We start from the raw sequence: 58,190 nt of genomic DNA, 5'->3' as shown, positions 1-58,190 counted from the left end.
ATATATTTCTCCATCAAACCTCTTAATAAATGTATGGCTTCCATAGTCGACCTACCTAGGGGTGTAAGTGAGCCGAGCCGGCTTGAAACAATAATATTTAGGGTATTTTAAAAAATATATGACAGCCGGCATATAATATGAGATTCAAACTTTGCTTTTAATGTTAAATGTTGCTTTTAATGTTAATTTATATAAATTCATTGCATCGTTTCAAGTGAAAGCTGATTTTTATTAAATGCAAAGTGTCCTTTGCAACTTTTCATTATGACAGCTTTTTAATATGACAGCCTTTTCAAAAAAAAAAAAAAAAAAAAACATGGCAGGGCGCCATTCATAGGCGGGAAAAAAAGGTGGCCGAAAAATTAAAAAATCTGATGGATGAGAAATCGAGCGGCTCGCGAGCCGGCTCGAGCTCGTTTATAGTTTAACGAGCTCGAGCTCGAGCTCGTTTTCTGAGCTCGACTCGACTCGACTCGTTTACACCCCTAGACCTACCCGGCATGAATCCAAATTGATTTTCAGAAACATTAGTATTACGCCGCAACCTATGCTCCATAACTCGCTCCCATAGTTTTAAAGTATGACACATTAACTTAATTCTTCTATAATTCTCACAATCTTGTGCATCACCTTTATTCTTAAAAATAGGAATTAACACACTCATTCTCCACTAATCTGACATCTTTTTAGTCTTCAAAATAGTATTAAAAAGTTTAGTAAGCTAAGAAATTCCTTCATCTCCTAAGCATTTCCACACGTCTATTGGAATATCATCAAGTCCAACTGCTTTTCCACCCTTCATTTTCTTTAAAGCCTCTCTAACTTCGGTTTTACTAATACGCTGATAAAAACAAAAATCTTTATTTTCATTTAGGGTGCTAAGGTTACTATAGTCAACCTTATTTTCACAATTTTCATTAAAAAGTTTAGCAAAATATATCATCCACCTTTGTTGAATACCCAAAGGTTCTTAGATGCTAAAGTGAATATCCTTGATGAGATTAAAATTTCAAACCAAAAAAATAGTCCATGGAGGGGCAGATCACTTCTAGAAGGATTCAAATTTTGATTTTCTATAAAGAAACATGTATTGGTGAGTCATAAAATTTTGATAAACTTCTTTGATTCAATGCTCAGCAGTAAGTAAACAATGAAATAAATATTTATCGACTCCAGAATCAAGGAATTTTGTAGTTTTCTAAATTGATTTAGAAGCTTTCAGTCAATTTCCAGATTTTCTAAAGATTTACATTGGTTCTTAGATGCTAATGAGAGTATTCTTGCTGAGATTGGAAGTCCAAACTCAAAATATAGGCTTAGTTTGGGACGGCTTTCTTGCTGTTTTAAAGAAATTTTGTATTAAAAAGTTGCATTAAGAAACAGTAAGAAAGTCATCCCAAACGAAACCCATAGTCTACCAAGGGACCGGACACTTCAAGAAGGATTCACATTTTAATTTACAAAAACGAAGGCATGTATTATGGAGTATTACATTCAAATATCCACCAATTCTATCTACATGTTGGAATTGGTCGTATGGATGAGGAATTCAATGAAGTTTTTGAATGCTTGGCTCATTTTGGGATGAATTCCTATCTTTATGTTCAATTTTTTGGTCTATATGGCATTTTTAAATGTTACAATGAAAGCAAATGGGTGTTAAAAAAAAAATCATTTAGTCAAAACCTCTCCTTCTCTCTCTTCCTACCTTTTCCAAATCATTGAAATAGAGGTTGTTCATCCCCCCACCTCTCTCTCTCTCTCTCTCTCTCTCTCTCTCTCCCTCCCTCATCTCCCTCTTTCCTGGTCCTGTCATGTTGCTATCGATCAAAGAAGGAAACGAGGCATCCTATCCATTTGCATTTTAAGTTGTGGCTACCAGCATCTAGAGAAGAATATGAGCCTACCTTACTACTTATCCTAGTTGATTCATCATCCTAATCGCGACTTACCTCGTAGCTAATATCTAGAATCAATAACTTTAAAATAAAAACAAACACAAGAAGTCATGGAGACTTCTGGCCAAAGATGGGGGAAGAACGTGGAGATGGTTTCCATGGGGGTTTAGCATATTAAGATAGTGTCTTAATGCTGTATTTTGCCTAGTAGATTTACATTCTTATGACATTGCTGATCTCAATTGCGAACACATCCGGCCACTCGTATTGGTCATTATTTCACTAATAGCTCGCTTGTTGGGACGCCCTAAACTGTTAAGAAGCCTTTGTCATATAATTACAAATTCCTCAGGTTTATAGGCGATACTCAATTACACATCAAATACCCGGTGACTTTTCAATCCATTTGGAAGGTTTTTGACAAAAACCCTGTCTTGATTATTTTGGATCAAGTCTAAACAATCTAACACACAAATACAAACCTAAACGTGTATATGTAGTTAGACAAGTATAGTAACAATGATAAGAATGTGATGCTATAAGCTCTCCTATTAAATTTGCATATTATATCCAGACAAGATCAGTAATATTAATGAGAGGGTGATAATACTATGAGCTTTCTTAGTCAATTTGCATATTATATCCATATATTATGTCTAAATTATATAAATTTTTTTTTCAATAAGTATGAAAAAATGCTTAAATTTTAACCTTCAAAAGTTTAATTATTATATTCTCATTATTGAGAAATACTCCTTTGTACTTCTCATTTTTATATGCTAAAGTTGGATTTATTAGAATAAACTTAGCAAGTTGTAATTACATAACTATATTTTTCAGGGCTTTGATAGTGTACAGGCCAGTAACTTATTATAGAAGTCTCTGAAAAACCTTCCAAGACTTTATATAGTTTAAGCAGTAAAGTCATGTCAATCACTATTCTTGTACTCATTTTGATACCCATATAGCTGTTTTTCTATAAATGAGGATGTATTCTTTAATTGATCTTAGTAGTTCTAAATCGTAGAGGGAGATCTGATGAGAATTTTCTCTACCCCAATGTATCTTCTTAAATCAGCATCAATACCAAATGCTTCAACTAAAATTTTCATCCTGCCGTGTCATTTTCATTCGATTTGACTTATGTTAAGAAATGTAGAGGTAGACCAAAAAAGACTTGGTTAGAAAATATTAGAAATGATCTTTCTTTATTAGATTTAATCGAGAGTTTGATTTTTAACAAGACGCAATGGAGAAAAAAGATCCATGTAGCCGACCCCACGTAGTGAAACAAAGACTTGATGTTGTTGTTGTTGTATAAAACTAATATCCTCTTACATATACATATACTAAAATATCAAAATTCACAATAAAATTTTAACTTATATTTTTTGCCTTTTATCATATTCCTGACGATTTAATCATGATATGTGTAACAAAATGAATTTAGCAGTAAAAAAAAAGGGCTATTAGTGGGTTTTGGTAAATATATCCCTTTTATTTTGCACCCAAAGAGTGCAAAGTGGCAACAACTTGCAATATTCTTACAAATCAAACTAGTTAACACCCACCACTATTGTATTTAGTTTAGATGCTTGATTATGCCATTGTTCTGTTGGCTTTGCAGGCCATTCCTGGCATGCTTCTCGCTTTGGTGCTTTGTTTCGATCATCGAAAGAGCAAAGAAAACTCGCTGGACTTAACCTCCAAAGGACACAAATATGTTTGGTTTGCAGTTACTGGGTATGCAGTTGGTCTGGTTGCTGCTTTAGCTGCTGGGATCCTTAGTCAATCTCCTCAGCCTGCTCTTCTTTATCTGGTAAACCTTCTATACTTGTCTTATACTAAGGAAATTGTTATTTATTTTGTGTGTGTACTGTCAATGTGCAGGTACCTTCAACTTTGGGACCTGTTATTGTTCTTTCATGGAGCAGAAATGAATTAACTGAGCTGTGGGAAGGTCCAAAACTGATGCCAAATGACAAGGCTCACTCAATGGAGGCTTGAAACCTGGAACTATCAGACTTTTTTTTTTTTTCTTAAGGAACAAAAATGTACTATTTAATATCTTAGTATTAATTTATGAATATTGTTATTGCAAACTAGCTGTGTTTTTCAATTAATATTTGATCTTTTGGAAAGGGTTATTAGTTTTTTTTTTTTTATTTGATTTCAAACAGGCAATTTTGGAATATATATATATTCTTATTCATTTTTATAGTTTTTTTAATGAAATTAGGCATTTTATGCAAATAAATAAATGAAATGAAATAATAGTAATTAATCAAGGAGAATACTTTTTAGGGAGATGTACATACCATTTTATACCATCTTATTTATATATCTAACATTTGAAATTTTAATATTATATATATACTACCTTATATTATTTTAATATCAAATATTCCACTTATATTTCATTTCTACTATTCATTTATTTTATTTCTATCATTCATATTGGATATGAAAGTGAGCTATGAGTGGTATGCATGTAATATTAAAGTTTTAGGTGTTAGATATGTAAATAAAATAGTATAGGATGGCATGCATGCAAATCTCCTTAATTTTTAATATAAATGATGTGATTGAGCTTAATTTGAGTTAAATAGTAATTTGTTCTTATAATGGTCGATTGATTTGTTGAAAAAGAAATGTGGAGTTTAAGTATTGCAAAATGAAATATATTTTAAGCTTACACATATCATATAGGTAAAATTTTGAATTTATATCTCTTGGTTTGTAGAAAATATGAAAAAAAAAAAAAAGAAGAGTGAGAATTTTATAGAAAATGTGAAAAAAAATTATTTAGAAAATAAGATAAAAGATACTTCTAAATTATTCGTTCAGAACTCTTCAATAGCTATTATTTTATTATTATTTCAAGAATTTTTGTGCTGCAACGTTAATGCATGATAACTGTAATTTTTTTAATTTAGATAAAATTTAATCACAAATTATTGCAAATAAATTTAATAAATATTTGAGATCCTTTGATGAAAAATGAAAAATCAAAGCTTTTAACTCTCTTATTATTTTTAAAAGTATTTATAATACTCATAATATTTTGTAATAAAAATTGTCACAATAAATCTTAAATTTATATTCATTTAATATTTCATCCTAATTTGAATAAAGAACTACATCTCGTTTTTTTTTTCCATTTTATTTTATCAAAAATAAGTAATAATTGCCAATGAAAAGCCAAAAAAGCTTCACGACCAAATCAAAAAAGAGTTTGTCTGAGCCCGGGTTCGAACCGGGGACCTCTAGTGTGTGAGACTAGCGTGATAACCAACTACACCACCCAGACACAGAAGCAATGCTTGCATGATTTTCAAAACATTTATTTAAAACAAATGTCAGAACATTCTAGAATTTTATAAGGGGAAGAGCATTGGCTTGGCTACACTAATAGAATTTTAATTTGAAATTCTGATAACAATTTAACTTATTTTTATTGTTGAAATATTATAAAGCTCCAATTTTTCTCAAGTGATTCATGAAAATAATAATATACATCATATTAATAATTTAAAATTCTTGATATTAGACTCCTTAATAAATCTACATATAAAATTAATTTTTTTTTCTATTTTTATTAACTGCATAAGTATTCATTTTTATAAATTATTTTTATAAAATGTTATATGATCGTCTAAATCTATTGACAATGTGCTATAATATACAACAACAATAAAGTCAAGACTTTGTTTCACTACGTGGGGTTAGCTACATGAATCTTTTTTCTCCATTGTGTCATGTTATAAGTTAAATTCTCATTTAAGGTTTCGTTTGGGATGACTTTCTTATCACTTCTTAAAAGCAACTTTCTAGTACAAAAAAATAAAATTTTTATACTAAAAAGCTGCTTTAAGAATAAATAATAAAACCGTTCCAAATGAAGACTAAGGGTTCGTTTGGGACGGCTTTTTTATTGCTTTCTAAAACGGAGTTTTAGTACAAATTTTTTTATTTTTTAACTAAAACTCCGTTTTAGAAAGCAATAAAAAAGCCGTCCCAAACGAAGCCTAAGGCTTCGTTTGAGACTGCTTTCTTTCTGCTTCTTAAAGCAGCTTTCCAGTACAAAATTAAATATTTTTGTACTAGAAAGCTGCTTTAAGAAGCAGAAAGAAAGCTGTCTCAAACGAAACCTAAATCTAAATAGGAGTCTGATTAAAAAAAGTTATTATTTGAAACTGCTATTATATACAAAATTCCAAAATTTTTGAGGTTGTATATGGGGAGCATAGGATTCTCTAGAAATTATGATTATCTAGCATTGATGGTGGGGGTTATACGATAATTTATCTAGTGGGGTATTGGACATGACAACATTTCTTTTTTTTTTTTTTCTAATATGTTACGAAAAAAATCATTATGAATATCTTTTTTTTATATTTTTCAAAACAATTAAAAAAAACTTGACATTTTTCACAATCATTGTTCGAAAAAATATTTTGTAAAGGAGTAAAATAATTATAAGAAGCAACATCAAAATCACCCTTTAATTCCACACTTTGCAAAACAAAATGTTTATTACTATCAAAAGACACTTCTTTTTTTTTTTCAGTTGCAACAAATCTTTTTTCTTAACACACATAACCGTCTTAGCATTTTTTTTTTTTGCAACATAACATTCTTACTCTTAGCATTAATATTCACTATAGTAATATTTAGGGCTAGCAAGATCGGGTCATGGTTTGGGTTCAATCCGGAACTGACCCGACACAAGTTGACCCAACTTGTTTTTTAAAATGGATCAATTTATTGGACCCGAATCCGACGCTCTTTGGACCTGGGTCAACCCTTCTTTACGACTTTACTTTCGATCAAGCCAAAATGAATGTCGAGTTCTCCTCCACTTGGTACACTCCACTGTCGGTGAGTTAAATCACGACAATTTCATTGATTAGCTTATACCGGAGCTTCGAAACAGCGGCTAGGTTCTCCAGGATGCCAGCAAGAGCGTTGTCCTCGATTAGCTTTGTACTTGTCTCGTCAAAGTTGCATAACAGGAAGGAACATCGTCGAAGCAGGAGTGGAAGATGGCGGAGCTGCGGGAGAGGCGGACGTTGACACCGGCTTGACTCGCGAGTGCAATTTCAGCGAGATTGTATAAGGTGAGCCATAAAATCAAGAGGGTTAGATTTTACACAAATCCCATTAATTCGAACCTAGAATCACAAACTGAGTCACTCGTGTTTTCGGGTCAATCCAAACTAGACCTGATTTCTGAAACGGGTCGATTTCTTGAATCTGAATCCGACTCATTTGGCAAATAGGTTGACCATAATAAAAAAAAAATTTCAAATTGAGTTCAAGTCAAATTTTTGAATGGTGTCAAATATTGACACCCCTACTAATATGAGAGTTATTAACAAAAGAATTAGAAAACAACAAAAAAATTAGTATCAATCAAATCATCAACAATAGTTTTATTATGAATCCTATTAGTATCACCAATTTTGAGAAATTATTTATTTATTTATTATTATTTTATAATAATATGGGCAGGACAATATAACATTTCCTCTTGTACACGTTCTACACACGACTCTCATCAGCGCAAGTCATTATTTAACGAAGCAAAAATCTCCAGTCCACTTCTGGTTCCGGTCTAGACTTCTCTACTGCCCTCCCCGTTCATCTCAGTCCCGCAGACATGTGCTGCATGTGAAAAAATCCTCCATGTCTCTCTCTCAATTCTAGGATTTATCCACTGTTATTCGAACTTGAATTACCTAACACAAGGTTAGAAGATTTTTGGTCTTTCTCTTCGGATTTGGTTCCTGCTCATAAACCCAGAATATTCGAAGAATTTCTGGCGGCTTCACTTTTTAATGTCTTTTATTAATGTAGGATTTGTTCTTCAACTGTTCTAGGCATTCCCTTGTCTTGAGTTCTACTTGCTCCGCTTGAAGCGCGTCCAGTTGATCTTCGCGACGATTTCTGCTGCGGATATCTGGCCAAGATTCTCCGCATGTAGAAGGTTTCAGGTGAACGAACTAAAAGAAGCCCGCTTTCTCTTTGCATTGTTCATGTCGTTTGCAGATATTTGGAACTTATTCGGGTTGCAAAATACCCTATTTTGGGTTTACCCGCGTTACCTCGCGCCAACTCAAACCCTATAAAGATTCTTTTTTTTTTTTTGTGGGGTTCCCTTTTGTGAGGTTTTCCCCGCACGTTTCTCTGTCCTTCGATTTCTTTTCAAGTTTTTTTTTTTTTTTTTTTTTTGTGGGGTTCCCTTTTGTGAGGTTTTCCCCGCACGTTTCTCTGTCCTTCGATTTCTTTTCAAGTTTTTTTTTTTGGGGGGTTCTGCGGTTTTTATCTACCTGTTGAAAAACCCATCTTTCTGATACCCATTGTAAATCCTTAGAGCACAGTACTTATGAATCAACCACTATCTCTGGTGAGAAATACTAAAAATCCGAACTTTCTCGCAAACCACTGTGAAGTATCTCCTCTGAGCTAATTGTGCGTCCGCATTCCACTTTAATCATTGTCAATGCTTATTCGATTGAATCAGAGTATTGTTTTCATTGCAATGCTCAACTCCTAGCTATTTCTCCCTGATGTCACTTGCTTGCGGTCTGCCCCCTCTCCTTGAGTGTGTCTATTGCCTTGCCTGTGCCCGTTGGGCTTGGAAACGTTGCATCCATAATGCTGGCCATGACAGCGAGAACTGGGCCGTCGCCACAATTGAAGAATTTGAGCCTATTCCACGAATATGCCGCTATATCCTGGGGAACTATGAGGATGATCTTTATCACCCTCAATGGGAGCCGCCAAGAGGCTATGGAATGAATCCTGAGTGGGTTGTTCGCCGCAAGACATACGATGACACCCGAGGTCGGGTGACACCTTACTTGCTCTATGTTGATCATGACCATTCTGATATTGTCCTTGCAATAAGAGGCTTAAATTTGGCAAAAGAAAGCGATTATGCTGTGCTGCTGGATAACAGACTTGGTAAGAGGAAAATTGATGGAGGTTATGTTCATAATGGGCTGCTAAAGGCTGCTGCATGGGTGTTGGATGCAGAATGTGACACTATAAAGGAGTTGTTGGCTAAGTATCCTAACTATACTCTCACTTTTGCTGGGCATTCTCTTGGTTCTGGTGTGGCGGCAATGCTAGCAATGCTGGTGGTGCAAAATAGACAGAAGTTGGGTAATATTGACAGAAAGAGGGTTCGATGTTATGCAATAGCGCCGGCTAGGTGTATGTCACTCAATTTGGCAGTTAAATATGCAGATGTAATAAACTCAGTTGTACTTCAGGCAAGAAGTCTTTCCCCCCTTTTATGCATTCTGATAAAGTGTTTGCTGTATTCTAGATGATGTTAGCTGATCTCACATGGTTCAATTTTATGGTTCTATTGTCTTTAGATTGCTGCCACAACATAATTTAGTGCAATGCACTCTATTGTTTTTATTTTTCCCCTTAAAGCAAACGAATATAATGTTGATAGCAGAAAATGCATATATTTTTTTTAGCATTTTAACAGCCTTCTCTTTCTTTAGATGATATTCTAAGATTTTTCTAACTTTTTATGTTTTTTCTGCTTCTTCATGAAAATTTTATACCCGTTCAGGTTTATCTTTCATTTGTATGAATGTTCATATTTAATCCAATAGTGCTGGTGCATGTCTAATGCATGTGTACTACTGGGAATGATATTTGAATTATCCAAGTAACTATAATTGCATTTATAACAAAGAGAATGTAGAATTAGGTGATATGGAGTAATGAAAAAAATGTTTTTTTTTTTTGGTGACATTGGTGTTTTGTACATGATGCTAATGATACCATATTTTGGTTCATACCAAATCAAACATAAAAGTGACACTAAAACTTATGTTTGGTGAGGATATAACTGTTATTTGCATCTTAGTGGCAAAATCATCATATCATGGTTAATATCTTTCCATTTCTTTATGATTGACTTTATGTACTTCCCCTTTCCATTGCTGCGGAGTGCTAAATGTGGTGTTCTATTTTATGTCGTGGTTTTTTGACAAAATATGTCGTAATATTATGCTTCATATGTCTATTTTGCTTGCTTGGCCTTGTGGATTAGTTCCATATATTTGCTCTTATTTCTTCATGTTTTACCTCCATTCTATGTACACAAATCACCTCAGTCAATTTTTGGCAACCTTATCTTTAATGGATGCTACACTCACTTTCCATCAAATATAATGTAACTTCAAGCCCATGAAATATAATTTTAATGGAATATGAAGTTATACTTTTGTTGTGATATGATCAAGTACTTTGATCCTAATCAATTTTGATAGAGATGAGTAAGTGATTAGAGAATAAGAGGCTTATAGGCAAATTTTATAAAATTGCAATTATATTTACAATTTTGTATTTAATTTGAATATTAAAAAGAAAAGAAATCTTGATGGAAAAACAATCTAGAAGTTGTACAAAACTTGCTTGAAATAATAATAAATAAATAGGAGAGAGTATGAACTTTGTTTACAACATCTTTTTAATTAAAGTAAGAGAGGTTTTCCTTCATTGTTATGCTGGACTCATCGTAGAAGCATTAACTTTACTTTTTGTGCTGTACCTGCTAATGGCTAGCACTGATATATTATTGTAATATTTTGATGCTAATTTTAAAGTTTTTGATAGTTAATATTAATCTATACTAGGTAAGATCTTCTAAGATTTCAATATTTGTTACTTAAGTGTTATTTAACAAAAGAGGTTTCATTTTTTTTTCTAGAATATAGCAGGTTGGTGTGGCCGTTAGATGTTATGAGGGGTATGCTTTATGAATCTACTAAGTATATTTGACAGAATATTTGAAAATTTGGTTTGATGTGTATATGACTTGGTTTTTTTCTACTTCTTAGATTGCAAGTGGTTTGTGACGGGCACAATCGTTCATTTGTTTGTTTCATCTCACTAAAGTTTCTTAAATAACCTTATAACATAAGTGTATTTTTTTGGCTTCAAACTATCATTTAACATAATAGTCATGATATAAACCTGCATATTATTTCATTCAATCTTAGGGATATAATTATATTGTTTAGAATGGGCCATGTGTTTATTCATTTATATTTATTTTATTTTATTTTATATTTTTTTAAGATGGGCTGTGTGTTGAATCATTGGTTTGACACTTTATGTAGCACGCTAGATATGGGATCTACTCTCCCTTTTTTAGGTTAATCTTTGTCCTCGCTTGTTTTAAGTAAAAACCAAAAACGATTGAAACCCTCGTGCTTATCTCCATCAATTTTTTTAACACTCTGTCGAACTTTTCATTCACTTGTTGAGTAAATTCAAGACAGGGCAAGAGTAGCGGTTAGTTGTTCCCATGGTAGCCCAAGATTATTGGTTTTCCGTTTGATTTACAAAAACAACTTCTCAGTAAAGCAGGGGCAAGGATGCATAGTATTAACCATTCCCTAGTCACAAAAACAACTACTAGGTGCCTTTAGTTTGATGGATTTGCTCGGTAGCGAGGCCTGTTGGGTGGCGCTCGCCACTTATCGTCATGTTGGGCAAATTGTTTTGTTTGGTCATGGCCTAAGACTTTAGTTAGAACCCTCGTCTTTGTAAGCCACCTCACTTCTTTGATTTGTCAAGGACTCTTGAAAAATGTCATATACGGTGAATCATTCAATCTGACATATAAATCTTTCACCTTGCAACTACAGTTGTTTTTAGAATCTATATTCTTGCAGTTTCGAATGCACTGTGTTGAATAAGGTATTTATTAATGTAGAAAGGCTTGATCAACTTTCATATATCTAGAGTTATTTAAAGATAATGAATACCAAGAAAAGGAATAATGAGATAATGTTGATACAATTACTAAGATTAGTAATGAAACTTGATAATCTCTTAATGACATCGTAGAGTCTTAACAGAAGGTTAACTTTATAACCTGGTGAATTACAATTTTAAAGTTGAGCCATTCCCAAGTAGAATTGCCTTTTTAAGAATATATTTTCGATTTACTGAAGTATGAAGAACAGAAGAAGGATGTGAGAGGTAAAGTGAACTTATGTTGTAGTGACTGATTAGTTATAGTTGCTTGGCTTATAGTTGATATTATATTTAAATTTTTTGATGTGACACAAACAAGAATTGCAAGGAATTGATAAAATATTGTAAAGCTTGCCACTTTAAGGTTAATGAACCACAAGAGTTAACTTGAAGAATTTTTAGTTGAAGTTTGCTTTGGCATGCAATTATAAGCTAGAAGAACAAAACAACTAAAATAATATCAGAAAAGTACAATAAAACTAATTATGCCGTAATAAGAATCCACGGGTTAATATTTAGAACATTTACCTTGAGTTTCCCCTCAATCACGCTCTATGAAAAGTTTTAGCAGAAAGAGAATTTCAGCAATCCAAATGATGCCACCAAAAGAGACAGGACATCAACGGTCTTGATCCACGGGAAGGTAACCAGAGGAGGAGACGCGGCTGGATGTCTGACTATTTGCCACTGTCCGGAGGGTCATTGTTCGTCGATAGTCTCAGCCAAGTGTAATAGTATACGGTCAACGTAATCGTCGATGGTGTCTTCTTTCTCCCAATCGGGTTCGAAGAACGATGACTGAAGAATATCTATCTGCCCTTGAGAATCGTATGCGAAACCGCGATCTACTTCAGGATCGGCCATCAATGGATGAAAGAGGGCCAGCTGCTTGTGAAGGAGGTAGGGAGGGGTGGAGCTGGCGTTTTGGAGGTTCGGGTAAAGAGGGGGAGGGGGAAACGGCTAGGGTTTTAGGTGGAGGATTCTTGGACTTTGGCGAGGGAGTTGGAAGGAAGTAATTTAGAAAATTTGAAATTTAATTTCAGATTTCCAAAGGGCCGAAAGGAATAATTTGAAACTCAAAATTATCCCCAAAATAGGGCTAGAGGGGGCAGTGGCTTAGGGAGGATTTATGGGGAATTTAATTAGGAGTTAGGGATTAAATTGGAGAGAGAAAGGGGCAAAGGAGGGGCAGGCCATATGAGAAGGGAGAGAGGGTGTCTAGGTTCAATGTATGTGGGTCATTGACTTTAATTGATGATTGAAATCAAATCTAAGATTTAATTTCATATTTGAGATAATTATGGAGACTTCCTAAATTAGATTAATCAATAAGGAAAGAGTTTGTAATTCAAATATATATTTGAATTCAAGTAAGAAACTTTCCTAATTAATAATAGGATATTTTAGGAAGGTAATTAAGAGAGAATTTTGAAATTGAAGTCAAGCTTATGGGGACTAATTGGCCGGAGGCTAGGAGGTCCTTGGGAGGCCGACAGCTTGGGGTGGTGAGGCGGCGGCAAGAAGGGGCTGTCGGTTTTGAAAGAGGTGTGTGTGATGAGGACAATCGATCCAAGGTTCATATAGGTGCATCGCAAGGAGCATCACAGATAGACGGCCACAATTTAGAGCTTATATTTTAGTTATTATCATTTTATTCCTTTTGTACCCTTATGTTGAGTTGAGTCATGTTTGGGGCCCTGAGGGCAATTTAGTCTTTATTTCTTCATGAGTAATTTGAGCCTATATATATGGGTCTTTTCTCTTGTAATAGCTAATGAATATTTGAATGAAAATTGCCTTTTGGTTTCTACTACTTCTTGCATGAGGGCTTGAGAAGGGAGAGAGCTCAAGGGGAGCAAAGCGCAAGGCCCACCATTGTTGGAAGAGTCCGCAACTCATGTTAGTTTAGATTATCTTCTTGTTCCTACCCCTACCATCATCTTCTCCACCTCCACCACGAATTCGCACACCCCTAGTCCTTTATGCCAGCCGGCCATAACACCCAAGTCCCGGCCGGCCACTTCACCGGTCATCCTCATCACCCACCCGACCCCTTCCTATACACAAAGTTCAAAATTTGAACATTTGACATTCAAATTTCGAATTATTTCCTAATTTGGAAATCCAATTTAGGAAGGTTTTTCATGAGGAGATTTATTTCATTTAATTTAGATTGAGTTATGAAACTATGCCCCACTCACCTCCTAAATTGAAAACCATCTCCCTTGAATCCCCTCTCTCCCTCTAATGCATGCCGCCGGCCTCAAGGAGAAAATCTCCCCATTATGTGCGAGATTAATGCTATGGCCGTTTTTGAAATTCTAATTTGAATCCAAAGATTTTCCCTCCCTATTTACTTAAAACTGAAATTAATTTCAGTTTTAAGATTTAAACCTCCTCTTCCTATCCAAAGCATGCCGCGGCCACCCTCTTGATGAGCCCCATTAATGGCTCATTAAGCCCCCTTAATTACATTTGAAATTTGAAATTATTCTCAAAGTATTTCCCTCCAAACTACTACAATTTGAGATTATTTTCAGATTTGAGTAAACTTCATGCCACCTCATCTATACCTAGCTTCTCTCATCTTGCACCCGCCTAACCCACCCCTCTCTCCTTGGGATTCCGTCCGGCTTCATCTCCTCCTCTCCCCACTCTTTTCAACTACACAAGTGCTTCTCTCTCCACACCACGTTCTTCTTCTCTTCTCAATGAAAGAGTTCTCCTACGCCAAGCATGCATGGCGGATCCGGAGATCGATAGTGGATTGGTGTTTGATATCTACGGTGACATCCATATCACCCGGTCTCCATTCTTCGACATCGGGTTCGGATCGCGACGACACAAGTTGAAGACTACTTAAATCGCATTCTTCCCACGCTCAAAGACGTCATCGACGAGCAAATTCGAAGACTATTCGTGGACCGTCATCGCTATCCGTCCGTTGCCTCTCCACCACCGCCAACCTTTCCGTGGCTCAAGACCATCGCGTTGCAACCTTCCTCATGGCATCGTTTTGGTGTGCTGAAGATTTTCCCCGCTAAGCCTAGTGTAGTTGAGTGATCAATCCCCAAGGTGAAACTCTCGTTATTAAATTACGGATTTGTTGACAATAGCTTTTGGTATTGCTACTAACCTTGGTTATCCATGAGTTTTTGGTTAATCTACGCATACTTCTTCGCCTAAGCTAGTTAATAACACGATTTCTTTAATGATTTTCTTGCTATTCAAATAAGATAAAATTAATTGAAATTATGTTGTCATTCACTTTTAATTTTTTTAGAAGCTCTTGCATGTGGTATCACATCAGTGTGTGTGGGTGTGTGTGTGTGTGTTGGGGGGGGGGGGTGAAACCGGCGGGTGGAAGATGTTGGAGGGGGGAGCCTGTGGGTTTAGGTGGTGGAGAGGGTGGCTAGATGTGAGGAGAGGGAGATAGAGATAAATTGCGAGCCTTGGACTCTTCTGAAGACTGACGGGTATTACAATCACCTTCACCTAGGGTTCTCTTTCTTCTCTCAAAGCTCAGAACATTGAAGAAGACAAAAGGTGAAATTTTTTATTCATCAAAATCATTACCAAAATACAATAGAGGGGGCCTTTATATATAGGCCTCAACATGACAAAAGAAAAGGAATAAAGTGCCCTCTAAGGGCACTTTAGTCTACAACATCAAGCTAACCATCCATATGGGTAAAATAGTAAAACTGAAATATAAAATAAACAATACAACAAAATGCATAAAAAATAAAGGCTCCTGATCGTGGCCGTCGATCTTTGATGCCTCCTCTGATAAACGCGCAAAAATCTCCTGCTGATATCCTCATCATTTTTTGTGTAATTTATCCTCTATTTAATTCATGAACCCCCTATCCCTTTTTTTGCTATGCCTTTTCTTCACATTCAACATTAATATCCAAGTCATGTTGGCCTTTTGAACTATGATCATAAAAAATATTCAAGGTATTATCATTGTTCAACTTAACCACTCCAGTAGATTTACCACACCAAACTACAAGATTGCACCCAACCAGAAATTTGCTACTAAGTTTGTTTGCAACCAGGAACATGTCACCTTTAAATGAAATATTGTGTACCTATTTGTATCAATATTTTTAGTTTTTTGCACAATTTCTTTATTATGTTTGTGGAGTGAGCAAAACTCATCCACAAAGTAGCATGAAGAATGAAATGAGAACATACTACACAAATGCTTTCAGAAAGTTAAAATGATACCTTATAGAAAAAACTTCCGGAAATTCTAAAAAGTTATGGTTTATACCTGATATCTCAAGAAATTCTTGCAACACATGAAAAATTTCAAATTATATAGAAAAAGTTTAAAATGTGGTAATAAATTATCAAATTGAAGCCTAGAAAAATGAATGACAGAAAACTCTAAAATTTTGAACCAGAATAATGGGAGTATCTATTAAATTAGTGTTTGCAATGCCACCTTGCATTAAATTTTTTTATTTTGATTCTTTGATTCATGACGAGGTCATGAGAATGGGTCATGGAAGGAAGGCCAATCATGTTGGAAGATGAAGGGCATTATCACTACATTTGTTTGTTTTCAATAAGGTTCTCTAGATGAGCTCGTCTCAATGAGGTCCTCTAGATGAGCTTTTAAACTTGCATTTTTGACAGCTAAGGAATATTTAATGGCATTGTCATAATAGGGACCTACATATTGCATCTTGAAATCATGGGGATCTAATTGTAGTGTTTTTAAAAGTTTGGTAAAATGAAGCCTAAGTTTGATTTCTAGCACTGATTTTGTGCTTAGCTAGTTCATATACTGAGAATATGCTCTGCACATGAGCAACTTTTTAGTCATAGTCAAGAAGATCTTACGAAAATGGAATATTTTCACGTAGAAGATGTAAAACAGATACTAGGCACTCTACATAAGCATTTTGCAATCAGTTTACCTAAGAAAAAGTTTTCATTTTTAATCCATTGAACTTTTTTCTTTTTTTTAGATTTCAGAAAGAAAAAGACCTAAAATTAAGGATTTCTCAACTTAGAAGATTCTATTACTTCACATCATTGTTTTCAGGACATGCAGACAACAGATAGGGCATACTCTTCAAAGTGGTTTGGCTATTTTTAAGTTGATTATGAATGCATGATTTCTTCATACTTTCAGCATTTCTAGAATTTCATTAGATTATCTCCAGTGATGCTTATTTTTTGTTTTCATCTTTTTTGTGCCAATGTTTTATTTGCATGTGCAGATCATTATTCCTTTGTCTTATATTTAGCTATATGAAGTGAAGAAGCATGTAATTTGTCCTGGCTTGGTTTTCCCGTATTTGCTGAGAGTTTGAACTGATACTATTGTAAATTTGGGAACAAATTATTTTTGTGCTAGTATGTTATGCTGGACCACTATACTTGCTCTGATCTTTGAGCAACTGCTAGATCAAATGAGTATCATTTTGGCTATTTGAATGAATTAGTCAATTTCTCATAGAATATCTTCAACCTTCTAAGTGTCTATTTAGCAGAATGAAAGCTTGAATTTTGTTGATGGCGTCTATTGCAGGATGATTTCTTACCTCGGACAGCTACTCCATTGGAAGACGTTTTCAAGTCACTTTTCTGGTATAGGCATCATTCTTTCTATAAAGAACTTCACGTGGTGGAACTTAGGTTCATTGATTTTTAACTGATAAAACATTGATAGATACCACAATAATTATAGTTTACAAATACAAATAAATGTCCTAAATACCTTTTTTTTGTTCTTGTAAAAAAATCATTTTATGTTTTCATGTTGAAGAATAGCTGCACTTGATGTAATAATAGATTAGATTTCCTGATCAAGTGGAAAGTAAATGGAAGATTTCACGCAAATGATGATAATAGGATAGGCATGTCAACAGTAGTAGCAATGGCCTTACTAATAATGACCTTTGCAATCTTTGTTTGTAATAGATGCATTTGAAGCTCTGCAAATAATTGTTAACCACATAACTTATAAGATTTTTGGATTTTTCAATATATTATGTTTGATAAAGGATGTAGCATTTTAAATGTTCCTAGATGAAATAAAAGAGTTGTTGTGGAGCAGTCCATTCCTTTTAAAGGTCATTGTTTTATATTTTTAGTAGACCCATCATGTTTTGTAGATTTTTTTTAGCACATGAATTTGATTGTTTATTGATTATTACAGAATTTAAGAAGTAAAAATCTATGAAGCTCATCTTGCTTTCACGTAGGCCTAGAGCTTTTTTTTTCTTCAAAATATTGAATATTGAGTTGGTAGGTGGAGTGCAAATTTGAAGTTTGGAGTGGCTGCTTGGCTTGGCGTCAAATTTAAATTGGTGCACAAAGCTTGGTATAGGAGACAAATAAAGAAGTTGCATAATCACAATTATTACTGGAATTCCTTTGCATCAATCTCACATGTCAAATCAAATCCCTAATAAAAATTCAGTTTCCATGCACCTTCGTTTTTGCAAGCGAGCATGAAATAGGAACCTAATAAGATGGTTTGGAAAAAAAGAAACCATTTCTTTTGTCAGTGTTATATCTTTAAATAAATATATTATTTGAAATATACTGGAGCTCATAATTTTTGGTTATTCAAGTCATTTAGGCTTCATTTGGAATAGCTTTCTTACTGTTTCTAAAGCAGCTTTTTGGTAGAAAAATTTTATTTTTTGTACTAAAAAGCTGCTTTAAGAAACGGTAAGAAAGCCGTTCCAAACGAAGCCTTAGATGCGAATGAAATTGGGATACGAGTGATGATGATGATGATGGGGATGACTTAATGAGATGGATTTTAAGGAAAATTGATGATCATCTATTGGTGATTGATCCACAATGATGGATTACTGTAATCCATGTCTGTGAATGAAATTGAACCAATTCAAAGGCTTCCTAGAATGATTTATGAGGAATGATTCATAAAGCTAACTTACACTAGTTTATATTAGATTGATTTGGTGATAATCAACAATAAAGATGTATCATATTCTATAAGTAGTCATTCGTTAAGCCTATGCTTGTCACAATAACTGGAAAGTTTCTGGATATTAATATTACATGGTGGATTATGAAGCCTGTGCAGTAGGAAATAGCACCATAAAATGTTCAAGGTCTCTCATATTGCTACTTATGCGTGTCTTTAATGCCGAAAGCCGTATTAGAAAGCTGATTATTGTCCTTTTGAAACAGTTTGCCTTGTTTGCTGTGTCTAAGGTGCATGAGAGATACATGCATACCAGAGGATGTCATGTTAAGAGACCCAAGGCGGCTATATGCTCCAGGCCGACTATATCACATTGTTGAGAGGAAGCCATTCAGGTAAGTTTTATTTCTTATACTTGACACTTAGGCTTTATTTGGGAGTTGGGACGGCTTTCTCATTGCTTGCTAAAACAATTTTTTAGTACAAAAAATTCCAATTCAAGAAATTTTTTAACTAAAACACTATTTTAGAAAGCATTAAGAAAGCTGTCCCAAACGAACCCTTAGTGTTTGAAACTGTGCTTATTACCAGTTGAGCAAATGGTGCACCTTTTCATTTATTTTTTCTACTGTAAGTCATTTGTCTTTTATAGCAGGTGAAATATTTATGGATTAAATTGGTCATTAACATCTATTGGTAGTTGAGCATTTACTTGATCTCACCAACTGTTTCTATAAAGAATCCAGATCTACATTTTTTCTTAGGTTATTTTATAATGTTTTGTGCTGCTTGTCAGGTGTGGAAGATTACCTCCAGTTGTGAGAACTGCAGTGCCAGTTGATGGCAGGTTCGAGCACATCGTCCTATCATGCAATGCCACTTCTGACCATGCTATAATTTGGATAGAAAGAGAATGCCAGTGGGCTCTTGATGTAAGCTTTGGAACTTGATAGGAAATACTTGAGTTGGCAAGCAACCCTAACAATAAATTGGTACAAACTGCGAGAAAATGCACAATAACACCAATGAAATCAACTCCAAACAGTAGTTTTTATTATATAGAACAAAGCAAGCACACATAAAGCTAAAAAAATACAATTGATCCTCAATTCGAGAGGAGGATCGTTCTTTCCGAATATCTAGACAATAAGTTTTGAGCCCAAGATCACAAAAGACTCCAAGAGAAAACAATAATGAAGCATACCCTAACCCTTCCCTCTCATCCCTATTTATAGCCTTCACTCCCCTCTCCTTACTAAAAATAGATTATTTTAAATAAAAAATCCTTGGGCGGCAAGGCTGTGGGCCCCCCGCTTTAGGCGGCTAAATGGGGGGTGGCATGGGTCCGCCTCCTGTAGACTTGGACCAGCCCATGCTGGGCCGGTTGAGTCGGTTCCATCTGAACTGGCTTAACAGAACTCTCATATAATGCATTGTCAATTCCCATCTAATGTTATCGTCAATTAGATGCATCAAAATTTTCTCAATAGATGACTATGATTGCTAGAAAAATTATTTGCAAGTTCAATCGAAATCTATGGAGTGGTTTAATGATGTCTTTTTTTTTTTATTGCTTCTTAAAATAGAGTTTTTTGTTTGGATTTCAGCTGATGCTTGAGAAGGAAAGAACCATGGAAATACCTTCGAGTCAGAGAATGGAGCGCAAGGAGTCGCTTGCGAAAGAGCACAAAGAGGAGCACAGGGCTGCGCTCCGCAGAGCGGTTACATTGTCTGTGCCAGATGCCTACTCTCCTTCGCCCTACGGCACATTTGAGTCCAATTCAAGTCCAATCAGTGAGGATTCCCCTTCCTCATCTTTAAAGGGCCGGCATCGGTTGACCTGGGATGAGTTCATTGATAAGATTTTTGAGGAGGATGAGTCTGGTCACAGATTCATTCGCAGAACAGCCTCTTCTCATTAATCATGTAGAGTATCCAATGTTTCATCTTTTTGTTCTTGTTGATATTTCCTATTGTATCATTATTTTACCATATTTTTTATTCCTGTTCCACCCATTCTTGTTCAATGTTATTTTATGTAATATAGGGAGGTCATATCTTTGCTGTCTTTGAATAGTACCATAGAATGATTGTAAGGTCTAAAAACTTTCAGAATGGCATATTTTGGATTAAAATTCACTGCTTATATGATCAATAAATAGACTATTCGATTCAAATACTGAAACATATTACCTTCTTTGTCTGCTTTCCTCTAAAGCTTTGGTTTCAGTATGCTAAGACTTCAATGTTGTTACAAAGATTGAAGCTTCTTGGTTTCCAGGACTTAATTTTGAAGAATTGGACATAATGATCCTTCTTTTTATTTTTATTTTTGACAAAATGATCCTTGTTGCAGATCTTGGAATTAATATAAAATTTTTACTGCTTTTTAAAATAATTTTTTAGTACATAAATTTTAAGTAGTAATAAAACTGTCTTGTTGTTGCTTAAAATAACTTTTTAGTATAAAAATTTTAAATTTTATACTAAAAATTGATTTTAAGAAGCAATAAGAAAGCCGTCCTATCAACTAGACAAAAAGCACCTTCAAGATATATGCTTCTCAATTTATTTTTAAAAACACTATACCACTTAACATCTTCAACTAAAAAGATGCCAAGATAATTGAGGGCTCTCATCAATGACAATCACCAACTATATATATATATATATATGCATATTGATTCTGTAAATATTTATAGAAATCAAATAGATTGCAGCCATTCTAGATATCTTCTCAAAAAAATAATGGTTTGATTTGAAAAATCATGTACCATAAAATTAATAAATAATTTGCATCATTATCAAAGCCCTTTATTAGGGTGTCATGTTCATCTTTATTATATGACCAATTCTTCTTAAAATGTTATGAAAATACAAGTCCTGCATTTTTCAACAATATCATCTTATATTCATATTGTTTTTGCCATCATATCGCTACCAATTTGAGATAGTTTTCATTATATTTTACTTTTCAGATCACAATCATAATTTCTGTTTGACCATTACTTCAGTACAACTTAAAAAAATTTTATACTAAAAAAACTACTTTTTATGATAGTTTTTACTCTCTTCTTGTTCTATATAGGAGGAGAGCTAGTGAATGAAACAAATATCATCTGGGGTCAATATAATATTGCATATGAACAACAAGAATCTAAGAAGTTTTCAGCCAAAGTAAGAATGTTTTATATGTTTATGAGGATTGTGAGCTGCTTACAGGATAGATGATGAGGTAAATTAAGAACACACCAGAAAATGTATTTGAAAGAGGGAAAGTCGCACAATTTCCCATCTTCTAAACTATATTATGCATCAGGAGGAAAATTCTAACACTCATAAAACTAATATATGTCCATCTTCTAGATCTTCTCTTCAGCCTCTATAGGAAGTTCAGAAATTGCCTCACCTGCAGAAAGGACAAGGAGGTTGGAAAAGCATTTCTTCTGATAAAAGTATCAAATAGAAGAATAGATAAAGCACAATATACACTGAAGCTTGTTATAGGAGCTTTCATATTAACAGTACAAGTATCATAAAAGACAAAGAAGAAGCATATAAATTATTCCCTAGAGAGACAAATTCTTGAGGTTTAAGGTCTAGGAGGGTATCATTCTTAGGAGTTTCTGCAAGACATGGCTAAACTGTCTTTTATAGAAGATACCACAGATTTTAATCTTTTAAGAGTAAATTTTCAGAAGGTAACATAAGCTGCTACAACAAGAAGTTTTTTTTCAGAAGGAAACAGAAAAGAAAATTATAACCTCAGAAATTTTGTGATTATCTACTCTTAATATGTTGATCGTTTTCATGCATTCAACCATGAATTGGACAATTTATCTGCCAATGAATAGTGTTATTGACTGGAGCAAGAGCAAGGTGAAACACCAGGGGCACCTTGATTGTACTGCAACATGAAACTGTTATGGACCTAAACATGTTAGGGACAATTTGGTTATTTTTTGCTGGAAAATATGTTTAGAAATATATGAATTTTGCTAGATTCCATCATTTCAATAATTGTAATTAGATAACATGGATTTCAAGCTCTCCCTCTGATTTTATTTTGCATATAGACAAAGCGAAAATAAATATTGTTTTCTTAAAGTTATTTTCTACCTACAATAAACAAAAGGGCCCAATAAAACAGTTGATTGATGATAACGGACAAAGACAACTATAAATAGTAAGGACATTGCCATATTTGCCATTGCCAGAGTAGGAAATGCATCAACCTTTCGGTTTTCTAAAGAATATGCTACAAATATGCTTGCAGAATTCCAACTTACATAAACATGGTATTGTTAAAAAAACTGTAGTAGCTCCAATATTTCAATCGCCAGCATAATAAAATATTAATGACGTGCATTCACAGTTAGTTTTTTCAGTAAAACTGAAAACAGGTGGAGGATGTTACCATGCATTCTCTTGACGAAATGTGCAAATTCTAACAAGTTTTGTCTCTCCATCAGATCTAGACTTAGCCTGAGGTAGGTAAATGTGGACAAATGCCTTCGATCAGGATCATTGAGTGGCTTGGCATTCTCCAATATCTTGTTAAAACCATCTCTGTCATAGCAGGGAAGGGCATTTTCACTGGCTACTGGTATGCATGCATCCCATGCAGCATTTAAAACCTACCAATTGAAATATGTTAGTGTTAAAATATTTATACTACAACAATAACAACAACAAATCTTTATCCTACTGTGGGGTCGGCTACGTGAAACATTTTTCTTCATTGTGTTCTGTTAAAAGTTAAAATATTTATACATGCAGCAAAATTTTGAACCCCACCACACAAGTACCGACCATGAAATATGCAAATGTCCAAAGAAAGAAAGAAAGAATAAATAAATAGTTGTAGGCAAGTGTGCATACACCAACAGATTCAAAAAACTGTTTTACAGCACGTCTAAATCAAGTGAGTAGGGCAATGAAACACAAAAAATTATCCTGGAAAATTTACCAAAATAATTAAGGTTTCGTTTGGAATGACTTTTTTACTGCTTCTTAAAATAATTTTTTAGTACAAAAATTAAAATTTTTATATTGAAAAACTGTTTTAAAAAGCAGTGCGAAAGCCATCCCAAAGGAAGTCTAAATGTGCCCAAGATAGCATCAAATTCATGTTTTAACCAATTTTTATCCAGCAATTATCATTTATTTTCTTCTTGCATGGGAAATTCAAATGAGGCTGAAAAGTTGGCTCACAGCGCACCCTGTATATATTGTGACTACTTAAGTCAATGAAGGAAAAACATAAAGTAATTTATAATGCATGATTTAATAACCAAAATTTGATAAGTCATGGCCTTCCTGATATTTCATTAAAGATTAGCATGCCTAGATCTCAACGGCAGTTACTACTTCGCTTTAGCCACACCAGATGTCAATATTTACATAATTTAAAAAGGGGACCAATACCTGCCAGACCAAACCCTCAGGGTCTGCCAAAGCCTCCGGAAATTCCTCATTTTGATCTAAAGTTCGTAGCTCAACACAAGTGAAGTTCAAAGCTGCGTCGTGCTTTTTCAGCATAGCAGCTATTGGAGCATAGCCATCACGGTTGCAAGGATTATAAAATCCAGCAGTCAATTCAGCTGCATGACTTGCAGTCTTGTACCACCAATGGATGCCTGATACCTGCTCAGGCAAGCAATTGGAAAACGGAAGAAATTGATTAAGGCCATGAATTTATAAATATTTGAGCACTAGTTCATGGTGAATGGTTCTACGTACTAAAGCATGTACTGAAAGAGTTGAATAAATATAGGGAGATTTACATACATACCACCTAATATTATTCTATTTACATATTTAACATCTAAAACTTTAATATTACATACATACCACCCATAGTTCATTTTCATATCAAATATGAAAAGGAAGAAATTAAATATATGAGTGATAGGAAAGAAATATAAGTGGTATATTTGATATTAAAATAATATAGAATGGTATGCATATAATATTAAAGTTTTAGGTGTTAGATATGCAAATAGTATGTTATAAAGTGGGGCCCTTGGGGATGCCCAGATACGGTCTGATGTTTCGTGCATATATATACAACGATGAGGGTAGAATGCCGAAGAGCCATTAAAAACTTATGGTTGGTGAAGGAGGCACATGATAGAAGAGAACCGGTTCTTTTATATGATAGGAATCAAATACTGCCTTAGGGTGTACTATACCTCCTTTAGGTGTACAATACTGTAATAGTGTAATGAATTGATATACATGAACCAAAACTTTTATACTAAAGAAAAACTTCAAGTATGTTCCCTAGTTGAAATAACACATTTAAATTCTTTACAAAATAAAAGCAAAATCATCAACATTGGGAAATCATCTTCCCAAAGGAACATAATTACTTCTTAATAACCAGCCTTCATGGCGTAAAACTTGTAGTATAACATTTTAGTGTTTATGAATATTTTTGTTATATCTTCAACTACACTTTGGAAGAAAAACAGATAATAATGTTCCCTGGTTGATACTACTACACATCAAAATCCTTATCTAAAGCATATTTAAATAAGCTGACACGAAAATTATTAATTAAAATTGCAGAAAAATAAAAATATCAATATCTCAGTTTAACATGTATCTCAAAGAGATACCGCTAGCATCATTAAAGATCATTTCTCAAATCAAAAACACATGATGCATCTTCCTGTGGCCTTAAAAAATTTTGATGCCCCGGCCTCTTCGCGTAGATTTGAGGAGAGTTTTACTAGATTAAGTTCTAGAGTCAATTTTAGGAAGACCGATTAATTAAAGATAAGACATACTCAAAGATTTTGTCCTCATTTAGCTAGGAGTTTAAGATCTAAGTTCAGATTTCTCATGAGCGCAATCCCCTATAGTTAATTACCCCTCTATCAAGATAGAGCACTTTCAATTAAGACTAGTCGTTATATAGGCATGTAATAATTAATGTCTAGCAACAGATCTAAATATTTAGAGCTAAAAATTTACCACCTTTCAAGTAAAGCAAATGGTATAAGGGGAATGCTGACAAACCCAATCAATAACTCATGGTTATGTCGTCTCAGATTATCATGGTTCTTAGTTTGCTTAGTTAGATGAGGTAGCTGGTTCAACTTGACAGAAGGATTATTGTCAAGAATCATGGATTGCTTCATACAATGGTATCTTGTAGATCTAGGATGAATATTTGTCTAAGGACGAATTCAAATCGACATTAGCTAACTGAGGATTTTATCTCATATTAAGGCTAACATATGATTCATTACTCAAGAGTATTAACCATTGGGAAAAAAATAGGTTTTGACCGTGACAATAATATAGTGGAGCCATCGAACCAAGCCACCCGATTAGAGAGACTCGGTCATAATCGTTTATCATGTAGAGCCGTTAAACCAAACCACTGATTAGAGGATACATGTCACATTCTTACTAACAAGAGATTGTTTGATAATGAATATTAGTGATATTCTTAGCTCGATATTCGCTCTTTTTGAGCTGAAATTATTCTTAAAATCATCATCCTCACCAAACGATATGGAGGGTGGATATTTTTTACTTGAGTTATGGATTATTAAATTTCATTTTAAAATTTTGAATTTTGATAGGCATTAAATTTTAACATTTTCATAGAATTTCAAAATTGATTCCTCAATTGATTCCTCTGATTAAGATTTACTTTCAATACGGCCATTATCGGGGATGTAAATAGTTCATCTTTTTTTATTTGAACCTTATCAACTATGTCCACTTGATGGCAAAGTATCGAGTTCGATCTGAATTTACATTGCATTTTGATGATATGATCTCCTCCTGTTAATATTCACTTTCAACGTGATCATCATCGAGGATATATATATATATATATATATATATATATATATATATAGTGTGTGTGTGTGCGCGCGCGCGCACGCGTGTGTTTGCAATTTTAAAATTCGATTATGAGTTAATTCTTCTAATTTAGATCAACATGACCAACGGGGATGGCAATAGTTCACAATTTTGTTTTTTGGACCTTATCAACTTTGTTTATCAGCTACACAGGATCGAGTTCATATACTAATTTTGTGAATTTGTTGTATGAACGTTGAAAACAAAAGCTTACATTTTATGATGTATGTCATTTTAAAAGCTAAAGGCCTAATATTAACTTAAAATTAAATATTTTGATGAATTTAATGATAATGTGTTCACTTGTTAATCCAAGTCATATTGACTCCGATCCTTTCAACTATGATTATTGGATTTAAAATTTAGATTTATGTTTCACTCGCACAACCTTCTAAGACCTCTGATTTATGAATTTGATACGATGGTTTGAGCATATGCCGGTAGATTAAAAAAAAAATTAAGTCACATGCACGTATTTCAATATATTTGCATGATACACTAGCACACTTTTAATGCGCCTACACGGTGCATGCGCATCCTTTCAATATATTGGCATGCTTTTCGATGCACTCACATGATGCACTTACATACATTTCAGTGTATTTGCATGACATGTTCGCATGCTTTCAATTTACTTCATTTTTTTTCATTTTAACATGATTGTGTGGCTTTTGATGCAGTTGCATGCTTCTCAAGGCAGTTATATGCTTTTCAGTGCCTTGGCATGCTTCCTAAAGTGGTACCACACTTCTCGAGGAAATGAAACATTCCTCGAGGCTATTACACGCTTCTCAAAGAAACACATTTCACTGGGTTGTTGCATGCTTGTAAAGGCAGTGACATGCTTTCCAAAGCTGCTTTGCACTCCTCAAAGCGGCGTGCTTATGTTTGAAAACTTCCATTGTAAAATGTGAAAGATTTAAAATATTCAAATTTTGATTATTTTTTGGCAAATATTTACTATTACAAAGTGCACAAAAGTTTCATTTTGAAGTTTAGAGTACATTTTTTATCCACTTATATGTGTGTTGCGGATCTAGCAGCATTAAAAACAAGCAGGGGTTATAAAATCTCATTATTATTATTACTTTATTGTAATTAGGGGTTTTGTGAGTTCAATTGGAGTCCGAAAATCGTGTTCTTTCCCGTAGGCGGGCTGCCTCTTTCATCAAAAAGTTTGATGGCCTTGCCCATATGCGGGCTGACATTTTTGTAAAAAGTCTCATGTTCGTGTTTATTTGTTTGAAGCAATGAATAATGCATTTTATGTGCTTTTATTTTGCCTCCGGCGTACAATTAATCTTTTATTTTGTTGTATTATTAGTCCTGCAAATTATTTTAATCATTCTAACTTTAATCGTCTTTTAGTCAAATTTTCAGCAACCTCCTGATGTCTCCCCAACGAATGAAAAATTTTGGGGAGTATTGGGCCTTCCCACCATGCTTAAAAAAGCGTGCATGATCAATGTTATAAGACATTGTGGTCAGGGGTCTTCCATCTCATCATGTTTAAAAAAACACACTTAGAACTTTAATGCTTGCACGAGTGAAACGATAGTTTCCTCGCCGCGTTAGAACTATGCGAATAGTTACTTAGGTTTGGAGGTTTCTCGCCGCATTGAAACTGCACGAAATTTATGAACATTTCTTATATCTTATAGGTATAATATATGCATACATAACTTTCTTGACTTTTCAAATGTCATGGTAAAAGATTGAAAAAAAAATTTATATGGCTTTAAGCAATTGTTTAGAAACAAATTATCAGCATAATATTTGAATCTAATACCCATAGATGTGGAAGAAAAATGATCTTGACGTCAATTTGACCGACGGCGCCTAAGTAATTAATTTCTTCTAAACCTTTTTCTTCTTCCTCCTCTAGAAATTGATTTGATTGCTCTCCTAGCTATGAGGAAACTAATGAGAGAAATTTGAGAGAATAAAGACGTGAAGGGAACTAGTTGTAGCATGGATACTTTAGCATGGGTATTATGGCATCGAGGGAGGTGAGACAAACATACCAAGGAGAGAGCCCCGTAGAATAAAGGGTAGAGGGGCGACTAATTGATGAGGAAAACTAGGGGAAAGGAGAGAATTAGGGAATCAAATCTTTTCAATCGCAATTTATCATTCAATAGTATCTTATTAAAAGCCATAAAAACCTTATAGAAATTGAGTCAAACTAATTTAAATTCAAATTTAACCTAAATAACTCCAAATAAGCTTATCATCTAACAAAGATAATCCTTATACCTGAATAAGTTAAATTTGAAATCAATTCTAGAATAATTGAAGTTTTTAGACATTCTATAAAATATTTTTCCCATGTTGCATCAAATATTTTAATTTGAATTTTAAGCAAATGCAAACAGTTTTAAGAAAAATAGGAGTTTTGATTTTAGAGTTCTTATAAAAGCCATCTGAAAGTAAAAGCAAAATCGGGAACCGAAACCATCAAAATCAACAAAACCACCAAAATCACCTACAACAGTGAAAACATAGAAACCAAAACACTTAAGCCCAAAACTGATGAAATCTTTCAAAAACCTTGATATCTAAGATACACTTTGAATGAAAGCAACTATCAAAAAGGGTGGTTGAGAACCTTGAAAATTTTACCATAATAAATCAAGTCCTACCTTAGCTGCAATACAAGTTCCTTCAAAGGCAAGTTTAGCTAGAGATAGCACATGATCCCCATGTTCCACCAAAACCTGAGAATACCACTTGAGGAAGAATCTACCATAGTAACTATCATAGTCTCCTCCATCACGAAAAAATCCAGTATCATGTGGCCTGGAATTATAAGAACCTGCGTTATCTGGTCCTCTTGCCCAAGAAGTGTGACCTCTTGCTTCTGCAGCCTTTCTTAAACTTTTTAATAAGTACTGATCATAACACTAAAAGGAAACAGCAAAAGAAGAAATTGAGTTAGTAAGGGCTCAAAACTAAATTGGTGGGCAAACATCTTATTGTTGCAAAAGTAGTGAAATAATATGATTCTCACAGACAAAGAGAGATGTGAAAGTTTTAATACTTAAAAAAAAGTTGGGAATGTGTACAACAACAACAACATCAAGCCGTTATCCCACTACGTGGGGTTGGCTACATGAATCTTTTTTCTCCATTGCGTCCTGTTATAAGAATGTGTAGTACATACTAAAAAGTAAAAAAAGAAACAAGTCCTTACCGCTCTGGAAATAAGAATACTGAATGCTTCTATAATTTATACATAGAAAGGTAAATAAGTATATTGGTATCAATGTTTAAAAGCAAATAGGATGTTCAAGATTTTGAAATAGAGAAGAACCAGATGAGTTATATAATGACACAAAGGCATTGTTTTTTGCATAACAGGTTGTTGGGTTAACTAAAAAAGGAATGTAGTGTAAAAGGAATACTTTGGAATTATTTGGATGAGTGTAAAGTAAATTCAAGTGAGTGATTTTTTTTTTTTGGTTTGAAATAAAATGAATTTTGACTTTTAACAGGACACAATGGCGAAAAAGGATTCATGTAGCCGACCCCACATAGTAGGGCAAAGGCTTGATTTTGTTGTTATTGTTTGAAATAAAATGAATGTAGTGTAAAGTTTAAAAATGGATGGCGGTGGTGGTGGTCGGCAACTGGCGGTGGCGGGGGCAGCGGTGATCAATGACCAGCGGCGGAGGTTGCTGGCGGGTGGTGGAGGTGGCTGGCGACCGGTGGTGGTGGTTGGAGGGTGGCGACAGGGGCGGCCAGCGGTGTCCCGTTGCTGATGGAATCATAGAGGTGGCCGGCGGCGGTCAAGCCAGGTTGCTTGCGATGTAAAACGCTCTCTATCAAAACTAGGCAAGTTGTGGTTTACTTTAAAAATAAACTAGAATGATTTACACTACATTTATTTTACTTTACTTTTTCATCCAACCAAAACCAAAATTATCAAAAATCCTGCATTTGGAATACTTTATACCCTAAATTATTCTAACCAAACAACCCCTAAAACTAACTAGATTTCATGCCAATAAGATCTACCATGAAAGTGATAATATAATTTCTCAAAATCAACAAAAAATATAAAATGAACCTTGATAATTGATTTTTTTAGTTTAGGGCAAAAAGTTGTACACAAAAGTATATTGAAATTGTTTAAAATACATAAAATCGAGCACTTGTTACTATTAAAAATAGCTAGGGAGTGGCTCAACAGTTTTCAAATAAAATAATATTAAAAAAAATCAATATAGAGTTCATACCTTTTTATATTGTTATCAAAATATATTATAGGTTTTTTGCAAATGACGTAGTTCTAATTAGTAAGATAGTCACTCAAATAAATGAAATTTTTAAGCAATGGTGATAATATTTTAAAGATGGACTAGATTTAGTATAATAATGACCAAGTATCTAATATACAAGTTAATGGGTATGATAAATAAATATCAATTAATATTATTAGGATATAAAGTGATACATCACAGGAGTAGGTTTAAGTATCGTCGATCTATTATATAGAAGAATGAAAATATAGATGAAGATATAACTTTTGGAGTTAAGGCTAGATAATTAAAAAAAGAAGGTGCCCCGGGTATTATACATAAAATAAAAAAATGGAAACTTAAAAATAAATTTTACTAAATTGCAATTGTGTCATCAATTTTGTATGGATTTGACAATTGGGAAATAAAGACCTTTGATTACTAAGTTAAGTCTGGTAGGAATTAAAATGTTGATATGACATGCGACAAAACTAGAAAAAAGTAAATTAAAGAATATATATTAAAAAAGCAACTAGAGTGGCATCTACTACAGATAAGATAATTAAAAATAAGCTTAAGTGTTTGGACATGTATAAAGAAAGATAAAATGAGGATTAAGAATGAGAGCGATTATACATGAGATAAATTGGATAGAAGCTGTTCCAAATGATGATGAATAGTTTCAACAACACAAGCAACATGGATAAATAGAAAAATGAAAATTCATAAAGTCAACACCAAATAGTTAAGGAAAAGGTCAATGTTGATGATTACTTGGAACTCGCCAATGCCTGGATAGCGCCATCCATGCTTTTCTGGATAAGATGGGAAGCGTAATTCCCCACAAGGCCCTAGTCCAACTTCAATCTCAGAAAAAATGCCACTCACAAAGAACTCATCAAATTCCACACGAAAGCTTCTCATAAAGTCAAAGTAGACCTGCAACAAATGTATGGAAATTCTCTAAGAAAGCAGCTCAATTTTTTTCTCATTAAAAAAAATCAAAAAGTTCAACTAATTTTAAAATAAATTAGTAAGTGATGTTTGTTTAGAGGTGGTATTGCAAACATACAATGTTTTAAAAGCAAGAAATTGACATGAAGGCCCTTCTAGTCAGTTTTTTCCCCTTTCTTTATTAGATTTAAATGAGAATTTGACTCTTAACAAGACACAATGGAGAAAAATGATTCATGTAGCCAACCCTACGTAGTGAGATAAAGGCTTGTCGCTGTTGTTGTTCATAAAAAAAAAAAAATTAAAAAAAAACATTAATATGGGTATTCAAGAAAGCAAAAGCAACAAAAAGTACCAAACCATGAAAAAACTCGAGCAAAACAAATCTAGCGCTTAACACGCTATTGTTGCATGTTAATAAACAAATTATTCACCAACAGGCCTTCTTTGAAATGGTATAGCAATGCAACCTCGCCACTGTCTTCGTCAAAGACAACATTGATCTGAATATCAATTGAACATAAACTCCTTTCCAAAGGGTTCCAGCCATTCTATTTTATATTGACTCCTCTTGCTACCTTCTCCTACATAAATTTACTAACCCACTACTTTCCGTTATATGTACACAGAAAATCTTAATCAAGGAAATGATTTCATCTTAATCAAATATTATTTTGTTCGTATGAAAGAAAAAAATAAATAGCAAGCACCATTACCTCAACTGCTGTCCGGCCCCCAAGAACTCTTTCCTTGTCTATCCCCCATGTAAGACACTCCGGATTGCGCCGTCCCTTCCTATTAGTGAAATAAATATCTGGGTTTTTCTTTCCAATTTCAGACACCCAAATAGGCAGAGGAATGTACACATCATCTCCCACATTTCCTCCACATTCATGAAAAGACATGACCACCTAAAAAATGTGTAGTAAAAATATAATAAAAGTCAAGAGAAACACAAATGAGTTGAAACAATAGGAATAAGACCTAATATGATCTGAAACATAAAATGCAAATCAATCATGCTTACCAAAAAGAACAATTTTTTTAATATAGTTATTTCATTAGTAAATGTCGTGGATCCATGTTTTCTTTCACAACACAAATCTTCAATGGGGTCAAATTCTTCTCAGCTAAAGACCTCTGACACGAGAAAAGCCATCTATAACTAGCTCATTGAAGTAATATCAAACAACAGTTAGTGAAACTAGCTTGAATAATCCAATTTGCCTGATATGGAAGAAGTTATATCAATTGTACCTAATCCAGAAACAGGAGGAACAAAACATAAAAAATAAAAAGAAAGGAATAACAACTATATTAGAACACTTACCTGCAGTTTAAGACTTATTTCTTGCACCATCTGAAAAAGCTGCTTGTAACCTTGCCAATTGTATTTTTGTGGGCCATTGGCCTCCACTATTCCCCACCAGCAATCAACCATAACACCATCAACATTGACAGATTTTAGTACCTTCAACTGCTCCCGAAGCGCATCTGCATCTGCCAACTCACACTTCATACTGATGGTACCTAACTACGTCATTCAGATTTGCAGCAAAGCAAGGAAGGGCTCAGAAATTAAATGCCAAACTTTAATTCTATAGGAAAAATAGTTTTCAGTTAATTAAATAAGGAACAGAATGATTTGTAGACTTTATTGCTAAAGCAGAATTGAAATAGAAGTGCTGCAAGGAAATCAGAAGAAACGATACTCACAGGCAACATTACATAAACTGGAACGCATGGGGTTCCGGAAAAATCACGCTCTGGTCTCCTTGTGGGTTTAATATCCAACTATAACACCGAAAGGAAAGATAAGCAGTAGAGGAAGTTAGTGATAACTATCAGCAATTGGCTTTCCATAAAACTGCTCAGTCGGGTAAGGTAAAAGTTTCAAGCTATATATCATAAATAAATCACTGAAGTTAAAAGTAAAAAAATTTGACGTAGCGCATACAAGGAGCAATAAAAAGCCATTGATTAAATTTCTCTGCGGTAACCAAGTTGAGGATTGATGACACAAATTTTCAGGAATTTCAGAACTTCTATAGGACGTTGTGATACAATACATGGAGTCAGACTTGCTCATAATCATCCATCATGATCATAATCTAGATTTTTTTTATTAATTTAATGTTTAGCATCTGATGCATTTAGGACGTACTGTCTTTTCCATATTTGTTTTATATTTCATTTGGTTATTAAGGGCACTGTGGCATATGTACCACTTTCTGAAATAACGAAGAATATTTCCATTCCTTCCATGTACATGCGGCAATTGAAGGCAGGATTTAGACAAGCTGCCATGGGGCGGAAATCTTGGCATTCCTGCACATGGTGAATTGCCAAGGTTGGCATGTATGAGGCTGCAATAGTTGGGGCTCCCTTTGATCGCAAGCAAGGCTACTTCTCCACCTTTGGACGGCATCTTATGGGTTTGGGCAAATTTGGTAGGCATGTACAATATTGTTTCATAGATATTCTATCATCCATGTTAGTAATTTTTTAGTTTGATTGTTGTGATATTGCTTCTTTTTTTATATAGTTTATTAGGGGTGTTAAAATAGGTTTTCGGATCGGGTCAAATCAAACCCAAAATTGACACACTCTTAACACGCCTGGCCCAACCCTGACCCGTTTTTACAAACGGTTAAAATCTAGACATGATCCAACCCGTCCCAACCTGTTAACTTGGTTAAATGCGAGCAGGTGGGCAAGTGTGAGCTAGTGGGCGATGGCGAGTGCGAGCTAGTGGGCGATGGCGAGAGCAAGCAGGCGAGGGCAAGGGCAAGCGCGAGCAGCGTGACAAGTGTGAGCACGAGTGAGATGCAATCGACCAAGCATCCGTGTCAAACGGAATGGAAGAGTGAGAACATGACGAACAAGTCTGTCAAGTCACAACTTTATAAATTCTCAAACTCTTCTTTTATATGATAATACTCAGCAACTTCTAGCAAATATGATGCAATGTGACTATTTGCGCTTCTCAAAAACAAAAACAAAAAAGTTCCAACCCGTAGAAATTGGAATTCCAAATATGACAAAATAGACCTTAAATAATCCGAAATGGCGAGAGGTCATTGACGAGGAGATGAAAACTCTTGAGACAAATGAAACATGAAAGCCATTAAAATAAAAAATTCAAGGATGTCATCCCTATGGGATGCCAATCAGCCTTCACTACAAAATATAGATCGAATTAAAGCAAGAGTAGGCAAAATATCCATAGAATATGTGAAAAAAAAACTCGACTCAACTCATTGATTGGATACTTCCGAAGTAATGAAATGTGAAACACATAATGCACTCCATACATAAGTTCTAGTCAAGCAAGTTTTTCGATCTTCTCAGTATGGGCTTGCATATCTTGGGTTCAACTTACCAATTTAAATAAATCAAGACACACCAACCATTGGACTACCATTTATGCACATAATAACAAACATTGAATTTCATTGATTGGTGCTTGGCATCATAATACTTCTTTTGTCTAGCTTGATAGCTCTCATTTGGTCACTAATCAACAAAATAATGTAAGTGACCTCATTACCAATTATGAACCCACTGTCCTTTTCTCAACAGACTCAACCCAACATGTAGGTTTTATGCACTTTCCCCCATAAGGTGTATCGTGTTGTGTCATTCAAATGCTTGATTATAAATTATTATTGTAGGAAAACTATATTAGAGATACATGCATTTCACAAGCTTTATCAAATTCAAAGACACATACCAGATAGGATCTTCTAGAATATAAATATTCCTTTTTTGTCTTGTTGAATTGTATGATGACCTATAACTAGGCATACAAAAGGACACAATAAGGAAACAAATAACCGTAACAATACCTCATTATGAGGATAACTTTATAATGATATCTCCTCCCAATATTATGGGCTCCTACCTAAAAACCTAAACTATTAAATACGCCAACATTTAGCATTATCAAGCATAATGAAATTGGTTAAAATCTTAGATATTACGATAAATATTAATACAATACAATATACGCATACACTTAAATTGTTCAACCGCCACCAATGAGTTTCTTCAGGTTGAATAAGATGTCAAATGGCTTTTATAACAAATCGGACATAATCAAATTATACTAAATCAACATGCCAAAAGAAGCGCATGTGTTGCAATCTTCCTTGAATCACCCAACCACTTGGAGCTTTGGGCACTTGCAGATAAAAATCGTGAGGAAGAATAGGTCATTTGACTTTGAGACGCAGGACATTAACTAGATGTTACTCTCAAAACCCATCATCGCTAAATGCTCAAAAACAATGAGCATACCTTCTTCTTCTCACTAGCATCATTCCATATTCCGTCAAGGGGTAGGCCCTCGGCAGTCTTTTCCCCTTCGCCGCTATCGCTTCCAACGACCACCGCTGTCCGGCGATCGTTCCGGCCGGAGAAAGCGAACACGCTCAGTCCCTTGAAGCTGCACTGCAGAGAGTAGGAGGAGGAGCATACCCCAAAGTAAGGGGTTATGGACTTGAGGCTAAGGCCTCCCGCCGGCGCAGCTGCTCCGACGAGTGCCCCGCCTAGGTAAACCTGGGTTGAGGAGAGGCAGCCCATCGGGGTTCTCACAGAAGGTTACTCTGTTGTTCCAAAAAGATTTTGGCTCATCTTGTAAAAATAATATACATTTAAATCTATACTATCTATACTAAATTATTAATTAAAGTATGAGTAAGCAATAAATTATTATTTGCACTAAAACCTATCTTTGATTAAAAACTGACAATTAATTATTTACCTCAAGCTGCATTGTAGTTGATATTCTTTGGGTTCAATTCTTCATTTCGCAAAAAAGATATTATTGGTTTTGATTGTTGTAATTGTCTTGAAAAATTACCATTGCAAAGTCATTTATATTATTTACTAATGCAAAGTCATTTCTATATACGAATCTTGATGGGAATTTGAATAAATATATAGTATAATCATTGTTGTGAATCTAAATATTTTATGAATAATTTTGAATACTTAAGTAAATCCTTTGATGAGTAAATAATTGTCTTGAATAGTTGGAGGTGTTATGTTGTGTTCATTTTTAAACAACGCAACATAATGTCTCTTCGTTCATGAATCATATTGTAAACTTAGCTACTTATTATGTCTCTTCGTCATCTTCTTTCTTTTTTGGAATATTATCTTTCTAAGTTTTGGGCGCTATACAATGTGCAGTGTGGTAGATATTATTATTTTTTAAATTATAATCATTATTTTATAAGGTTGTTGCATATGTATATTTTTAGCAGGCGGGGTGGTTGTGGAAGATGTTTGTGTATTCAAAGATGTTTTTTCCCCTTTTTTCAAATGTCCTGATATTTTCTTGTTGTCTTCATCTTCAATTGATGGCTCAAATGTTTAACTTACTAAATAAGTTAAAAATTTTATAATTGTATGTAATTTGTTCAGTCGTTGATGCAATATTTGACACTAGGAATTTGGGAATGCTCATTTTATTGCCTCCTTTGTAGGTTTTGTTTTAAGTTTATTGCCTATGTATTAGAACAAAAAATATTCGATGAGACATACTTATTTATGGTGATATTTCAATAAAGAAGGGAAATGCTTAGGAGATGAAGGAATTTATTAGCTTACTAAACTTTTTAATACTATTTTGAAGACTAAAAAGATGCCAGATCAGTGGAGAATGAGTGTGTTAATTCATATTTTTAAGAATAAAGGTGATGCACATGAGTGTGCGAATTATAGAGGAATTAAGTTAATGTGTCATACTTTAAAACTATGGGAGTGAGTTATGGAGCGTAGGTTGCGGCGTGATATTAATGTTTCTCAAAATCAATTTGGATTCATGCGGGTAGGCCTACTATGGAAGCCATGCATTTATTGAGAGGTTTGATAGAGAAATATAGAGAGAATAAGAAGGATATACATATGATATTTATTGATTTATAGAAAGCATATGATAAAGTTCCAAGAGAAGTGATATGGAGAGTTCTTGAAAAGAAATGAGTTAATAATGCTTATATTCAAATCATTAAAGATATGTATGGAGGAGCTATTATTTGTGTTCAAACACAAGGTGGTTTGACCAAGTATTTTCCTATTTCGTTTGGATTACATCAAGGATCAACCTTAAGTCCATATATTTTCCTTTAGTAATGGATGTTCTCACTAGACATTTGCAAAAGGATATGCCTTGGTGTATGCTTTTTGTTGATGATATTCATTTTGTTGATAAAACTAGAGAGGGAGTTGAAGGTAAACTTGAATTATGAAGGTCAACTTTAGAGTCTAAAGGTTTTTGTTTGAGTAGATCTAAAACTGAATATATGAAGTATAATTTTAGTAGCAATAGACCTTGTGAGGGGATTGTGACTTTGGGCGATCAAGTCATTAATAAGAGTACACAATTTAGATATCTTGGATCTATTGTTCAGAGAGATGGTGAAATTGATGGGGATATTATTAGTAGAATGCAAGTTGGATGGTTGAAATGGAGGAATGCATCGGGCTTATTGTGCGATAGAAAAGTCCCCCTCAAACTTAAGAAAAAATTCTATAAGAAGGCAGCGAGACCTGCAATGCTTAATTGTACCGAATGTTGGTCTTTAAAAGAGAAGCATAATACTAAGTTAAGTTTTGCAGAGAAGAGGATGCTTAGGTGGATGAGTGGCTTGACCCTTAGAGATAATATATGAAATGAGCATATACATGAAAAGTTTGGAGTAGCTCCAGTGGAAGATAATATTATAGAGAGTCGCCTTAGATGGTTTGGTCATATTAGACAAAGGCCTTCCGATGACCCGATTAGGAAAGTTGAGGTATTAGATTTGACTTATGTTAAAAAAGGAAGAGGTATACCTAAAAAGACTTGGTTATAAAATATTAAAAATGATATTTATTTATTAGATTTAAATGAGAATTTGACTTTTAATCGGACACAATAGCGAAAAAGGATTCAAGTAGCCGACCCCTCGTAGTGGGACAAAGGCTTGATGTTGTTGTTGTTTGTTAAATGGTTTTTGAAATATATAGATCAATAAAATAGAGATGTGATTTAGTTTCTCATAAATGTACATTTTGGAATGAAATTCATTTTTCATTGGCTGAAGTTTTATAAAAGCATTTATTCTCTTGTTGGTATGTTTTAAATTATGTTCATTCCTATTAAGTTTTTACTTAATTTTTTGTTGAAGTACAAAGGATTGATGAATTTGTTGGATTACTTGCTGAATATTTATAGAATTCTATAAGAACAAATTGAGCTTCTTCTATCTTTTGTTTGTTATGGCACAAAAGCATCATTTTATTAGTTTTTGTTTACATTGATTACTATTGACATTTATTTTTCACAATTATTATTATACTCATTATTTATTTTAAAGTTCTTAAATAATTTAAACTAAATTTATATTGAAAGATTTTGGATGAAAAAAAAAATTATATTCAGGTGCATAAAGATATAAGAGTTGGTTGAAAGTGTTGTTCATGTGATTTTTTAGAGGTATACAGTGGCGGAACCACATGTGCCTTAGGGGGGGCAATTGCCCCCCATAATTTTTTTATTTTTCGTAGGAGAGCAAAACATTTTTTTGCCCCATCTAAAAAATTACTTTTGCCCCCCTAAAAATTTTTTTTGTCATAACTTGCTCTAAAATATCTATATATTTCTTCACATTTAGACTTTAGCTATAATATTTTATTTCATGCTTTTCATGACAATTTATATATATCTATACTACTATTATAAAAGGGGCTTGAGTTTCCTTCCTCCGACAAATCCTAGCCATCCATTTTAATTAATTTTAATTATTCAAATCAAATCTCAACCTTTCATTTTAATTATTATAATTATAATTATTTTGTTAATATCAATTATATTTTATTAATTACAAAATTAAATGACCGCTTAACCTCCGGTCCTCATTTTCGTGCGACATATGAGTCGTCGGGCTCCTCCTCTTCTCCTATTCTTCTTCTCATTCTTGGCTCTTTGTTTTTTCGCGCCAAAGGTGAAGCATCGGGGCTCCTCCTCTTCCCCATTCTTCTTCTTGCTTAAAAGTCGGCGGTGTTCCCTTCCGACTGTTCGTTTCATCGCGCAAAATATGAGGCATCGGACTCCTCTTTTCCTCATTCTTGCCTCTTCGTTTCTTCCCACGAAAGATGACTAAGCATCTGCATCTTATTAATAAACTCCCGTCTTTGTCATTCCGGCGCCTTTCTCTCCTAATATTTTTTTTACTTCTCAGATGAACGCGCGCGGGAGAGAGAAGTGACAGAGAACTTGCCGGGGTTGGCGACGGTGTCATTGCTTCATTGTTTTGGAATCGTTGGAGTCATGTCTGATGCTTCGATTTATCGTTACACCAACAAGGTCGAGCCCTTCCATAACCCTAGGTATGAAAAGGCCTGAAAATTTTCCTCATTTGTTCTCGATGTTTTCTCCTGTGACAGTTTTTTCACCTACTCCATTTTGGTGTATTCCAATTCGTTCTATTTGAATATTTTAATTTTATATTATTATTTCTCATTTCACTTCGGAATCTAATTAAATTATTAAAGTTTTATATTCATTTATGTTTCCCTGTTAATTAAATGTTTGCTACTGCCAACATTTTCATGCCCTGGTATTTTACCTACTCATCGCTAGCGCCATAAGCAAAAAAAAATATTTGAAATTTGCTCTTCCATGGAAACTGCACATGCGTTTATTAAGTTTGTCAAAATGATGATAACAAAAAAATCTAAAACAAACAAGCAAGAGAGTTAGATAAGGCACGGGATGTATTTTAGTATTGAATTATAAAATTATATTAATATATTTTCTATATGATAATTTAAAAAAAAACATATAAATTTTCATCAGTATAATTAACAATTAGAATTGTTTAAAGGGATAAAATAAATAACTTTATTTTTTAATAAAAATATAATTAAAAATTTAATAACATAAATTTTTATTTTTAAAATTTTATTCGCATGAATTTAATATCACTATTAATTAGGCAACCACAAATTTTATTAATTTTTTTCATACATAAATTTTATCTTCTTATAATATATATTTATTAAATTCTAGCAACGTGCACTTTGTGCACGGGCAATAAAACTAGTATATATATATATGTATGTATTGTATTTGTCCCCCTCAAAATTAAAGTTGGTTCTACCCTTGAAGGTATATTTGAAGTTTTGTGTATGATTGAATTATGAAATTGATCATTAATTCTATTACAGTCAAGAATATGATTTCCGCTTTGCGATTCCGCTGGACGGTTCTTTTCTGGTCGGTCGAACTCCCAAACTCGATATGGTTCTCCTCAAGCGCTCCATCCCCGCCAATCCAAAGAAGAGGCATGGAATGCATAAAGCTGGGAAGTCAGATAAGGGTTTTGGGTTTGATGTTAATAATACCATTGGCAGGTAAATTTCTCTCTTTACTTTTTATATAGAGTCCATTTTAACTCAAGCTGAACAAGTTTAACTAAGTTTTTGCAGGGCAACCCTACAATTATTTCTTCTATTGCCCCCTTTGCTTTGTTTTGTTTTTTTCATTCATAAGTACGATAGATGCAATCTTTTCATTGGAAAACCAATCATCGCATCTGTAGATATTTTCACAACATCATTATGCACCTTCGTTTTTCAGTTTTATAAGGAAATAGTGTCTTTGGTCTCGTTTGGGACTCGTTTGGGACGGTTTTTTTATTGCTTATTGAAGCAGCTGTTTAATATAAAAATTAAAATTTTTGTTCTAAAAAGTTGCTTAAAAAAACTGTAAGAAAGTCGTCCCAAACGAAGCCTTTGTCTACTCAATCTTGCTTTCATACATATAAACTCTTGGTCTTCAGATTGGATTGAGTTTTTCTCTGAGCATAGATTGGGCTATCAACTGAAGATAGCCTTGAAACGGTTTGGAGACTGTGAGATCTAAGAAAGGTAACTATTTGCTGAAATGTAACTTGCACTTATCATAAATAGGCATTTCTTTATATTGTTGAAAGTTCTGTAAATAAAGGGATAGACATTTCTTTATATTGTTGAAAGTTCTGTAAATAAAGGTGCAGCATCCTTCACTCAGGAATAACTGCAAAAAAATGGGGGAAGAAAAAAAGGCTAATATTTTCCTTTCTTTAGTGTTCAAATCTTCTATGAGTTTTCTAATTGTACAGAAATTTAAAGGATTTTTTTTTTATTATAAGGGTAAAAAAATTTAAAATATTTAAGTTATGAATTAAGTTATAGTTGGATGAGCAATTCACTTATGAGGAAAGAAGAAGGCGAGCAGGGAGACAGAGGAAACTAGGAAAACCGAGAGAATGGAAAATGTATTCATGTGTTTAAGTTACAGAGTACAGCCATATTTAAAGACAGTAAAATAGGTAGAAATGTAAATAACTCAGTAATACATATGTCAGTATTCTAATAACTTATTCATTATTTTCAGTAGAAAATCATTGAGTTTTATCAAAGTGATTTTTTTTTTTGTATTTTCTGCTTTCATCAGAAAATTACCCGGTTATGAGAGTAGAGATATTAGATTTGACTTATGTTAAGAGAGGTAGAGGCAGACCTAAAAAGACTTGGTTAGAAAATATTAGGAGTGACCTTTCTTTATTAGATTTAAACGAGAATTTGACCTTTAATATGACACAATGGAGAAAAAGGATTCATGTAGCCGACCCCACATAGTGGGATAAAGACTTGATGTTGTTGTTGTTGTTGTTGTTCTGCTTTCATCGAATTTACCAAATAACTTATAACAATTAATAAATTGTGATCTATGAATTTTATTTGTTTTTTTTTTTTTTTTTTTTGCATTATTTTGTGCTTTCCACAACAGATTTGAGTTAAAAATATTATATCTTAAAATATCTTATATGAAATTTGATATTAGAGCTTAATGTTGCTTCTGAACAAAATATCAAAATATGTAATTTAAATTAAATCAATTTAACCATGATTCTAGACAATTTTAATATGACTTTTATGAGGTTAATAAATAAATAAGGTTTTAATATTTGTTATTTGGTGATTATAGCGACCAATATAATTGAGTGATCATATTAAGAGCTTTAAATAAGGTTTCTAATATGTTTGAATATTTTTATACGGTTTAATGGTCTTGTATTCAAATATTATTTGTTTGTTGATTATTATGTTATTAATTTATGCTTCATTATATATTTTAGGCAATATATTTAACATGAGGTAAGCTACAATTCATTAAAAAACAATAAATAAGGTTATATGCGGAGCTTCAGAATTTGCTACTATGTCTGATAGTTGCGGAGCCAGAAATTTTGTTCAGGGGGGCCTAACGAAAGTTGTGCTCAAGGTTATAACTCGTGAGTCCCAAGAGAGGAGCATTGATGCTTTTCATGTGTCTAGAAAAAAATATTGGTGGCTTCTCTGGATTAATAAATAACTTTAAAAGGAAGAATTGCAAAAATTAGAGCAGATTTTCTCGTTGGCGAACTTGTTGCTCTATTAAACCACTAAAACAATCAGCTTTAAGCCCCTTTAAGCTTTCAATTTCAGCTTTAGTATGGAAACAGAGAAAAGAGCTGAATATACACAATATTGATTTGGTTTGGTGCACTGTCATGAGTAAGCGACCGCAGCATTTCCGTTGCGCAAAAAGAGCTAGGAAAAGCTAAACCCTTCACAGTAATTCATTAGATCATTAGCAGTACAAAAATAATTAAATAATTGGATGATAATTTAATATTAAATTATTATTATTGGATAATGAATAGTTAATTACTGATAAAAGTTTTAATAAAATTATATTTAAATAGCTAAATATTTTAAATAATAATTAAGCATCAAAATCTCTTTTCATCATTTTGTCCGCAATGAAAAGTTATTCTTTCCTCTCTCTTTCAATATTTTACCCATTAGTATTTCTCTCTCTCTGCAGCTAGCATTGCATGGTCCGATTAAAGGTGGATTAAAGACTATAAATGGAAGAAGTCTGTAACAAATAAAATGAAACTTCATAAGGGGTTCTAACTCCCTCCGCCTATTTTTATGTTAAAATTATTAGAATATCATATAAAGCTCCGCAAACGCATAACAACTCAAGTATTTAATATGGTCAAATCTGTGTGGTTCAGTTGGCAGCAAAGTCGCGAACGCGTAAGGAAAGGGCGTCTCCTCCGGCGTGATGGTTTTCCTCTTAGCCGAGGCTGGCTGCAACGTCCATGTATCAGGCGACACCCTTCGTCGCTCACCGCCGATGCTCGCAAATTCCGTCGCCATATCGGCCGCCTCTCCTAAGCCGAAGACCGCTCTATTGTCTCTCGCTTCTTCTCTGGCTTCTCCTCCTACATCCAAATCCCTCAAAACTTCCGCAGGTTCCAATACCTTCGCTGCCCAAGATTATATACTCCCCGATCTTTGGGTTTCATTGTTTTTTAGCTTTTTTTTTGGTTATTTTGCGTATAGGGTTTAGATACCCGTGAGCCATGATAGAGGCTCTTCTTGTAGGGAGAGCATCGCTCGGGTGCTTTTACTGGTGGCTCCGATCCAGTCGCAGATACTGAATCTGCTGCTCGAGAAATTGCCCGAGCATTTCAATGCCGATGCAGCATGTGTAGGTCGTTCGTTGAAGGATGACATTGCGAGGTTAATCATGAACCAACTACGATCGCTCGATTTCCTTGTGGATTCCGGTTCTTTTGCCGAAAAGCTTATGGAGGTACTTTCTATTTCCCCTCCCGGGCTTAAGAAGGATCTAATCGGTTCGCTTCCGGAGATTATTGGCGACAAATGCCATTCCACGGTCGTCAGCGTTCTTGAGAAGATGCTCCTGGAAGATTCAAACGTCATTGTTCCCGTGCTCGATTCTTTCACTGCTCTGAATTTGGATGAGCAGCTGCTGGAACAGGTTCAGACTTTGTTATTCATGATTTCGTTTTAAATATGTTTACTGCTACTGTGCACATGCTGTTAAATTTAAAATTTATATCTTAAATTTAGGGGGTGTTTGGTATCGGATTTACTTGTCGTTTTAAGTAGGATTTACAGTAAATCCAACCAAACGCAAATCGGGGCACTGCAAATCCGGCAAATCGGTAAATCCATGATTTACGGATTTACGCCGTAAATCCTCGTAAATCCTAATCCCTTTTCAATTCGGATTTAACACAACTTACAATTGGTGAGGAAAAGCGGATTTACGGAATTGGCCGAAGAAGCGCGCGAAAGGGAGAAAGTTACCTTCACAGCGAGCGAGTGAGCTCCCGTCGTTCCTTCAGATCAAAATGTTGTTACGTCAGATTCAACATGAAGGGAAAGTCGTCGAAAGAGCGAAGTAGAACAACAACTAAGGAGCCGATGAAGCGACTTGTGCAATCTCTAAACCTGCGAAGCAACGAAGCCGAACAACAAGGACGAACAAGAGAAGATTAAAAGCAAACCCTAGACGCCTCAGCCATTACTGGTTAACTTAATTAATATAATTTAAAATATTAATAATAAGTAGTAATTAGAATAATTAATAATATAATAGTTATGTGTATAAATATTTATCTAATTTAACTTTAATTTAAAATATTAGTAATTAATATTAGTAATTAAAATTAATATAATCTTTAATTAATATATTTAAAATATACATTAATAATATATAATAATATAATAATATAAATAATAAATAATTAATGAACAATTAGATTCTTAAGTAATTAAATGAGATAATTAATATATATAATTTATAATTAAAACTAATAAAATAGTATTAAATAATAGTAGGATTAATTAGTTAAATAATTAGTTATTTCAAAATAATTAGTATAGGATTAAATATAATTTAAATAGAATAATTATTATATAATATGTGAATAAAGAACAAATAAATTTATAATTTGATGCGGAAGCGAATTAAGTGGCTTCATATTACTCCTCAATTTTAAATCTCAAATCTGTTTAATCCTATAATCTTGTGGCAAATACTTTTTTGGATTTACAAGATTTAAAAGTTGTTATCCAAACACAATTCAGGATTTATGAGCCTAGGATTACTAAATCCATATTGCAGGATTTAGTAAAGATGAGGACATCAGATTTGACACGTGTACCATCGTCGGGATGACGCAGGTCGACGGCTATGATCCAAACCATTTAATGTGATTTTTTGTCGCCTAGGACTGCTAAATCCGATTTGCAGGATTTAGTAAGATGAGGACATCAGATTATTTGACACGTGGTTACCTCGTTCGGCAGACGCAGGTCGACGGCTATGATCCATGATGCCTTTATTTCTGATTTATTTTGTATTTTATTTATTCTCGCATTTTTCTTTTCCTAGTTTACCCCTGTGGGTATTGAGTCGCTATTATAGCCCTGAGGCATTTCTGTCTTTCTAGCTTTGTTTCATCTGGCCTATTTAAAGGAGGCCCCATGCATTGTACTAGATGATGAATTGTTAAATGAAATTTTATGTTCTTCGTTTTGATCTCTAAGTGAGTTCATGAGAGGAGAAACTCGAGGAGGGTGATTTGTAATACCCGACAGCCGCCGGTTGATTCTGAGCTCTCGGTTAGTCTTTTGACTTATCTAATTTTCCTACACCTCTTTCTCCTCACTACTGCCAATATTCCCCTTAATTTCCCCATACCTGATCCCCTCCCCAAAGCCCATCCCGTCGGCACCTAGGGCCTCCCTAGCCGCCGGCCTCCTTTCCCAACCGTCGGCCACCACCCATCCCGCTGCCCCTCTTCCCTAAGCTCTAAACCTGCCGGCCCCCCTTTGGCTCTATTTTGAATTTCAAATTCAAAAGGGGAGTTACTACCTTCCTAAAATGAGCTCAAGACATTTAGGAAAGTTTCCTATTTGGATTTCAATCAAATTTTGAAATTCAAATACTTTCCAAAGGCTTGGACTTAATTTAGGAAACTTGCCTATTGAATAAAATCTGAAAATTATTTCAGATTTGATCTAAATCCACTAATTAATCCTTGGGGCCCACATCATTAAAACAAAATCCCTTTCTCCCCTCCCTATTTGGTCGTCCACTCATCCCCCTCTCCCTCTCTCATATCTCATTAATTACCCCCAATTAAATACCCTAATTCCCTCATAACCGTCCGCCCCTCCCCCCTTATGGGATTAATTTGAATTTCAAATTAATTTCCCTCCAAATCCACTTAACTTGAAATCTAATTTCAGATTACTAATCCTCACACCAAAACCCCCACCTAGCAAAAGCCACCCCTTCTCCCTTTCCTCCCACCTGAATCCCTCCTCCCTCCTTTTCTCCTTGGCCAACTTCCCCAAGTGATCAAGGATCCTTCTAAGATCATGCATGGCCGATCTGGAGATTGATCACAGCTTTGCTTACAACGCCCAAGGAGAGATCGATATCCTCCTCTCTCCTTTCTACGAACCCGATTGGGAATACGACGGAATGGTGGAAAGATACGTCAAACGAATCCTCTACTGCCTCGCGGAGACGATCAAACTCCAACAACCCAGAGTACCATGGGTTCTCATCGGACGACCACCCACTTCCCCAACTCCGACTCCTTCCCTGATGACTAGTCCCCTCGGCATCACTTGTTTATTAGTGGCATCCTTAAGTTTGTGTGCAATCCTCTTTCGCTAAGCCGAGCGACATCAAGAGTGCATGTGAGGGACTCCAAGGTGAATGATCTAGATCTTTAACCGTGGATTTTTGTTAAGAGCCATTTGCTTTATTATTTATTTGTTGAAATGATTTTGTTAGTCTCATGTTGCTTTTAATTGTAATCAATTGACATTACTTGGTTCTTCCGTGGAGATTTTCTTACGATCTATCTTGGAACGCATTCGTTTTTAATTAGCTACGCAAAGTTCATAAGTTATTAATTTCCTACAAGCAATTCTTGCATCATTTTACATCATATTTGGTATCAGAGCATGGTTAAGCATGTATTGCATGTGCTAGAAGTTCCTAGGAGTCTAGTTAACCTTTCCAAAACTCGTTTGCTTGCATACCATTGCCTAGTTAATGTATTTCCTTGTTTTTCCTTGCTGCCCATTAAATTCCTGCACCGTTTACATCACGTTAAGTAAGTCTATTTCGTTGTTTAAGTGTTGTCCTTGTCACAATAACATCCCTAGTTGTCTAGGTTACTTAAACAATCATTATGGCTTGCTGTCTGGAAAATTTATGCAGCATTTAGAGGACTTTTGGTGACCCTAACCTAGTGTTTAGGTGCTGTCTACTTCCCAAAACCCATCCTAAACACCTAGGCATCTTCACCAACTGTTGTGGTTTGCTGTCCAAACAAAATCTTCACAATTTAGTTGGATTAGGAGCATTTCATTTAGTGTCTTAGTGCTGTCCAGCCTTAGCAACCTTCCTAAGTGACTAGGTTACTTAAACCACTAGCTTAGCTTGATATCTAAACATTTTTTGCACTCTTTAGTGAGTCTAAGTGAGCCTAACTTAGTGTCTAAATGATGTCCCTTACACACAGTCTTCATTAAGCATCACTTAGCACTTTCCAATGGACCCGACATAACTTCAAAAGAAGTTAGATGACCTAGTTAGTCTTGTGGGCTCTCTAACTAAAACCACGAAGGAGGAACATGTTGACTCTCCCCATTCTAGGTACGTGCCCCATTAGATCAATCATTATAATCGGAAGATTCCCAACACTGCTTATCAACCTAGACTTGAGCCTAAGCCACAACAACATCACTTAGAATCACATTACCGTCTACCACCTTTGATGGTTCATCGACCCTTACTACTTTAGGGAATGAGTTAGACAGTTAGAGTATTATTTTGAATCACGTCATATCCTTGAGTACCACCAGGTTAACATCGCTAAGTCTCACTTAAAAGGCCAGGCTCTTCAATTTTGGATGAGATTGGAAGATCATAAAGAGTCTCGTGGTGAGTACCATAATTCTAATTGGAAAGACATGAGGCGATAACTTAATCTAAAATACCGACCATCTACCAGCGACCAACCAACTGGTTTTAAGCTTAGGTCACCCTGTGTTCATCAAACCTTTGGGTGTTACACTTTCAAGACCCCTACCCCTGGTGACCGTCATCTAGAGCACCGCCCTACCTCTTTTGTTGGAACAAACCTTGTACATGCATTACTGTGGTCGAGACCACCCATCCTTTAGTAACATCAAGGTTGCTGCCCCACTTTGTAGGTTTTCTCATAGCCTCGATGGCCGACCCTCTATTGGGCCTTCTGTTGGATCGGTTCCGTATGACTCCCCACTTGGGTCGACTTCTAACCATCCCAAGCAACCATTAGCCTCCCCAGCCCTTGACCCTGCAAGTGTAATTATAATAAAGAAATGCATTAAAAAGAAAAGATCCACTGAACCTGAGACTGAGTGCATCTATTTCGTGGATACTAATGATATCACTGATAATGAATAATTCTTTAAGGATGAGATTAAAGTGATTACATTAGACTCCCTACATGATTTAAATCATGATTTAGGAGAGCTAGAACCTTTAAACCTTGATACCTTAGCCCATTATGATCCTAATCTCATCAAGGATATCCCTTTGGATAAGGTCTACATGGAGGATATTAATTTGATCTCGAACGAAATTGATCTGATCTTGAACCCTTTGGAATTAAATTTAGAAGATTTTGATGTAATCATATATCCCACTGAGATGACTCTGAATAAGTCTGATTTAATTTCGAATAATTATGATTGCGACGAGGATAATCTTGAGTTAAAAGTGGTTCAACTGAATTTACTACCTGATTTAACTCCCGATTTAATTGACCATGAATTTATTTATGCTAGGGTTACAATCAAACTTGATTATATTGAGAATAATACTATGAGTTCAGAAGATAGTGATTTGAGTCTGAAAGTTTTTGAGCCTAATTTGAATAATGAGTCTCCTCTTGTTTTATTGGAGTCTATTTTAGGAGTTGTTCATCTAGATTTATATTTCTTGATTGGACTTACCTCTCCATTCCTCGTACCGACATTAATGTTAGAGAGAGTTTTATCCCATACTCTCATGACATCTCTCTAACTGTTGTCCCCACATCTGTTTTGGACACTCTATCCCATCTTTTGAGTCCCATACCTGCTCGTGACTCTTTGGGCTATCCCATTATGGCCGAGTCAGGATCCATCACCTTATCTTGTTTTTGATTTATTTGTTTTGCCCGCTATATTCTTGTCCTCCCCTGTTAAGGACTATCTATCTCCTACTTGGATGAATTTGTTAGATTATATTGTTGCCCCTAGGAGACTACCTATGACCCTAACTGAAATTTCCTATAGAAATGCCGTGGTAGCTAAGGATGTCTTCATTGCTCCCTCTATACCAGTTCCTTTAGACCTGAACACTTTAGATCCCCTTATTTCGTGACTTTTCCACCTTTATTCCATCTATGTGTGCTTATGAGTTAGTATGTTGTGTGTATTTTTGTAGTATGTTGTCTTCTAAAATTTTCCTTTGTTTAAAATTTATGAGTCCACATGACATTTCATTCACCTTGTATATCAAGTCTCTTTGATGTGAAACTACTAGGAGTTACGATTATAAATGGAAAAGAAAATTGTTTTAAGTTTTGCTCTTATAAATTTATTTCGATCATGCAAGAGAGAGTTAAGAATTTGAAAAATTTAACTTGCTTAGGCCAAAGATTAGCAATAGAGAATAACCAAGACTATCCTTTCAAAAACCAAGGTAATATTAAATGTGAAGTACAAGTAACATAATCCAACACTTAACAATGAGAGGTTCACCTCAAGGCCTTCTCACTCAACTATTTGTAGGCTTTAGCGGAGAAATATGAGCCAAATAATGAAAGATATTACCACTACAAGATGGCGCCGAAGAACTTTGTTGGTGGAGAGGTAGCCGGTGGAGATGGATGTAGTGGGTGGCCGACGAGGCTCCAATCGTAGCTTGAAAATCGTCGGTCGATGATGCTTGCAAGAATCGGGATGACTCGCTCCAAATATTCTTCAACGGTGGTGTCCTCTTCAAATCCTACGTCAAAGCACGGAGATCTTAGGATGTCGATGCTTCCGTCGGCGTTGAATACAAGACCCCACTCAAGTTTGAGATTCGCCATTCAACATTGAAGTGAGGGATGAAGGGCGTCGTCTTCTTCTTTTCTTGCTTTAATTTCCCAAGAGAGGGAGTGAGGAGGTGGTCGGCCAAAATAGAGGAGGGGGCGGGTGGATGGGATGAAGAAAATTGGGTTAGGAGAGGGGAGAAGGAGAGTTACACCAAATCTGAAATTATCTTCAGAATTTGAGTAAATTAGGGGGAAGCAAATTTGAAATTGATTTCAAATTATCAATAGAATTAAGGGGCAATTAATGGGCATTAATGTGGCCCATTAAAGAAGAGGCCGACAGCTCATGAGAGAGAGGGAGATGGTGATTTCAAAAACCTGAAATTTAATTCAGGTTTTGAACGAAATTAGGGGAGGATTAATTTGAAATTGATTTCAAATTAGTGGGGTAATCAATGCATTAATTGGTGGCATGAAGGAGGGCCCATGCAAGGTGGCCGGCGGCTTCTAGAGAGAGGGATTTGGTGTGGGAGCAAGTAAATAGTTTCCAAATCGGCTCATTAGATTTAGGAAGGGTTAGAATAAAATCCTTTCGAATTTGAATTTCATCATGATCCAAATTTTAAAACTTTTATAATTAGGAAATTCCAAAATTGGAAAGTTTTTGAAATTCAAATTTTGAATTTTCAAAATTGGAATACGTGGGGAATGGGGGATGAGGACGGCGGTTGAAAGTCTCACTGTCGGATGGTGGTGGTGGGGTGTCCGGCGGTCAAGAGGGAGGCTAGGGCCGGCGGGGTGGGAAAAAGGAAGGGAATCGGATGATGGGGATAGGCCACGAGTCACGGACTCTTCCAATGACTGGTGGGTATTGCGTTTCGCCCTCACCTTGGGCTCTCGTTCTCCTCTCTAGCTCTCCACAAGAAGAAGAAGAAGAAGAAGAAAGATAACTAAAGCAAATTTCATTCAAAATATTCATTAACCATTACAAGAGAAAAGACCCAAATATATAGGTCTCAATCATACAAGAAAAGTAAAGACTAAAATGCCCTCAGGGCCCCAACATGGCTCAACTCAACATAAGGGTACAAAATGAATACATAAATTAAAGTGGAGGTAGGCTTGGGATCTCACCAGGTATGGTCGCACAAGGCTCGTTTGTAAGTGGATTGCATGGGTTAAATTCTGGTCCTTCGAAGGTTACTAAATCTTCTATGTTAAATGTGGGATTAATGTTGAAACGTTCGGTAAGGTCTAGTACGTAAGCATTGCTATTCACCTTTGAGATTATCTTGAACGGTCCGGCACTTCTCGCATGCAACTTCTATGCGGATCTAGGAGGAAAACGCTCCGGACGGATCCGAACCATCATAAAGTCTCAAATTTCGAATTCTTTAGTTCTTCTTTTATGATCAGCCATAAATTTATTATGTAACTCCTGGAGATGAGATGCAAATGATGATGCTGACTCTGATGTCTTAACTCTAGCTCAAGATTGGGTAGATTGGTATTGATTCAGTCTGTAAGTGTAATTCCAGTGGTTTTTTTCTTTTATTGAGTAAAATATAATAAGGTGGATCCTGATACTAAGTAACCTTGCACACACACACACTCAATGAGAGAAATTCTATAAGTTTTAGAATTTTTTGTTTTCAATCCTTTCGTACGGGACGATTCAAAATCATCTTGGACGATCAATGTGGTTAATATAGATTTTTTTTTATATTTTATTTTGTATGATTAATGTCATTTCTTTCCATCTTTTTTATATTGTGGTTTGCTTGCATAATCAATTCTTTATAAAATTAGTTTTATTTTAGTAAAAAGTGATAACTTGTATCTATTTTTCATACCACAAGTGAGATAATATCTATTTATATTTAATCTTTGTTTTGTTTCTGCTCATCTAGGCTGATATGTGCCATGCTTATCAAATCATAAAAAATGGTGATTTGAAGGATGAAAATATCATTATTTTCATGTATGATGATATTGCATACAATGAGGAAAATCACAGACAAGAAATTATAATTAACCATCCAGATGAGGGTGATGTGTACGTCAGAGTTCCTAAGGTTTTATTTTGATGGGACTTGACAATACTATTATTTTTTTTCTGGTAATTTATATATATTTTCTAACATCTTGCTTTAAAATATCTGTAGTATTATGTAGGAAATAATGTTAATGCTAAGAATTTTTTTGTTCTCCTTAGAAATAAAAAATCTATATTTGATGGCTGTAAGAACGTTATTGATAGTTGATATGATGATCATATTTTTATATTTTATTTAGACCATGGTGGCCCAGGAGTTATACGTTAATTTTAACTGAATTAAAGCCAATTGAAGTTGTTTATATCCCTATAAATTTTCAACAGATCAAAAAGACAATTTTAACTTGATGCTCAATTTAAGTTGTTCTATTATTTGACATGCATACATATCCTTTATATTTATACGGATAATTTTATCTCCGTTCTGAATAAAAAACATGATTCTAATTTCGACAAAAAGGTGATAATAAATTGCCATTTATAAAATATGCAGCTGTATTAAGTAATATTTTTATATTTAAGATAATGATGGTCTTATCTTTTTATTTCACGTCATAAATCTTGAGTCTTGTGAATATGAGAGTATTTTTGATGATCTTCTCCCTGAAGATATAAGTATATATGCAATAACAATATCTAATGCTGTGGACATAAATTGGGAAATTTATTGTCCTGGAGAGAGTCCTAGTCCACCTTCAAAATATTGGAAATGTTTGGGAGATCTCTATAACATATTTTGGATGGAAGACAGATACATCCTCTTATCCAAGATATGCTGTAGAGGTCTCCTAAATATATTCAGTATTCTGAAGGTGGACTAGGATTCTTTCCAGGACAGTAAGTTCCTGAACTTCTCTACATAGTATTAGATGCCGTTGTTGCATATATATTTATATCTTCAGGGAGAAGGCCTTCAAAAATACTCCCAGATTCACAAGACTCACGATAGATGACCTGAAATAAAAATGCAAGGCCATCATTATCTTATATATATAAATATTACTTAGCATAACTGCATATTATAAATGATAATTCATTACCATTTTTTTGTAGGAATTGGAATCATGCTTTTTCTTTAGAATAGAGATGATCCGCATAAAGGTAAAGATATGTAGGCATGCTTAATAATAAAACAACAACATAAATTGAGCATCAGTTAAAATTGCTTTCTTGATCTTGTTGGAAATTTGTAAGGATATAAGCAAATTCTTTTGACTTTAATTCAGATAAAATTAATATAAAATTCATGGGCCATCATGGTCTAAATAAAATATAAAAATTTGATCGTTAGGTCCACTGTCAATAACTTTCCCACTACCACCAGATATAAATTTTTAATCTCCAAGGAGAACAATAAAATTTTTTTTAACATTAACATCATCTCCTATATAATAGTGCAGATAATTTTATGCAAGATGTTAGAAAACATAGATAAATTACCAGAAAAAATCATGGTACTGTCAAGTCCCATCAAAAACAAACCTTGGGAACTCCAACGTACACATCACCCTTATCAGGATGGTTAATTATAATCAATTGTCTGAGGTTTTTCTTATTGTATGTAATATCATTATACATGAAAACAATGATATTTTTATTCTTCAAAGCACCATTTTTATGATTTTATAGGCATAACATTTATCAGTCTAAATGAACAGAAACAATAGCAAGATTAAATATAAATAGATATTTTCTCACTTGTGATAGGAAAAATAGATTCAAATTATCACGTTCCGTCAAAATAGAACTAATTTTGTAGATAATTAGTGATGCAAACAAATTATAACATAAAAAAGATGGGAAGAAATGACATTAATTAGATAAAATAAAGTAGAACAAAATTATATTAATCACTTCAAATAGTCTTCATAGTCTTAACTTGCAGTTTGGTTGAAATGTTTTTTATCAAGCAATTTCTCATATTCAAATACAAGTTTCACTATAATCGATATGACAATTATTATCTTAAACATATATCATTGAATAAATATCACAGTAAAGAAAATGAAAGATGTGAATATCGTTTAAGACGATGTTCTTAATTCAGCTATCTTAACACAGATGCCCTAATTAGGATTTCTATTTTTATCCTATCGTCTAAGAGGATTTTAGATCGTTCCGTATGGTATGATCAAAAATAAAAAACTCTAAAACTTACAGAATTTCTTCCCCTGAATGTATTTGTGCAAGGTTAATTAGCATCTGAATCCACATTATTATATTTGACTCTAGAAAAATAAAAACCATTGGGATTACACTTACATACTGACTTAGTCCTAATCTATCCAATCTTAAGCTGGCTTGAATTATAATTGATCTTGTGGAGCAGAAAGATTAGTAATAGGATAAGCAAAATAGATGTGTAGTAGTAACGGTAGTAAGGAAACATGAATGCTAAAAGTGTTTATTATCATCAAAATTATAATTCTTGAATCCATATTTGCAACACACAAAACGAAATGCAAATCATACTTAAATGAAGCCACTAAATTTTGAGAGGAAAATTTTAAATAGAAGTTCAAAAAACTTATCATTGATTTGAGTGATGCAGGCAAAACTAGAAAGAAGAGACAAGTAGGAGAACACTAGGACAAATTAAAAACCAAACTCTATTCAATCTAATAAGCAAACATCCAAACAAAACATCAAAGCCAACAAAAAGTCGAAACAAACGAAACAAAATTATAACATAAAACTACTATCCTCAGAACAACCGGCAAGCAATTTCATCACATGCAACGAGAAGTTGGAAATATATGAAAAAGTGCTTAGGCTTGCAAACCGAGGGTTCACCACGGCAAAAGGGTCCAACGTCCAACCAAACTCTCCTACAAATGTCTTCCAAAATCAACCAACAAACAATTTCCAAAAGCTCAAGAAGAAGGTTACAAGTGGAGTGGAACTTGCGTAGAGAAGAAGAGGTTAGAAGCTAAGACGAAATAGAGAGGAGGAAGAGGTGGAATAAGTTCTCAAGCTTTTCCAAGAGAAGAAGCCCTCAGGTTTTTAACTTCTTTTAAGTTAATCAACAACCTTTCCAAAACCAAATCTTCTCATATATATAGGCACAAAAGGAAAACCAAACAACCAACATTGGACCTTCAACCAAACCAATCAGGTAAGAGGAAGAAGAAGGGTAAAAGACACCACAAATAGCTCCCAAAAAGCTGCACGAAAAACAGGAAGGATAAGCCATGGGAACACAGCTAGGGAGGGACCCGAATAGCCAGCACCAGAAATGGGCTGGAGGATGCTCAAGAAAACAGCCAGGGGAAGAAACCGAAAAGCCTACACAAGCACCCAGCAGGCATATCACGGGTACAACACAAAGAAGAATCCAGGGAGATATAAGAAGTGGAAGAAACAAGCTCTACTTCAAATACATTTTCAAATTTATGAGCTAGAAAGTGCAATTACTCCTCTAATAATAAATTAAACTTCAGCTCAATCATTAATGAGCTAGCACAAAGAAGTTCACAATATTTCAGCTCAAAACCAGAGCAGCCAAAGCCCAACCCGAGAGTAGCCATGGCTCAAACCTTGAAACAGTAAACAACCCAAAGAACAAAGGACCCAAAATGCTAGCAAACCTAAGTCATGCCATGCCCAAGCACTTCCTACCATGATCATTGGATGCTTTTCATCATTGGATAATAAATAAAAAAAACATAAAACACAACTAAATATTGTTCAAATTACATCAAAACATAAATATCCAAAATATGAATGCATCATTGAGGCAGGCCCAGTCGTCGACCAGAGTCTGCCTGTCTTTAGAACTGCACTAAGGACTTGTATGCCTTTCTCTGATCCAAAGATAATTTTTCCTATGAGATTTATACTATTATCCACATGCATGCAATTGGTCATTATATCAAGCAGTTCTTTTTGTGCATCACATTTTTTGGACGATCTTTCAGCCTTTCAGGTGAATTATAAAACTATCACAAAAAATAAAAGGTGATTTATCTTAGTTGTATAGAAGAAACGGTATCCATACCATATGCCTACCTTATGCAAATAATAAATGAGGTCTGCATCACGTTGGTTCACAACACTTGGTGTAAACGAAAGAGAGTTATCCTCAATGAAAGTAGAGTTGTCATTGTTCGGATTTGCGCCAATGTACATGAAAACGTTTTCCTCGTTGATACCAAGCTCACCATATTGTATGACATGAGAACCTTTGTTATACGTATTATGTACGGATGTCCTTGTCTTGACATGCAAATATTAGAAAGAAGAATATATAAGCTTAACTTACTTGACCTACGAATGTTAAAAAGAAAAATATATAAGTTTCATTTAGTAAGTTGTATATGTTAAAGATAATAGAAAGTTAGGGACTCTTATTAGTTTGTACTGCTGCCTTAGAGTTTCGGTTCTCAAATTATGAATGTCATTGCCCACCTAAGAGAAGTTATTATATTAAATCAACACATCAAGAATTCAATATAATGGAAAATTGTTGGCAAGGTAGTTAATGCAAGTATCAGTTACAAATTTTAACTGTGGCTGTTTTCACTATCCATTACAGGCTCTTGTAAGTCTAATATCTACTAGTATATTGTATAAAGGGAGATCCTCTAACTTTTGATGACTAGGGAATCCCTAGAGCCAATAATATTTTATATGCACAATGGAGAAATAGGTTTATCAATTTACATTTAAATGGATAGGAGGATGCATTTGCGTTCCATATGTTGACCTTCTTATAATACCCGAAGGAAGAGAAAAAAAAAAAAAACGACAAAAAAATACCTCGTATCCCGTCGGATCCACGAATCCCGCTGAATCGGCGCCGCGAACGATCACTTCTCCGCACTTCCTGCGTGAAATCGTCTCTCGATCGCTGCCCCATTCGCGTCGTTAAATACCAACCCAAACGAAGCCTTTCGCTGCTTCTCCCTTCGGCTCCACACACACGACGCTCTCTGCTCTTCCATCCCCCACTTGATCGCAGGAGCTCCCAACCCGTCGCCTTATACCCGTCCATTCCTCTGATCTCGATCCTCTGCCTGTGCCGACTCCCCAGGCAGAGAGAGAGAGAGAGAGAGAGAGAGAGAGAGAGAAGAATAAGAAGAGCGTTTCTCTCTTACCTTACCGCAAGCCGACCCGAGCTCTGTCCGACTCCCCCATCCAGCCGGCATCAAACCTCCTATACCCGAACCTCCTCCCTCTGAGATCGAAGCCAACCCGCCATTCTCCCTGCCCGATTGCCTCAACCCGCCTCCCCAGGTAATTAGGTAAACCTATTATACTTATTTTTATTATTATTTAATTATATTTAATTATTTTAATAATGGTTAATTATAAATTATTGTAATTACTATAATTAAATATTTTAACTATATTTAATTATTATAAATAATAATTAGTTTTAATTAAAAATAAATTATACAACAACAACAACAACATCAAGCCTTTATCCCACTACGTGAGGTCGGC

General features: G+C 34.6%; 5 protein-coding genes and 1 non-coding gene across 8 annotated transcripts in view; 3 read left to right on the top strand and 3 right to left on the bottom strand.

Moving 5' to 3' along the window:
• The window catches only part of LOC110103329 (signal peptide peptidase-like 1), an 11,704-nt gene extending 7,665 nt beyond the window's left edge, over positions 1-4,039 (top strand). Inside the window, exons 3-4 of the mRNA XM_020831998.2 lie at positions 3,526-3,717; positions 3,789-4,039. Of these exons, the coding sequence (XP_020687657.1) occupies positions 3,526-3,717; positions 3,789-3,905 (309 nt within the window). The 3' untranslated portion in view covers positions 3,906-4,039. The remainder of the gene's footprint in view (positions 1-3,525; positions 3,718-3,788) is intronic.
• A 1,095-nt stretch (positions 4,040-5,134) lies between these two features.
• Positions 5,135-5,208, bottom strand: TRNAV-CAC. Its single transcript has one exon. It is a non-coding gene; the product is annotated as a tRNA-Val (tRNA).
• A 2,258-nt stretch (positions 5,209-7,466) lies between these two features.
• LOC110103328 lies at positions 7,467-20,797 on the top strand. 3 transcript variants are annotated; one of them, XM_028693401.1, is made up of 7 exons: positions 7,467-7,649; positions 7,781-8,109; positions 8,195-9,178; positions 17,242-17,300; positions 18,879-19,007; positions 19,409-19,544; positions 20,220-20,797. In XM_028693401.1, exons 3-7 carry the CDS (start codon positions 8,471-8,473, stop codon positions 20,532-20,534), a joined length of 1,347 nt encoding a protein of 448 aa, XP_028549234.1. In that variant the 5' UTR covers positions 7,467-7,649; positions 7,781-8,109; positions 8,195-8,470; the 3' UTR covers positions 20,535-20,797. The 3 variants fall into 3 exon arrangements, with proteins under 3 accessions (XP_028549234.1, XP_020687656.1, XP_020687655.1); XM_020831997.2 differs by having other exon boundaries at positions 7,758-8,109; positions 18,903-19,007; XM_020831996.2 differs by having other exon boundaries at positions 7,758-8,109.
• A 973-nt stretch (positions 20,798-21,770) lies between these two features.
• LOC110103332 (beta-amylase 2, chloroplastic) lies at positions 21,771-36,325 on the bottom strand. Its single transcript, XM_020832002.2, has 9 exons — positions 35,991-36,325; positions 33,408-33,485; positions 33,022-33,225; positions 32,408-32,602; positions 31,512-31,676; positions 29,139-29,399; positions 24,040-24,258; positions 23,030-23,249; positions 21,771-22,021 (listed from the first exon to the last, which is right to left on the bottom strand). Exons 1-9 carry the CDS (start codon positions 36,273-36,275, stop codon positions 21,975-21,977), a joined length of 1,674 nt encoding a protein of 557 aa, XP_020687661.1. The 5' UTR covers positions 36,276-36,325; the 3' UTR covers positions 21,771-21,974.
• Positions 36,326-43,745: 7,420 nt separating this feature from the next.
• Positions 43,746-45,777, top strand: LOC114579296 (Fanconi anemia group D2 protein homolog). Its single transcript, XM_028693400.1, has 3 exons — positions 43,746-44,032; positions 44,124-44,565; positions 45,718-45,777. Exons 2-3 carry the CDS (start codon positions 44,311-44,313, stop codon positions 45,769-45,771), a joined length of 309 nt encoding a protein of 102 aa, XP_028549233.1. The 5' UTR covers positions 43,746-44,032; positions 44,124-44,310; the 3' UTR covers positions 45,772-45,777.
• A 6,666-nt stretch (positions 45,778-52,443) lies between these two features.
• The window catches only part of LOC110103336 (vacuolar-processing enzyme-like), a gene marked incomplete at its 5' end in the record, with an annotated part of 9,481 nt that continues 3,734 nt past the window's right edge, over positions 52,444-58,190 (bottom strand). The window contains 2 exons of the mRNA XM_028693404.1: positions 52,444-56,960; positions 57,090-57,152. Coding sequence (XP_028549237.1) covers positions 56,676-56,960; positions 57,090-57,152 — 348 coding nt within the window. The remainder of the gene's footprint in view (positions 56,961-57,089; positions 57,153-58,190) is intronic.

Source organism: Dendrobium catenatum, unplaced genomic scaffold, assembly GCF_001605985.2.
Source record: "Dendrobium catenatum unplaced genomic scaffold, ASM160598v2 fragScaff_scaffold_266, whole genome shotgun sequence".
NCBI classification, from domain to species: Eukaryota; Viridiplantae; Streptophyta; class Magnoliopsida; order Asparagales; family Orchidaceae; genus Dendrobium; species Dendrobium catenatum.
This window is presented reverse-complemented; position numbering and strand designations above follow the sequence as displayed.

Coding starts and splice junctions, on each gene's coding strand:
- LOC110103328 (XM_028693401.1), top strand. CDS start 8,471: ATGTCACTTGCTTGCGGTCTGCCCCCTCTCCTTGAGTGTGTCTATTGC. Junction 17,301..18,878: donor GTTTTCAAGTCACTTTTCTG/GTATAGGCATCA, acceptor CTTTTGAAACAG/TTTGCCTTGTTTGCTGTGTC. Junction 19,545..20,219: donor AATGCCAGTGGGCTCTTGAT/GTAAGCTTTGGA, acceptor TTTGGATTTCAG/CTGATGCTTGAGAAGGAAAG.
- LOC110103332 (XM_020832002.2), bottom strand. CDS start 36,275: ATGGGCTGCCTCTCCTCAACCCAGGTTTACCTAGGCGGGGCACTCGTC. Junction 32,603..33,021: donor AAATAAGTCTTAAACTGCAG/GTAAGTGTTCTA, acceptor CACATTTTTTAG/GTGGTCATGTCTTTTCATGA. Junction 29,400..31,511: donor CAGGCATTGGCGAGTTCCAA/GTAATCATCAAC, acceptor GTTTCCTTTTAG/TGTTATGATCAGTACTTATT.
- LOC114579296 (XM_028693400.1), top strand. CDS start 44,311: ATGAACCAACTACGATCGCTCGATTTCCTTGTGGATTCCGGTTCTTTT. Junction 44,566..45,717: donor ATGAGCAGCTGCTGGAACAG/GTTCAGACTTTG, acceptor TCCATATTGCAG/GATTTAGTAAAGATGAGGAC.